Source organism: Barbus barbus (genome assembly GCF_936440315.1).
Source record: "Barbus barbus genome assembly, chromosome: 3".
Taxonomy (NCBI): domain Eukaryota; kingdom Metazoa; phylum Chordata; class Actinopteri; order Cypriniformes; family Cyprinidae; genus Barbus; species Barbus barbus.
The window spans coordinates 25,606,657-25,671,699 of NC_136731.1; the positions used below are offsets into that span (position 1 = coordinate 25,606,657).

The 65,043-nt window shown below is 36.5% G+C and overlaps 4 protein-coding genes and 2 long non-coding RNA genes across 9 annotated transcripts; 1 reads left to right on the forward strand and 5 right to left on the reverse strand.

Annotated features, from left to right (window-relative positions):
* The first annotated feature begins 1,060 nt into the window (after positions 1 to 1,060).
* On the forward strand, positions 1,061 to 8,229 carry tmem98 (transmembrane protein 98). The gene is made up of 7 exons (XM_079391418.1): positions 1,061 to 1,189; positions 4,664 to 4,867; positions 5,033 to 5,164; positions 5,269 to 5,302; positions 6,224 to 6,339; positions 6,416 to 6,475; positions 6,563 to 8,229. Exons 2-7 carry the CDS (start codon positions 4,737 to 4,739, stop codon positions 6,750 to 6,752), a joined length of 663 nt encoding a protein of 220 aa, XP_079247544.1. The 5' UTR covers positions 1,061 to 1,189; positions 4,664 to 4,736; the 3' UTR covers positions 6,753 to 8,229.
* LOC306853634 (supervillin-like) lies at positions 8,229 to 38,828 on the reverse strand. 2 transcript variants are annotated; one of them, XM_079391187.1, is made up of 28 exons: positions 38,758 to 38,828; positions 31,350 to 31,854; positions 27,383 to 27,417; positions 25,197 to 25,258; positions 24,047 to 24,195; positions 23,644 to 23,872; positions 22,151 to 22,683; positions 21,338 to 21,419; positions 21,054 to 21,101; positions 20,760 to 20,828; positions 19,927 to 19,983; positions 19,058 to 19,251; positions 18,818 to 18,972; positions 18,540 to 18,641; positions 18,141 to 18,277; positions 15,571 to 15,718; positions 15,293 to 15,438; positions 14,985 to 15,160; positions 13,998 to 14,148; positions 13,493 to 13,799; positions 10,985 to 11,194; positions 10,698 to 10,905; positions 10,465 to 10,598; positions 10,199 to 10,354; positions 9,902 to 10,030; positions 9,709 to 9,821; positions 9,464 to 9,619; positions 8,229 to 8,739 (listed from the first exon to the last, which is right to left on the reverse strand). In XM_079391187.1, exons 2-28 carry the CDS (start codon positions 31,658 to 31,660, stop codon positions 8,719 to 8,721), a joined length of 4,218 nt encoding a protein of 1,405 aa, XP_079247313.1. In that variant the 5' UTR covers positions 31,661 to 31,854; positions 38,758 to 38,828; the 3' UTR covers positions 8,229 to 8,718. The 2 variants fall into 2 exon arrangements, with proteins under 2 accessions (XP_079247313.1, XP_079247312.1); XM_079391186.1 differs by having other exon boundaries at positions 19,909 to 19,983.
* Positions 38,829 to 39,598: 770 nt separating this feature from the next.
* Positions 39,599 to 43,597, reverse strand: cdk21 (cyclin-dependent kinase 21). 3 transcript variants are annotated; one of them, XM_079391384.1, is made up of 8 exons: positions 43,401 to 43,597; positions 42,611 to 42,876; positions 42,391 to 42,523; positions 41,511 to 41,678; positions 41,314 to 41,423; positions 40,779 to 40,829; positions 40,539 to 40,671; positions 39,599 to 40,438 (listed from the first exon to the last, which is right to left on the reverse strand). In XM_079391384.1, the coding sequence occupies exons 2-8, from the start codon at positions 42,841 to 42,843 to the stop codon at positions 40,346 to 40,348; spliced, it is 921 nt and encodes a 306-aa protein (XP_079247510.1). In that variant the 5' UTR covers positions 42,844 to 42,876; positions 43,401 to 43,597; the 3' UTR covers positions 39,599 to 40,345. The 3 variants fall into 3 exon arrangements, with proteins under 3 accessions (XP_079247510.1, XP_079247511.1, XP_079247509.1); XM_079391385.1 differs by having other exon boundaries at positions 39,606 to 40,394; positions 43,401 to 43,527; XM_079391383.1 differs by having other exon boundaries at positions 39,606 to 40,438; positions 42,391 to 42,544; positions 43,401 to 43,517.
* Positions 43,598 to 43,931: 334 nt separating this feature from the next.
* LOC306858584 (all-trans-retinol 13,14-reductase-like) lies at positions 43,932 to 47,666 on the reverse strand (the record flags this gene model as incomplete). The annotated part of the gene is made up of 9 exons (XM_079399177.1): positions 43,932 to 44,729; positions 44,900 to 45,059; positions 45,150 to 45,316; positions 45,715 to 45,824; positions 45,942 to 46,080; positions 46,230 to 46,349; positions 46,453 to 46,650; positions 46,750 to 46,951; positions 47,406 to 47,666. 9 exons carry the CDS (start codon positions 47,664 to 47,666, stop codon positions 44,584 to 44,586), a joined length of 1,503 nt encoding a protein of 500 aa, XP_079255303.1. The 3' UTR covers positions 43,932 to 44,583.
* Positions 47,667 to 48,807: 1,141 nt separating this feature from the next.
* Positions 48,808 to 56,899, reverse strand: LOC306853844. The gene is made up of 6 exons (XR_013782773.1): positions 56,820 to 56,899; positions 55,036 to 55,113; positions 54,619 to 54,853; positions 53,308 to 53,464; positions 53,121 to 53,200; positions 48,808 to 49,466 (listed from the first exon to the last, which is right to left on the reverse strand). It is a non-coding gene; the product is annotated as an uncharacterized lncRNA (long non-coding RNA).
* Positions 56,900 to 58,873: 1,974 nt separating this feature from the next.
* On the reverse strand, positions 58,874 to 60,396 carry LOC306853858. The gene is made up of 3 exons (XR_013782776.1): positions 60,325 to 60,396; positions 59,126 to 59,225; positions 58,874 to 58,978 (listed from the first exon to the last, which is right to left on the reverse strand). It is a non-coding gene; the product is annotated as an uncharacterized lncRNA (long non-coding RNA).
* Positions 60,397 to 65,043: the final 4,647 nt, after the last annotated feature.

Here is a 65,043-nt window from a genome sequence, read left to right on the forward strand (position 1 = left end):
GCGGCACCATCTCCTGCGAATGGCGGGCTCGGTGAGCCACGGATGTCATGGTGCACACACGAGGGAGGAACGAGGAACACGCAGACGAGGATGTAACTCAAAATACCATCTTTAATGACAACGGCAGGGCAGGGCAGGGCAGGGCTGGGCAGGGCTGGGCAGGGCAGGGCAGGGCAGGGCAGGGCAAGGCAAGGCTGACACAGACAGGAACACCGGGGAGTAACGAGTAGACCAGACAACACTACACTGAACAGACAGGACTATAAATACACAGGTAAATCATAGATAACGAGACAAACACAGCTGGACAAGGATTAACTAATGATTACATATAACAAGGACAGGAAACAAACCAAATATGGACACAAGAGGCAGGAACACATGCGACAGAGGACTGACATATATGCCGCGAACATTAAATATTTCACATACTTTTGGAAATCCAGCGTTTAGTTGACTCTGATAAGCATTCGTCGTCACATTTGTAAACACGACGGCTTTCTTCTGTCGTGAAGGGGTTTGGCGCCATGGCATCTTTGTTTCCCGGCAGACCGAGTATATACAGGACACTCGCGTCTTCCGGAAATCCGGTTTAATTCAACCAGTCAGAAGAGGACTTCGACATTCCTGAAGTGTTTCCAGAAAAGTGTGCCATATGCATCAGTTTAGCCAACGGTCCGTGGGCTTGACGTCTGAGACAACAAGGAGTGCAGCTTCTAGCACTTTCTAAAGATATAGTCTAAATATAGATTAGGCCTTTCATAAACAGAAGTGTGAAATGACACTCTTCTCTGTTCAGTTTACTTGGACCTTGCTCGTTGCAGAACTAGCTTAAATTCACTGTTTCTGTTGTGCATTTAAAATGTGCATTTGCAGAGCAAATAAAGAGAATGTGCATGTTAAATAAAAGTTCTGTTAAGTTAAATAATTCCTTGTCATTGTCTCACACGCTCTTGGTTTAAAAACTGAATAACCGCATGGGCTTCACAACACAGCACCAGCACAAGGCTCGTGAATGACCGCTGGCGGCTATAGCTGAAGTCTGTAGATGCGAGAGCGCGCGTCTGGCAGGAGCGAAGTTCACGGCGCGCTCCCGCGCTGCTGGAGATCTCCGTGCCGTCTCCGCCTGTCCACCCTAAACGCGCTTTGTTTCGTGGGACAAACGCCATAAAATGGAAAGGATATATAGGTAAGATCTTAAACTACAACTATAATTGCCAATGATGTTTTAATTGACCAATGATATGTATAGCCTACTTAAAGGGACATGTGATCATGTAATAAAAAAATATTGGTGTTGCATCAAAAATTAGGTGAGTCAAAAGTCTTTTCAAACAGTGATAGAAGATTCATAAAAACAGGCTGGCCGTTTTCTTTTGTTTGAATTTAATGACATTAAAATTAATCTTGTTCTGTCTGTAAGACCTGCTGGTTTATTTTGAATAATGCTTTCCTTTGTTTCAGTGTAGCTCCAGTATTACACTGTGAATAGTCCGAAAATCTTTATTCATGTGTTGATGCATCCATTATGCCATAAACATCAACTCCTTTAGACTTTCTGGAGTAAAATAAAGGATAGAAATGGTTTAGGCCAATAACTGAGAATTACAGTTCACACAATTCTGTGTTGGTAATGCTTTAGCAACACTTTACCTTTAAAAATGTATCTTTTAAAAAGAAATCTTTAACATATATAATGCAGAACAGATCACATTGGGGTCCAAAATTTTGAGATCACAAAATGCTTCTGTTTCACCTGCTTTTCTAATTTGGTGCAAGTTTAATTAGAAATTATAATGTCAACTCAATACAAATATAATTATTTAAAAAATGTCTGTGCAAAGAATTCACATGATCCATGTCATTCACTTATTTTTAGTGACCTAAAAATCGGAATGATTTATTTTTTATAACATTTTAAAATCCTGAAACTTTTTGTTTACCACAGCATTAAGTAAAAACCTGGGGCACGGTCTCACATTTCTGCACCCCACTTTATATCAGTATAAATATATAGATTTCTGGATAAATATTATTACTTAATGTTATCAGTCACCCCTTTATAAACTACCATAACATCCATAACTTCATATAATGAAACACCAGACTGTGCTCACACTAATGTATATTGGCTTAAAAACACAGCTTAACTCATAAACTTATATATAAATTTATCTTTTAATTTTAGAAAATGGTGCTTGCTATGTATGCTGAAAATTCAAAATGAAATATTCTGTCTTTACCAGCTGATTTAACAAAAATGGCAAGGCACCCACACTATACACATATGGCAGTGTATTGATTGATTGATTGATTGTAAGTCAAATAGCAGACTTGGTCTATGTTGCAACTGGGTATTTCAGGTTTATGCTGTAGATCATTTTAGACTCACTTCTCAGTGCTCCGGTGGTGAAAAGGTTTAATTTTACATAATTATGTTTTTATATTTAATCTGATTGGCTGCACAATGGCTATCAAACTAAAGTCTGTGTATCTATAAATAAAGACTAGTTTCTGTATCAAGCCAATGTTTCAAAATTCAGAGGCTTAGTTTTTTTCTATCACATAGTGTAAAGTTTGTGATAACAGAACTGTTTTAGTGTCCCCAAAATGCATTGTGTTTGTCAAATCCGTAGGTTAATGCAGTGTCTCTGAATGGCAGTGTGAATTTGAATTGGTACCTATGGGGAGTGCACAGTATGATACGGCCAGGGGAGTTCAAATTAATCCGATTAGGGAATTACGGCATTCCAAAATACAATTTCACATAATCATCTCATCCAAATGCTACTTCTCATATGTCGTAACAGCTGTGTATGTTCAATAAGCATTCAATCACTAAACAGACAAAATATAGTTGGGATTAATGAAAACGAATGTTTTCACTGATGTAGTTGTTAATATTACATGAAAGACTGTGGTGGAAATCAAAGCTAGCTTCACGATACTCAAGGCTTTTCATGCTCAAATTGAAATATTCAGTCCTCCGATTGTGACTAAAAGGGCAAAGCAAACACACCATACACATACAGTACAGCAAAAATTACAGTGATACATAGCAAACACATGGTGCCACATAAACTGTGTTCAGGTTAATGACTGACTGATCAAAGGTCTGATGGGTGTTACCCTTACAAACACACAATTACATACACAAGTACACAAAACTCTCCTGCATTCATTTTTGTCATTTTTATACTCATAAAAACAACAGTTTGGCTAAGTATCAGAAAGGACCTGGAAAGAAAGGATGAAAGGACAGTCTGAATGAATCTTTACATATTCAATTAAAATAGTCTAGATAAGAGGCGAATGATCAATGAGACCCCCCCCCCCCCCCCCCCCCAAAAAAAAGCTTTGTGAATTTAGTATTTTTTTCATGTCATTACATTGTTTAGAGCATTAGAAAAAAATTAGAATTAACGTTTTTGAAAAATTATATTTTATTAATATTTTTTTCTATGTCCTCTGTAGAGGATACTAGGACTAAGTTTTTCTAAAAATAAAATGGCATGAAAAGACATCAAAAAGGCAAAAACAATGGGATTTTCTTTTTTAAATCACCAATACATTTTTAGGTTTCAGGATTGTTTTCTTCTAAACTTTGTTTAAGGATGATTCTCAACTATGTTATAAAATATATAACAAAATGATTTGATATACCATTTTGTTTTATGCAATATGTCTGTACAAATTTCCATAAACTGGTTTTCCCATTAAACACAGTGTATCTATACTGTATCTAATTTGCATATTAATGGGTTGCTGTTGGGACAGCATGTTGAAAAAAGAATTGTCATAATGGGAGTAATAATGGGCCAGATTTTCATAATAATATCTAATATTTAATAACAAAATAGATATATAATTTATTTTCCTATTCAATTGTAATGTCTCCCAAAATGCATAATAAACATCATTTTAGTCCTGGTGTCCTCTACAGTGGACATTTATGAAATTATGTCCTGTTTCATAACAGGAAGTCATGTTTGAATTTGAAAACCCATAACATTTTCCTGAGGTGTTGCTTTATGACAAACAATTTGAAAATTATTCAGATTTAAATGACAACTACAAAATATAATCATATTTCCATAAGGATGTAAATTTTTTCACTAAATTAAATTTAGCCATCTTTAAAGACCTAGGAGAGGGTGTGATCATGGTGAAACTTCCAATCCTTTAGTATCTGTATAAAGCCCTGAATGTGCTCTGTACAGGACATCCAGACTTACAACTGTGACATGTGAGGTCTCAGAGAAATTCACTGAAATAGAATGTCCACTACAGAGGCAAAAACTCCAGAGCTGGGTCTCAAGAGGTTATAAGCATATAAATCAAGCTGTTATCTTTGTATTTAGTGAAGCATAAGGAGAGTAAATTGGAGGAAATGTTTTCAACAAGACAGTATTTACTCAACATGTCACAATAATACTGAAGTCTAATTATGATACTTTTTATTCACTATTTTGGGCAACACAAATGTAAAACTAAGCTGGCTTAAATTGCTGTGGTGTAACTAGACATACTGTAAAACTACAAGTGATAAAAAATAGTTTCATATAAATGTATTATTAATAAGATAGATAGATATATGGGCTAGACCATTTATAAAGGTTATTGATATTGATGTAAAATGGAAGTCTCATCTTTATTTCCTCAGAATCGTCTAGCTTTTGCAAACTCCAACCAAACAACTTTCTGACAATCCTCCTCGTTGTTCTTCATCTGTAACCATGGAGACGGTGGTGATCTTGGCCATAGGTGTACTCGCCACCATCTTCTTGGCATCATTTGTGGCACTGGTGGTTGTGTGCCGTCATCGTTACTGCCACCCTCCGGACTTCCTGCACCAGTTTGACTCCAAGTATGTACTTGAGTGTAAAAGTCATGACCTAATTCCCACTCACTGAGGATTAAACAGGGATCACCATTTTGCATTCCAACATTTCGTTCTTAGCATTCAACATTTCGCCATTGGAAATAATGGAAATTAGTTTTTTAATAACTTTATCTACCTCTTGTTTTTCAGACCTACAGTGGATCTGATCGGAGCGATGGAGACTCAGAGTGAACCGTCAGAGCTGGAGCTGGATGATGTTGTCATCACTAATCCTCACATTGAGGCCATGCTGGAGAACGAAGACTGGATCGAAGATGCCTCGTATGCCTTCTCACCTCATTCATCCTCACAACCATAGTATTTTATTAATAATAATATTCTGGTTTTGACACTTTACTGATATCTGATATTTATTTTTCTCTCAGTGGTCTTGTGTCTCACTGCATTGCGATTCTAAAGGTAGGTTTTTATGCACAAATTTTCAAGACATAAATCTGTATGTATAATAATTACACTACTGTTCAAAGGTTTAGGATCAGTACGATTTTTTTTATGTTTTTGAAAGAAATATCTTATTTAATAAAAAAAAATGTAGTAAAAAATAATAATAATAATACTGTGAAATTACTATAATTCACAATATCTGTTTTCTATTTGAAAATATTTTAAAATGTAATTTATTCCTGTGATGCAAAAATGAATTTTCAGCATCATTACTCCAGTATTCAATGTCACATTATCCTTCAGAAATCATGCTAATATGCTGATTTGCTCCTCAAGAAATATTTATTATTACTATTATTATTATTATCTGTGTTGAAATCTTTGTGCTGCTTATTTTTTGGAAATGGTGAAATCTTCGATAAACACAAAGTTCAAAAGAACAGAATTTAATCTATAATACATTATAGATCACGAGTTCACACTTACATATAATAAATAGAATAAAGTGTATGCGTTTTTGGCGTGCTGTCCGAGGGGAGGGCTCCGAGCTCAGAACTTTGGCCCGAACCCTGAGTACCCCCCTATAGGTTAGGACAGGAATAATTTTAAGTGCGGCGAAGGGGTGGTGGAGGGATGCTGGAAAACTATCAAGTAACAGAGGTAAATCTGCTGTGTATATATACACACCTCTTATCTTGTTAACTGGGTTGATTACTGATTGTGCTCCTCTTGTGTTAATTAGGTTAATTGAACGTGATCCTCCCGAACTTTGTTAATAAAACATCATATGTTTTTACAGCCACTTTTGATAAATTGAATGCATCATTGCTGAATGAAAGTTTATTTATTTATTTATTTTACTCTTACTGACCACAAACTTTTGAACAGTCGTTTAAGTATAATAGCACATAGCATCAGTGTCCTGGTTCTGTACAGATATGCCACACTCTCACTGAAAAGCTTGTTGCGATGACAATGGGCTCTGGAGCAAAGGTCAAAGCACCTGCCAGCCTCAATGACATCATCACCGTGGCCAAACGCATCAGCCCAAGGTAAACCGTTTGAGAAGTGGATATGACACATCTGAGAGTGTGGGTACTGACACTGAGCTGCTTTGTGCAATCACAGGGTGGATGACGTGGTTCGATCTATGTACCCTCCACTGGACCCCATTCTTCTGGACGCCAGGTAACTCCTTATGCTGGCAGGGACTATTGCATGTTTACGTTTCTGCAAGGAAGTGCATTGACTTTACCAACTTATTTTTTGGACCAGGGCCACAGCATTACTATTGTCGGTCAGTCACTTGGTACTGGTGACACGAAACGCCTGTCACATGTCTGGCTGTCTGGACTGGATCGACCAATCACTGCATGCGGCCGAGGAACACATGGTCGTGTTGAGAGAGGCGGCTTTAGCATCTGAACCAGAGAGAGGTTTGCCAGAGAGAGAGCTGTCAATCTGAGTCCCTCACAAAACTGCCACAAATTCTGTATATACAGTACACACATTATTCAAGAACATGTGCATGAATGCACCTGTGGAGAATATATTTAGTGGACAATAATACTTCAGCATATCCATGATGATGAGAAAGGCATCTTAGCTTAGCCTTGCTTTCAAACATTGTTTCTTTCTCACTCTTTGACTGCATCTCATTTTTATCTCTGTTACATTCCAGTTTAATCGCTGGTCATATTGTCTGATGTTTCCTTATGCTGGATTTGTATGTAGATGCAAGTGCCAAAAATGTAATAATAATTGATATTGCTAAGTGTGTTAGCTAAACAGTTAATCTGTGATCATCCTGTCTGATATTTCCTCATGCTGGATTTATAAATAGATACTAATGCCAAAAAAAAAAAATGCCTGAGACAGTCGACAAACAACAACAAATAGTTTTGCTATATATTATGTAAACCAAACAAGGTCTACATTTTCTTTCTTGTCTCTTATATTTGAGACTACATAGTGTATTGTTTAAATCAAATACAATGTTTCAAACATTATTTACATATTTTCATTATTATCATCAAGATTTATGTTAAATTGTAGGATCTTTTTGCTTTTATTTCTCTCTCTAAAATACACAAAAAAATAAATTAAGAAGCTGATATTATGGTTCATTTCCTTTTTCCAGTTCAGTCTTCTTTGCAGATCAGTTTATAAATAGTCAATTTACAACTTGATGTCACTATTGTACAATCACGTTCAGTTGAGATATCACTTTTGTATTAGTATTTTTCCTCTTTTTTTTTTTTTTTTGCTTGTTATATACACTAATGTTCAAAGGTTTGGTATCAGTAATATTTTTTTTTAACATTTTTGAACAAAGTCTCCTATGCTCACCAAGTCTGCATTTATTTGATCAAAAACACTGTAAAAACATTAATTATGTGAAATATTACAGTTTATTTGAGGATTCTTTGATGAATGAAAAGTTCAACAACAGTATTTATTTGAAATAGAAATCTTTTACTGTCACTTTTGAGCCATTTAATGCATCCCGAATAACCATTAATATCTTAAATAATAACCGTACTAACCCCAAACTTTTGAACAGTTTGCAGCAAGTAAAACTCACTCACATTCTGTTGTCCATCTGCTATCTAGACATGGCATGTAATTTTTCACCAGAGTCACATGAAGTCTAAATCCACACTAATACCTTCGCTCAACACTTCACACTTTCAGCAGCCACACACACATTCAGGACTCTGTCATTTCATGTATTGAATTCAATTATCAGTCGTATTCTATTCAGTTTCAATGCTAAGAATATGTTGCAGCATTCAGTTGTTGATTATAAGTGTTTCCTCTTTTAATTTCCTCTTGGAGCAATCTGGTTACTGACATTTCTCATTTGTTCCTCTATTTGTTCTTTGATTCTCATGCTGTTTATGTATTTGAGATTGGTAAAGGTGAATAAACGTTTCACAGTGAAAAGATATCATGATATTTTTATTTTAAAATAAACATTACTAAATTCAAGTTCAGTAAAACCATTCACATGTGCTGCTTTGTGCAGAGAGAGGAGGCAGACAGGGAGAGATGAAGAAAGAGGGAGGAGAAACAGCTGCAATGGAGGAAGGGGAGGAAGAAAAGAAAAGCATGACAGCTATTTCTCAAAGTCAGAGTAAACAGTTCTGTCTAGCTTTGAGTAGAAAGCTTTTGGCCAAAATGAGCGCTGGACATTAGGCATTAAAAAAAGCAGCAGACTAAAAAGAAGCAGAGCGAAAGGACACACTCACTGTTTAACACACAGTTACACTGTACACATGAGTGCTATCAAGAACATGTCATCTTACAAACACATCTTTTAAAATGTTGCTTCTGTTGAGCATAGGTCACAGTGCTGCTGACACTCAGTAAAGTCCTTTACTTTTCTTCAGGTCCATTTTCTGTAAATCTGATAGACCGTTGAAATCATTTCATGTCATTCCCAAAGCAACCTAAAACGAAAAAAAACAAAAAAAACAGGGAAGTTACTTAAACCTCACCTGCTATATCTTTTTTTTATTTTTTTATTTAATATCCTGTTGGACTTTAAATTAGTTGATATTACTTGATATTGATTGGCCGACATGGAAAGGCACACAGACTTTGTTTTCAGTCTGCCTGGAATCCAAGTTGTATTCATAAGATATTCAGAGTTATGTTCAAGGCACTTAATAGTTAACTACACTTCCACATATTTTCCTTCCCCCCCCCCAAGTTATACTATTGTTCAAACGTTTGGGGTCAGTAAGTTTATTTGTAAGAAATTAACACTTTTATTCAGCAAGAATGCATTAAATACACATGATAGTAAAGAGCAGCACAACTGTCTTCAACATTAATGATAATAAGAAATGTTTCTTGAGCAGCAAATCAGCATGTTATGATTTCTGAAGGATCATGTGACAGTGGAGTAATGATGCTGAAAATTCAGCTTTGAAATCACAGGAATAAATGACATTTTAAAATATAGTCAAATAGAAAACAGCCCTTAAACAGCATGTTCAAACAAAGTTAACTGTAATTTGTTGCTTTACATGTCAGTAAAGACAATTTTAGATTAAAAATAGTGTAAAAATAACTGATGATAATGAATGGCTGCTATTCAGATACTTTTGAAGCTCATCTTGTGAGTCAACCGTACTATAATCTATATTATGTTTATATGTAGTGTTACACCTTGAAATCATGCTGAGACAGGTAGTTCTCCAGGTGTAAAGGATCCACTCCTTCAGGTAAAGGTCTCTTCATCAGATCTTTAAGGGGGAACTGGGTCTTATTAAGGGCAGCTAGAGCATCCTGCACCAAAGTCAGCTTTTTATGCACCGTGCAGTCCTGGAAGAAAATGCAAACAAATATTTAAATTAGATTTCATTCGTACATGCGAATGTATATGATGATGATGATGATGATGTATCACTCACCTGTACTTCCTGTGTCAGTCTCATCTCCCATGAAGGGAATATATTAGTAAAGGTGAGAGGCTCTGCCCCTTCATCAATAAGATATGCCATGGGAGGCCGTATGGGATTCCTCTCTGGACACAAAACACCAACAATAACTAACAAATCAAAAACAGAAGGCTGTGCTTTCTAACATCCATTTGCCCAGACTCACCTTTGCAGTACTGTAAAGCAGTCTCCATGGCGCACTTCTTTTCTTTGTCCCAGTGGGGGTGCTGTGAGACTGAAGATTCACAACTTTGCCATAAATACACCTCCAGATAGTTATCCAGCAGGAATAGTGCTGCCAAATGAATGGTGCAACACCACAGCAGTGTGAGAGAAAAATAAAGCATATTATATTAAGATTTATTTTGTCTGTCAACTTCCAGTTGTAGTAAACACATTGCTTTAAGACTTTTTATCTGCACTTGTGCTTCTGTGTCCAGTATGTGAAATTGCTTACTCTCACCTGGATGTGGCACAGCATATAACTTCTCCTGGAGGAAGGGCATTGCTGTAATGACACCATTCACGTGGGAGGGGCTAATAAGCTCCACCCCTTTGAAAGTTCCTGATTGGGCACTCAGGTGATAAAGGCGGGGGGTAAAATTAAATTTACCAGGATCTAGAAGGAATGAAATTCATCTCTTGTGAAAAAATGGTTACAAATGTTCATTGCAAGACGAAGAGTAACACGTTCGCATGAGATTTATCATAGTTTGTTACACATCACACCTTGTAGCATGCAGTCATGTGACTTCCTGTCCTGTGGTCCAATAGCATTCCAGAAATCTGCTGGCTCTTTCCCCTCCTCCACTTCGTGCACATTCATGAAGCTGCCATTTCTCAGACTCAGCTCAGGTGGGCACCTAAACATCACATTAACCACATGAAATCAAGCACTGGCAATGTGCATCTTTATGTTTTATGGGTTTACATGATAAGAGAATTGTAAAGCTGTTGCTCACATTTTTGTGAGGTGTTGGACGGTCTGCTTGGCCACCTGACGAGCTTTGCTGTGGGCTTTGCAGCCATGCCACAGGGAGATTGTCCCCTGCTGGCTGTTCATCAAGAGCAGTGAGCCACGAGACCTCAGACTGGAGCAGGAGCACTGTACCTCCAACAGACTGCCCTCCACCGGGATATTACCCCTCACACAGAACAGACGCCAGCCTCCTGAAACACATACCAAACATATGACATCAGATGTATTAAGTGGACCCATAGTAGGGGAGAGGATTAAATATGACCAGACCTGTGTCTCTGCTTTGTTGTTGTCTATAAATGACCATTCCTCCCTGGAACAACTGCAGAAAACAGGGCGGCTCTTCCCCTTCAACTATGAACACCTGAGAACTACACTGATTGGTCAGTGTTGGTGACAGGTCCCACCCACTGATATTGGAGTGGCGGCCCTTCCAGATGAAAAGAGCAGATCGTTCCTGACCTATTGCCATTTGATCCCCTGTGAAATAGTACAAAAATTAACTGACACAAATAGAAGATCGTTTATATACATTTATACAGAATAACTTTTATTTAGCAAAACTATTATAAAAAAGGCAAAATATTTAAATTTTCAAACTTTTCAATTTTCAAAAATGTAAATGTGAATGTAAATTGTACAGAATATATATACACACACAGTCGTGGTCAGAATTATTGGCGCCCTTGGTAAATATGATCAAAGAAGGCTCTGAAAATAAACCTGCATTATTAATCCTTTTGATCTTTTATTACAAAAAATCACAAAAATCTAACCTTTCATTGAACTAAAACAATTGAAAATGGGGGAAAGTCTCATTATGAAATAAATGTTTTTCTCAAATACATGTTGGACACAATTATTGGTACCCCTAGAAATTCTTATGAGTAAAATATCTCTGAAGTATATTCCCATTCATATTTACAATTTTGAGCACTCCAGAGGGATTATGAACATGAAATTATCCAGCCATGGCTTCCTGTTTCACAGAAATATAAGTAGGAGGGAAAACAAAGTCCAAATTCCCTTAATCATCCATCACAATGAGAAAAACCAAAGAATATATTTCTGATGTGCAGCAAAAAATAATTGAACTTCACAAATTAGTGAAGTAGCTTTAAGAAAAGAGCTAGAGCAGTGAAAATCCCCATTTCCACCATCAGGGCAATAATTAAGAATTTCCAGTCAACATAAACTGTTACGAAACTGCCTGGAAGAGGACGTCTGTCTATATCGCCCTGGTGAGGGGGAGAATTTGAGTGGCCAAAGACTACAGCTGGAGAATTGTAGAGAAAGGTTGAGTTTCGGGGTCAGAAAACCTTAAAATAAATTGTCAAACAGCACCTACATCCTCACATGTTGTTTGGGATGGTTTCAAGAAAAATTCTCCAAGCTCGTCCAAAAACAATCTCCACCATATTCAGTTCTCAGACACGACTGGCACTTCAAATGGGACTGGCTTCTATGGTCAGATTAAACAAAAAAATGAGCTTTTTAGCAGCAAACACTCAAGATGGGTTTGGTGAACACAGGGATAAAAAGTATCCCATGTGTACAATGAAATATACTGCTGTATTTGTGATGTTGTGGGCCTATATTTCTGCTGGAGGTCCTGGACATCTTGTTTAGATACATGGCATCATGGATTCTATCAAATACCAACAGATAAAAAATCAATAAGTGACTGACTCTGTTAGAAATCTTATAACGGACCATGTTTGGATCTTCCAACCGTACAATAATAAACACAAACCTCAAAAACAACACAAAAATGGGTCACTGAGCACAAAACCAAGCTTCTGCTGGCCATTCCAGTCCTCTGACCTGAACCCTGTAGAAAATGAGTGAGGTGAACTGAAGAGAAGAAGCACTGTCATGGAGCTGTGAATCTAAAGGGTCTGGAGTGATTCTGGATGAAGAAATGGTCTCTGATCTCTTGCCAGGTGTTCTCTAACCTCATCAGGCATTATAGGAGAAAATCTTGAGCTGTTAAACTGGCAAATGGAGGTTTCAAAAAGTATTGAATAAAAGGGTGCCATTAATTGTGGCCAATATGTATTAGAGAAAAACATTTATTTCATAATGATATTTCCTCCTATTTTATATTTTTATTCTCCAATGTAAGGTTAGATTTTTGTGATTTTTTTTTAAATAAAAGATCAAAATGATTAATAATGCAGATTCATTTTCACAGCCATCTTTGATCATATTTACCAAGGTTGCCAATAATTCTGACCACGACTGTATATTTACTGTACATATACACAATATAGAGACAGAGCGAATTAATTTATTATTATGTTTTAAAGGTTTAACAAACAAATAAAAACACAACAGTATTGTTCATATTATTTTATTAATTTAAAATGTAATATTTTTAAATAATATATAATATATAATTTTATACTATAAAATATATAGCCAAATATGGTTCATCTTTGTTACTTTGTTTTAATTCGCTGTTGATTTTAACCAATAAATTTTACATTAATTTTTCTAGAAGTGTGTTGCACCTTTTCCTCAAGCAATATTATTCTTATTATTCTAAAATATTATTATTATTATACTTTTATTCTAAAAAAATCATGAGAGTAGTCTAAATTAATTATTTTCAGAATTATTTCTAAATTAATTAATTATTCTATTTTAAAGTTTTAACAAACAAATTAATAAATAAATAATGTTCCCCTTGATTATATTTACACCTGGTTCGGAATCGCTGCCATAACATATGTAGAGCCATTCAGTTTAAAAGGTCTTACCCACACATTAATTTACCTAAGGCTGTGAGGCTGTACGTCCAGCGTACAGCATATGTGCTGCCCTCATTGAACTGTCCCAAGCTGTCTGGGGAAACCTCACACTCCCCACCCTCTGAAATAAGCCACGCTTTCACTGCAAGAGTGCATAACCCCGCCTGCCGGCCATCACTCAGAATGACTGTGTCCCGTCCCCTTCGTACATCCACACCATCCAGAACAATCTGCGACACCCCTGAGAGACAGACTCCACCGAAGAGAGCTCTGGCATCACATGACCACTGCTCAGCCGACACTGGCTGGGAAGATGATTTGAGTGCGGATGTCTGGAAAAAAGACAAGACATTACTGAGCTGATCTGAGCTGGTGAGGGAAAGAGACAATATGAAATTACTTAAAAGTGAAAACCAATCACCAGAGGCGAGTAAGAATATAAAAAAATGTTGAGGATGATGGAATCCATAAGTATAAAAGAGAATATATGACATGTTGTCATAATAACTCGTGTATATCAGTCTCCTCACCTTCACCTCCTCTTGTATAGATGGAGCAATGTTATTTTTGTTCACATTTGTCTGTTCAAATGAGTTAGCAAACTTCTCTTTGAACAGTATAGTCTCATTTTGGTCAAACACACGGCCAAAAAGCGCCCAGTCTGGCCGTCCAATACCCTGTCTGAACACACAAATTAGTACATTTGTTTTTGATAACAAGTAATAGGTTATGCAACAGGATATTCCACTGACTGCTTTCATCTTAAAACTCATTTATGACCCTGGACCACAAAAACCAGTCTTAAGTGTCAATTTTTTTTAATTGAGATGTATACCTCATCAGAAAGCTGACTAAATAAGCTTTCCGTTGATGTATGGTTTGTTAGGATAGGACAATATTTGGCCGAGATACACCTATTTGAAAATCCGAAATCTGAGGGTTCAAAAAATCTAAATATTGAGAAAATCACCTTAAAAGTTGTCCAAATGAAGTCCTTAGAAATGCAATTATGCATCAGAAATTAAGTTTTGATATATTTATGGTAGAAAATTTACAAAATATCTTCATGGAACATGATCTTTACTTAATATCCTAATGATTTTTGGCATAAAAGTAAAATCGATCATTTTGTCCCATACAATGTATTTTTGGCTATTGCTACAAACATACCCGTGCTACTTTAGACTGGTTTTGTAGTCCAGGGTCACATTTTTATTCATTCAGTGGTACAAAAAATATATCTAATAGCATTATTTCAATTTGAAAAAAATTATATACGTTTTACATAATTTATAAATGTACACAAACAAATGGAGTTTATGCAGCTCAAGTGCTGCTGTTATTAAAAAAGGGACAAAGGAGACATTCAAATTTGTAAAAACATAAGTATTTCCACTAGTGGACTTTTAGACCCCACTGTAGCTGAATACATGAAAACACTCCTATTATTAAACACTAATTATAATTATTAATTATTAATTATTATTATTATATTATAATTATTCCAGTGAACCTACTTGTGAATATGGGCACTGCCACCAGAGGGATCCAGAGGGTTGATCCTGCAGTTGCTGTAGTCATACGCTCCGTCCCAAACCTGCTGAGCCAGCTGAAGGGCCAGTTTCCTCTCGCTGGGGCCGACATCTTTCCCGTGCCACAAATAGAGCTCGCTGCCGAAGTCAAACAGCAGAGTCTGGAATGGAAAAAGTGCTGTCATTACATTTCACAAAACACCTTAAATGCGGTTTCATCATGTATAATCACAAGCTGCATATAAAGTGCATGTCATTCTTTATTAGTATGGACTATGGAGTGAGATCAGGACCTGAGAGGAGTTCAGAAGACTGAGGTCTGGTACGACCGCCCAGCCCTGCTCATGAGGACTGAGTCTGTCCCCCTGCAGCCTATAAATACAGTTTGACTCTGATATGGCTCTCTCATAGTGCTCATCATCATCTGCACTGTCTGGACCTGTAGAGAGAAACACACAAACACAAACAAACAAATGTCATTTGAGCAGTTTTGAGAAATAAATAATAGGAAATAGGAAATTTTGATGTGATAGGAATGATAGGAAATTTTCTGTTAACTAATGTCTCTTGCCTTTACACTGGGTCTGTCCCCCGAGAAGCTTCCAGAACTCTGCTGCCTGCAGGCTGTCTGTATTTACGCCTTCATAAAGGTGAACAACACCTGTTGCCTGACAACCCAGATCCCTCTGGGTCACAATCACCAAGGCCATTTCAGACGCCTGGAACAAACCATTAGTCAACATCCATGAGCTAAAGCCCATTCACAAAAAAGACGGCAATAATACTACGAAATCTTTAGAAATGCAAGATCTTAATTAAATGTAATATTTGAGATTTACCTGAGGAATTAAATTTAATAAAAATAAATTAATATTTAATAACATATTATTATTTTATTTATTTATTAATTTTATTTCAATAAAATAAAAGTGTATCAATAAATAATAAAACTTCCCAAGTACTTCATATCTTATTCTAGACCAAAAAATATACTGTTCAAGATGCAAAAATGACTGTAATGGCTTCCATAGGAATCTAACTACACTGAACAAAATTAGAAATGCAACACTTTTGTTTTTGCCCCAATTTTTCATGAGCTGAACTCAAAGATCTAAGACTTTTTCTATGTACACAAAAGGCCGATTTCTCTCAAATATTGTTCACAAATCTGTATAAATCTGTTTTAGTGAGCACTTCTCCTTTGCCGAGATAATCCATCCACCTCACAGGTGTGGCATATCAAGATGCTGATTAGACAGCACAGGTGTGCCTTAGGCTGGCCACAATAAAAGGCCACTCTAAAATGTGCAGTTTTACTGTATTGGAGGTTCCGAAAACCAGTCAGTATCTGGTGTGACACCATTTTCCTCACACAGTGCAACACATCTCCTTTGCATAGAGTTGATCAGGTTGTCCACTCCTCTTCAATGGCTGTGCAAAGTTGCTGGATATTGGCAGGAACTGGAACACGCTGTCATATTCGCCGATCCAAAGCATCCCAAACATGCTCAATCTGTGACATGTCTGGTGAGTATGCTGGCCATGCAAGAACTGGGATGTTTTCAGCTTCCAGGAATTGTGTACAGATCCTTGCAACATGGGGCCGTGCATTATCATGCTGCAACATGAGGTGATGGTCGTGGATGAATGGCACAAAAATGGGCCTCGGGATCTCGTCACGGTATCTCTGTGCATTCAAAATGCCATAAATAAAATGCACCTGTGTTCGTTGTCCATAACATACGCCTGCCCATACCATAACCCCACCGCCACCATAGACCACTCGAACCACAACGTTGACATCAGCAAACCACTCACCCACACCACGCCATACACACTGTCTGCCATCTGCCCTATACAGTGAAAACTGGGATTCATCCATGAAGAGAACACCTCTCCAAAGTGCCAGACGCCATCAAATGTGAGCATTTGCCCACTCAAGTCGGTTACGACGATGGCGGGCTGGTGTGGTTACACATGGTCTGCGGTTGTGAGGCCGGTTGGATGTACTGCCAAATTCTCTGAAATGCCTTTGGAGACGGCTTATAGTAGATAAATGAACATTCAATTCACGGGCAACAGCTCTGGTGGACATTCCTGCAGTCAGCATGCCAATTTCACGCTCCCTCAAAACTTGCAACATCTGTGGCACTGTGCTGTGTGATAAAACTGCACATTTTAGAGTGGCCTTTTATTGTGGCCAGCCTAAGGCACACCTGTGCTGTCTCATCAGCATCTTGATATGCCACACCTGTGAGGTGGATGGATTATCTCGGCATAGGAGAAGTGCTCACTAACACAGATTTAGACAGATTTGTGAACAATATTTGAGAGAAATAGGCCTTTTGTGTACATAGAAAAAGTCTTAGATCTTTGAGTTCAGCGCATGATAAATGGGGGCAAAAACAAAAGTGTTGCATTTATAATTTTGTTCAGTGTAAATAGCCACTAAATAGAAAATAAAAATAGGTAATTGCGACTTTTAATCTCCCAATTCTGACAATTCAAATTTTATCTCACAATGGCAAGTTTACATCTTGCAATTTTTTCTCAGAATTGCGGGATATAAACTCACAACTCATAATTCAGTTTTTTTTCTCTCACAAATGCGAATTTGTATCTCACAATTCTGAAATTTTTTCTCACAATTACGAGTTTATGTCTTGAAATTCAGACTTTTTTTCTTAGAATTGTGAGATATAAACTCAAAATTGCAAGTAAAAAAGTTCAATTCTGAGGGGGAAAAAACTGTTCTCAGAACCGCAAGTTTATATTTCACAATTCTGACTTAACTCGTGATTCTGAGAAATAAAGTGAGAATTGCTAGTTTATAGCTCACAATTCTGAGAAAAAAAGTTTGAATCGCATGATATAAACTTCGCCATTGTGAGAAAAAAGTTTTATAATTTTCTTTAGAATTTAGTTTAAATTCACCATTCTGTGTTTTTTCATGCAATACTCACTTCATAACTTGCAATTGCAACTTTATATCTCACAATTCAGAAAAAAAAGTCAGATTTGCAAGATGTAAAATTGCAATTGTGAAAAAAAGTCAGAATTTTGAGATAAAAAGTATTTTTTATTAAGTGGCGGAAACGGGCTTCCATAGAAATCACTCTGTTTCTCTGTGAACTGATGTACCTTTTCTCTCTCAATGGTGTTGGAGAGTTTGCCAGTCCAGAGGAAGCAGTGTGAAGGTGTGACCAGCAGAAAGCAGTCGCCACTGTTAAGAGAGTGTGATACTGGCTCCACCAACCGCACCTGCACCTGCCTCCACCCTGGATGAACAGAAACATGCACAGACTACATTACCTACATTACTTTTGCTGAAACTCTGAACATCTTATGGAATTTCCAAGTATGAAAACCTGAGCAATCAAGTGTGCTTCCACGCCTAATGCAAGCAACGGAATTTTACAATGTATTCTACCTTTCAGAGGTTTTGGGTCAGACTCAGGACAATTTTTTTAATCAATACTTTTATTCAGCAGGAATGCATTAAAGAAGAATATTTAATTAATATTAGATACACCATCATACCTTTAACCTGGATGAGCATAAGTTTGTTGTATGGCACTGTGGGTCTCCTCCCTTTTCCAGAGGAAGAGACATCAGCCGGGGTGCAGTTAGAATTTTTCATAGCTTGAATAATAAAGTGATAAAAAACAAAAAGAAATATGATGGTGCTAAATATGTTTAATGCTGTCTAACACATTAGATTAATCATGACAAAATAGTTTAATCAGCTAAACCTAAAAAATTGTCAGTGCCTCTACTAATTCAGGAAGATAAAACGGTTACAAATTTTAATTGTAAACCTGTATTATTCTCTGTTTCGCTGTTTTCTTCAGACTGCATGAAATCCTGTTGGATATCTTCTCGAGCAGCAAGAGCACGTAATGGATTCCTCGAACCCTGGGTTCTGCGGGACGGCCGAACTGAGCGCCTGTGCTCGGCTACAGCTGAGCTCAAACTAAACACAAACAGAGCATTAGCCTGTATCCTCTCATACACTGAGAAAACCCCCACAGATAAGCATGTACAGATGCTGGCTTTACATTGGTGTGTTGGTCTGACAGAGAGTGCTCAGGTCCGGCTCTGTGTCTCCTCCAGTGGTCAGACACGCTGGTAGTGAAGAAGGTTCAGAGGTCATCTCAGCACCAAACATCTGACTCTCTTGGACTTCACTGGCACAAACGGTTTGTGTTTCTGTAAAGATGAGTTTGGGAGAGTCTTCCTCCTCACAGCTTGCCTAAAATAACAGACAAACTGAATTAGCTGATATGCTAATATACTTTTTAATACCCATTATTATACTTTAATGTTAGAATAGACTACCGTTCAGAAGTTGGGATTGGAAATTTTTTTGAATGTTTTGGAAGTCTCCTATGCTCAGCAAGGCTGCATTTATTTGAAGAAATATACAATAAAATGAAATATTATAAAAAAAAAAAAAAAACTGTTTTCTATTTAATTATGTATTTTAAAATGTAATATATTCCTTGGATAGCAAAGCTGAATTTTCAGCATAATCCAGTCAGTGTCTTCAGTGTCAGCATTCTTCAGCGTCACATGATCCTTCAGAAATCATTATAATAATTCTAATGCTCATTTTTTTTATTATTATTATCGATGTTAAAAACATTTTTGTTGTTGTTTATATAAATTTTTTGTGGAAAGTGATTTTTTCAGGATTATTTGATTAATAGAAAGTTCAAAAGAACAGTAGAAATTCTACAAATATATATATATAGGGTATATATTGTAACAATGTAGAAATCTTTATTTTTTACTTTTGACCAATTTAATGCATCCTTTCTGAATAAAAGTATTAATTTCTTTCTTTCTTTTTTTTAATCTTACTGACCCCAAACTTTTTAACAGTAGTGTCTATGTATCTTAAAAATACCTTGACTCTCCCTGTCACCTGTGGTTGGGTTTGAGTGGTTGTGGAAACCTCCTGAGCTTCATAAGAAAGACTCCTCTAGAGAGGCAAAGAGAAAGAAGAGTATAATGATAGCAATAGTCTAGGTCTGCTGGTTGAAACTAAAGCAAATCAATTACATTATTATGAGATTATTATGTCAATAATAACATTATTGACAGTTAAATGTTGAAAAGGTTTTGCTCAAATATGACCCTGGACCACAAAACCATTCTTAATTGCACAGGTATATATGTAGCAATAGCCAACAATACATTGTATGGGCCAAAATTATAGATTTTTTCCAAAAATCATTAGGATATTAAGTAAAGATCATGTTCCATGACGATATTTTGTAAATTCCCTACCATAAATATGTAAAAACTTAATTTTTGATTTGTAATATGCATTGCTAAGAACTTCATTTGGACAACTTTAAAGGCGATTTTCTCAATATTTAGATTTTTTTGCACCCTCAGATTCCAGATTTTCAAATAGTTGCATCTCGGCCAAATATTGTCCTATCCTAACAAACTATATATCAATGGAAAGCTTATTTATTCAGCTTTCGGATGATGTGAAATTTCAAAAATTGTTGTGGTCCAAGGTCACAAATATTCTGTGGATCTTAATATAACAAGGCAGCCAAAACAAAAACATAAACATGCACACATTCACGATACAATGTTCTGTAAAAAAGATGCACCAATGTTGTGTTGAAAAGCACACACTTAATGCAGTAGCAGCTTATGAACACATTCATTCCATTCACAGTTTTATTATGAAAGTTCACACCAACTGTTTAATGTGAACAAAAAAATTAAAGAAATTCTCACCTCATTGAAAAGCATCACATATTGAGGTGTGGAGCTTGAACGAGAATATACAGAGGAAAACACAGGCTCCTGAGAGGAGAGGAGAGGAGAGGAGAGGAGAGGAGAGGAGAGGAGAGGAGAGGAGAGGAGAGGAGAGGAGAGGAGAGGAGAGGAGAGGAGAGGATTGATTGATTGATTGATTGATTGATTGATTGATTGATTGATTGATTGATTGATTGATTGATTGATTGATTGATTGAATCATAAACCTGTAATGAAATCATAAACCTGTAAAAACACACATAACCTTCTTACCCAGCATTGAGTTTGGGGATTAGACTCAACTGTAGTGACATTCTCATCCTACAGGGAGCAGTGTGGAAACCAGGGAGGAGAAAGACATAAGGAAACATTAGACTGACACCTTCGACTCACATGCTGCATGCAAATGTACATTTGACCACAAAAACATGCTGATGCATTCATTTAATCACAAAAACCTCTTAGTCAATATGACCTATATTTAAATTCGCTTAGCTACTTTAGCTCTCTGTGAAAACACAATGGAATTATCATCTACACACATACAGTACACTAACCTGTGGTACACTGCTTAGACTGATATTGCACTTAGCACTCTTCTTCTCCTCTTCTTTCTCAGTTCCTTTTGAGTCTGTCAGCCTGTGGACAAGATTTTCTCATTTAATAGGGTCGAAACACTGCAGATTTCTGTTAAAAAAAACAATCCACCTAATTTTTTTTAAAAGCAGAAGTAACATATTTTCTATAAATGTGCAATAAAAATAATAAATTAAATAATAAATAATAATTTGGCAATAAATACAAACACAATACAATTTGCAATATGCCACCTACTTAAAAAAAATCTCACAAAAAGGAACAAAAAACATAATAACTTTAAAATAACTTTTGTTTTTTTCTTTTTTCTAATTCTTCATTTACTTATAAAAACTGATTTAGATTTCAATTGCATGACACATTTCCGTCAGACTGAATTGAGTGATCTTTAAAGTCATTATGTGCATATAATGAATTCAGAATACATGTAAAGAATTGAATCAAAAATAATTAAAAGTCCTTGGAACTTAAATACCAAGAACCCCAAACAGGAAGTGAGGCTGTATCTTGGCACCGCCTTACTCTTATTGGAAGTGCACAGTTTCAATTCAGCAGTACCTCCAATACTAATCTGTATCTGTTTGTAATTTTTTGAATCAACATTGTTTGAAAAACTGACTGACGTTGAACTATATTTATATTTTGTAAATACATTACATTTATTGTCATGTTTAAACAAATGAATGCACCCTTCCTGTAAATCTTAATGACCCCAAATTTTTGAACGGTAGTGTATATCTGACAATACACACAAAGATCAAAAGGGAGAGAACCTGTCACTGATGGCTGATTTTCTGCTCTGTTCTGTGATCTGGAGGTCCCCTGATAGAGACAGACATTCCTCAGGTTTTGGAGCAGATCTCCGTGTTCTGCCAGAGGATGCAGAGGCTTCCTTCCTTGCCCTCTGCCTCCAGGGAGCGCTGGAGAGAGGAGCTGGAGATTGATCCACAGGTGTCACGTGTCTCTCTTCTATCACCTCTCTCTCTCTCCTTTCCCTCCCATTCTGCTCCAGGCCGTATCCGTTCAGGTTATTCCGGTCTCTGCTTTCACTCCTCCACACCACTCCCTCTGAAGAGCTCTTTTTCAAGATGCCTTTAATCTGCATTGCATTCTGGGAGTTGCTGCCTGATGCAGGCTTCAAATGGTTTGATGAGGTGAGTTCAGAAGAGGAACCCAAGTCCTGTGAAGAGCTCAGCCCAGAGAGACGCACTTCACTGGGCTTCAGATTGATGGACTCATCCTGCTGTCGGTCAGAGAGGTGAGGCGCCAGATGAAGACGAGGAAGCTCAACAGGCCCTTTCTGAAGCTAAGAGTGGAAGAATGCTTATCAATGTCTCTGAGAGAAGGTACCATAGAAGTTATAGTCACAAAATAAACAATTCCCTGTCTATTTATAACATCAGTGGAAGATTTGCAGGTGCAAAACTGCATTACTGCAAATATCACGATTCTAATGTCCAGTATTTCTACCTTATTAATTATTTTTATTCTAAATTAGCAATTTATAATAATTTATTATTTAACTCCTTCCCCACCACTGACGGAATTTTTCAGCTTTCTGTGTTTTCACTGTTATATGGTAGAGATCGCTATTACACATCTTCTGAAAGCTTATGTAATCTCTGGATTAAAAACGACAAAAAGGAACCAGGAAAAAGCGATCACATATGTAAAATAGCATGATCATCAAACATTAAATAGCATATAAATCAAAACTGCTTTATGGTACTGAATGAAATGTCAGCCCAGGAAGGCGTTGATGGATGCAATCTACTCCATCTATGTTTTGATCATCGTTCCGAATCTGATCCAGACATATTCTTTGACAAAATCATGATTTTTTTTTTGTTCAGAATGTTGCATTTTTATGAAAACTACCAGCATTCAGGTGTTGATAAAAAAAAAATCAATGCATGGAAGCTATTTCTTTTGAAAAAATTGCATGTTTAGGTATTCATACATGCAAAATATTCTGGGGGTGGGGGGTTAAAATAATTATTTTGTGGAATTTTGTTTTTTGCTGTGATGCTATGCTGGTACAGAAGCTAAACATGTACCAACCACCATAAACCAGCATGACAATCTGGTATTTTCATGAGGGTCACTAGATCTAAAGCTCTTATAACACATTGATTTGTTCACCATACATACTGATTTGACAGATTTAACAGTTACTTCACAAGTGGCAAATGGAGAGGACTTCTTGTAATCACAGATATGCAGACCTATACTGTATGTTTGTGCACTGCACACCAAATACACTTACCAAATTGACCTCATCCACAGTGATGGGCTGCGTGCGGTAACGTGCATCCTTCTGTCTGCGTCTCTCAGAAGCCTCTAGAGGGCTGCCATCTCTCGCGGGACTCCCCACAGCACCCAATATGGGCTGAGACAATTTGTTGAAGAAAGCCAGTTTCTCACTCATCGACAGTTTAGTGCCAGCATCATCCTCCACCTCAGGCTCAGCCTCACCTGCCTCACCCCGCTGTGGACTGGAGGAAGAATAATACACCGTTAATAAGCTCATCATCTTACTCCTAAATACGCTGCTTGTTTTTAACTCTCAGAATTACTTTTTAATGTAGCAGTGGCACTTCTGCTGTGAGTATAGCGAGAGATTGTGAGACAGATGGAGCGTTAAGCTGCAAGAAATTTGTTCTGCCTACCTCGCTGCTATCGCTGTTTCGTCAAAGGTGATTGGCTGAGTGAGTGCCCGAGGATCGTTGTTACGGCGAACTCTGCGTTCATGGAAACTGTTACTGGAGCGAGGTTTGAGGAACGAGGAAGCCTCAGGTGAAGCTGTCTTCTCCAACTCCTGACAGAGGAACAACAATTAAATCAAAAATTAATTAATGAATGTTCATGCTATTCTTTTCCTTAAAATAAATGTGAATGGTGACAAAGGGCCATCAAATTCAAAAAAATTACTATAAAAGTGGTTTCAGATTTCAGTCGTTGCATTCATACTGGCATACTTTCTAATATACTCCATGTTTTGTCCCTGGTCACAATTCACTTTCATTGTATGTAAAACATTTTTGTGAATATGTGTTCCACACAAGGATGAATAATCAACATGTGGATCAATAAATGACAGATTATCATAGGTGAACAATTAGGTGAACAATTCCTGTCATTTCTGTATTGGCAAGAAAATGAAATTGCAATGCAATCTTTAATGTCTCTGGTGAAGTGGGTCAATGGCAGAATGAATAAAATAGAGCCTGGCTTGGCACTCTGGGTGAGGAAGACACAGTAACCAATGAAACCCAGTGGGTCATGCTGTAACCAAACACTCCAGGTCTCTTATTACCACCTACAGCCCAAAGACAAAGCGAAAGAACAGAGAAGAAAAAACATACTGCATCAGAAAGAGAGAGAGAGAGTACTCCAAAATTACACATAGAATTAAATGAGTACATTCAAAATTAATCATATAATGTTTCCTATAAGTTGTTTTTCACAACTATATTTGCTTTATTCTAAAAAAAACATCTTTGTATGTGAGTGTATGTTCTGAGTGTGTAATTTCTGAAAATATAAGACAATGATGCCTGACAAAACAGAATATTCATAATAGTACTCAATACTAAAACACCAAAAGGTGTATTTTATGGTACCGGATAAGTATAGTCTACAGCATATATATAATTAGCTTCTATTAAGAACAGTAAATTGGGAAGTCCCCACACGGGTGTATATATATATACAAGGTGTGTGTGTGTGTGTGTGTGTATTCCATCCATGGCAATGACCTTTTTCTTTTCAGCCTGCAGCAGTTGCTAAAGAGATATGGTAGGCTCTTGTTTCACCTACTTTAAACAGAGACATCTTGGCAGCTACACTCATCTTGGCTCTGTCATCTGTCTTTACATCCACTGCAAGAAAAACAGCAAGCACACTATTACATGTGGAAAATAATCACCATGCTGATTCACACACACAGACACATATTTATCTAATTGAGGACATACCATAACTACTATTGTTTTTCAGAGTTGATTAAGTGAATTATAATGAATTAACCGTAACTCAATCCCTTCCATTAAAAGCCGTTTTGCAGTTTCAGAATGATTTAAAATATTATTCATATTGTATAAATAATAGGATAAATTTGGCCACAAACTATAGTTACCTAAATGTCATGTGCATCTGATTCACCTTAGATCATAATGGCCAAATGTCTGTGTGAGATCACTAAATGACTAACAAACATATCATACGTACTCTCTAACGCAATCATAAACTCATTGCTCCATGTTTGGCCAAACTCACACACGGCCTGGCAGATGTATTCTTCACCTGTGTGTACTTCTCTTGACTGGCAGATTTACGGTTGATCTCAAACACACACACACACGCACGCACATCTTCCCTCTGTTTGTCTCTCAAGTCGTGTGAATTTAGTTTGTTATGCTAACTGTGTTTTTAGATGATTAGTAGATTGTGTGTGATTTATTACTGTGCTAAAAAGCATTGCTTATATTTATCACTCTTTAAGCTTGCTCTAGTGAAGTGAAGTGAAGTGACATACTGCCAAGTACGGTGACCCATACTCGGAATTCGTGCTCTGCATTTAACCCATCCAACGTGCACACACACAGCAGTGAACACACACACACTGTGAACACACACCCGGAGCAGTGGGCAACCATTTATGCTTCGGCGCCCGGGGAGCAGTTGGGGGTTTGGTGCCTTGCTCAAGGGCACCTCAGTCATGGTATTGAGGGTGGAGAGAGCGCTGGACATTCACTCCCCCCACCTACAATTCCTGCCGGCCCGAGACTCGAACCCCGCAACCTTTGGATTACGAGTCCGACTCTCTAACCATTAGGCCACGACTTCCCTACGACTTCGACCACGACCACGACTTCCCCTCTAATGCAGCCTCTTAAGATTTATCCTCTCTTTTGTAATAAAACAGAGGTCATTAACTGTTTACGACAGTATCCACTTACTCAAAATATATGCATGTGTAAAAGTGTATGAGTGTGTTTATGTTTTGGTTTACTATGGTATCCTACACACTTCCACTACACACTGTCTCACTTTGATCCATCGTTTTACTCCATCATAAAACTAGTACTATAAAAATCTTATTTTTAAAATAGGTATTACGCTGCATTGATACTATGTAGTGTTAGAGTTACAAACCTTATGAAAGGCCGCTCAGACTACAGTTAAACAATCATTTACATAAAAACTGCTCCATATGTATATATATACTACAGTATATACACTACCAATCAAAGTTTTGGGTCAGTAAATTTTTTTTTATTATTATTTACAAATAAATGAATACTTTATTCAGCATTAAACTGATCAAAAGTGAAAATAATAACATTTACAATGTTACAACAGATTTCTGTTCTTCTGAACCTTCTATTCATCAAAACAATAATCAATTTCTCTTTGGATAAAAGTGTCTGCTAAACCAATGTAAATCAAAGAATCTTGAAAAACATGTATCACGGGTTCCACAAAAATATTAAGCAACATTGATATTAATCATAAATGTTTATGTAGCAAAGTATCATATTAAAATGATTTCTGAAGGAAATGTGACCCTGAAGACTGGAGTAATGATGCTGAAAATTTAGCTTTGCACATGGGAATAAATAGCATTTTAACATATATTAAAATAAAAAAACATTTTAATTTTAAATTGTAATAATATTTCACAATATTACCATTTTACTGTATTTTTAATCAAATAAATGCACTCTCTGTGAGCATAAGATCTTTTAAAAAAAAGCATTATATATATGCCAAATATATACCAACCTCAAACTTTTGAAAAGTATACTAAAATGTTATCAAAAATTAATTGCAAAACTATTTCAGTATTATACCATCATCTTTGTTTTCTCCTATTTATTTTGTCAAAATTATTTTTATTCAATTTCATGAGTTTTAGCTTAATTTGCTTCATCAATAAATGGAACCAGATGAACGTTACTTAAATCACCTAAATTAAAAATGCAGCAATTTTAAGCACTTACTTTGTGAGGTGTCTTGATTTTCATCGTCCATTCTTCTGTGAAATAAAGAAATAAAGAGAACTCTCAGAGTAACAGGAAGCACCAGACAATCAAACTCACTCTCAAGCACTCACACAAACCTTCTCATGCAAAGTAAAAAATACACAGACAAAAGTGAGATAACTTCACACCAGATCTGCTGTAACAAGCCTCTCCTGCACTACAGGCATTGTGACAGACACAGACACATCTGTGCAGGTTATAAGCATGACATAATGCCAACTATTAAAACTATGAGCTCTCACACACACCCTGTTTGATGATCCCATCAAGCACATAAGATACATGCTGAACTCATTTCCTGACTCAAAGGAAAGGACTGTGCTTACTTATGATCTCTGACATCTGTTAATATATAGCAGAACACGAAAGCAAGTTCATTCAACAATCATCTCACACACAAATATAGACCCTTTTTACTTTTTCATTTCTTAGTCCATGCAAGGCTATAAACTGACCTGTAAAACTAGCATTCTTTTTCATAATTATCTGTGTAATTGTGCTCCATAACCTGCTTTGCTGAGCTCCTGCATTTTGGAAACTGCTCTTGCACTGACACTCTACACCTCTGAAGTTTATATCTCCTAATTCTGACTTTTTTCTCAGAATGCTGAGTTTACATCTCTAAACTCAGTTATTTTGTTCCAAATAAAAAATAAAAAATTTAAAAAAGGTGATTGCTATTTTTCACGTCACAGTTTAGACTTTTCTCGCAATTGTGAGTTTATATGTTGAAATTCTTTAAAAAAACAGAACTGAGCGATATAAACTCACAATTACAAGGAACAAACTGAATTGCAAGATAAAAAGTCATAATTACCTTTTATTAATACCATTCTTTTATCCTGTGGCTCCAATTTATGTACAAATACTACTGTTGAAAAGTTGGGGTTGGTGCAATTTTTTTATGTTTTTGAAATAAGTTTCTTATGCTTACCAAGATTATTTTTACCTTTAATATGTGCACAGTAAAACCGGTAATATTGCTAAATATTAATTTTAAAATACAAAAACATTAACATTTAAAAAAAAAAAAAAAAAAACATTTTAGTTTAAAAAACATTTATTTTAAATAAAAAACATTTGTAACATTATAAATGTCTTTACTTTCACGTTTGACCAATTCAAAGCTTCCTTTGATGAATAATAGTATTCATTTAAAAAAACTGACTAAAAACTTCTGAACGGTACTGCATGTAAGCAATGATCAGAGGCATTTGCATGTACGAATGGTTTTTGTCACATCATAAAAGGTTAATGACAGGCAAAACACCCAATAAAGTTAGTGTATCTAGGTAGTAAGCAACAGCTGTAAGCACACTGCAGGCCTAAGTGGAGATCAGAGACAGTCGTCTCCATACCCGCAGCTGTCCTTTATCTCGCAGGCTGTAATGGGTTGAGTACGGAAACGTTCACTATTTTTGCGTCTCACTGCAGAATCCCCTGACTTGTATCGACGGGTACGCCAACGACTTCCCTCTGCACCTGGTTGAACTGTGAGGTCAAGAGTCAAGGCCACCACACCACCATCAGTGGCTCTAATATTTGAGTAGACAGACCGTAACAGATGGAGGAAAGGTAAAGTGTGGGGAAAATAAACAGAGAAAGAAGCAATGAGTCAAAAGAAAAGATTAGAAAAGAGCTCTGCCACTCCTCACAGCACACTGAAGATAATAAAGTGTTAGACAGCATCAATCACACTGCCCCAAAACTACAGGTGCACATTAGCATTGTGTTAGCACCACAAAATGTGCACAGAATACAGTTTATTACATAAAGAGATGAGATAAACTCCAGTGAACCCCAAAATTGAATTTTTAGCCTACAAGGATAAAGATACAGCCAACAAAGAATCAAATGCTTAAAATATTGTTAAACACATTTAGAATGCATTTTAAAAATGGTTTTTAAATGTTTGAAAGTCTTTTAAAAAGTGTTGAGCATAATATATATGTGTGGATGAATGAAGTCTATTAATTTGTTGATTCAACCGGAGCTATTTTAACTATATCTATATGTATATTTATATTTATACACTATCATTCAAATTGGAGGTCAATAAGATTGAATGTTTTAATGTTTTTGAAAGAAGTCTATTATGCTCACCAAGGCTGCAATTGTTTTGAACAAAAATATATGAAAACAGTAATACTAATATAATTTTTAAGTAACTTTCTGTTTGAATATATTTAAAATGTCATTTATTCCTGTGATTCCAAACTTGTCAGCATCGTTACTGTCACAAGAAACATTTCTTATTATTATTCATCTTAAAAACATTGATTCATATTTTTGTAGAAACAGTGTTATATATTTTTTCAAGATTTTTGAATGAATAGAAAAAGATCAAATAATAGCATTTAGAAATTATACTTTTGACCAATTTATTGCATCCTTGTGGAATAAAAGTAATAACTTTGAATAGTAGCATATATAGGCTACATTATATTAATATGTATTATATATTAAAGTATATACAGCTTTAATAAAACAATTTCAGACATATTTTAAAGTGGACACTTTATGAAATAAAGTGAAATATTATGCAAAATACTGGTGTTAGAGTTAGCGCTGGCCAAATAACTGGAAATGTTTTGCCTGGGGTAATACAAACAGAATGAAGCAGGAAATCAACACACACACTGAGGTGTCCCTACACTCTATCAGAGGGAGCTGGGCTCGAGGTTTGCTGTAGAAGAGCGTTCTTCAGCTGGCCTACTGATACATGAGTGTGTAACTGGGGAGTGTCAGGGGTCGAGGGCCCATGGGAGTCTGGAGGGTTTTCCCCAGCCACTGTACCAGACGAGCCCAACAAACTTTCCCTGGAGAGAGGCAGAAGACTTCAACTAGAGACAAGAACTGGAGGAAATAAAGTGTGCAAGGAAGGGACAGCTGAGAGACAAGAGGGACAGGAGTGGATATAGAGAATGATAAAACTGTAGCTGGAAAAAAATATTATTTAGGCCTAAATTGCATATAACATTTCCATCCATTTTCATTACGCAGTTTTAACATAAAGAAACTAAATAAATGTGATGCATATTTGCCAGTCATACATAAATTAAACAAATAAGATTTCTGTAATAGTACTAATAAACTGAATGTGTCTTAAATACACAAGAACAAGGTTTATATATTTATCATCAATAAATCAACTTTGTTGCAATCGCACACATTTGAACTGAATACTGCTTTTCAACTGAATGAATGTAACTGTTTCCACAATAAACAGATGCATGCTGATTCTAAGCAAGTTCAATAAATGCCTTTTAAAAATATTACAGATACAACAGAATATGCCATATTGTTTTAAGAAATCTGACCTGTTTCATTTATGTATGACTATCAAATATGTATCACATTAAGTTAATTAGTTTGTTCATTTAATCATTTAATTTAGACCTAAATGTTTTTTGTGCACAGGGAAATATAGCAGAATATATTCAAAGCTGGAAGTCCTTTGTAATCAGCCTAAATATTTGCAGAAAATTTTCCATGTCTCCCTCATTGCAATTAATGCCTTGCTTATGCCCACAGTAAAACCAGGAATGTGTTTTGGGATAGTAAATAAGAAAAAATTTAACTTGATCTTTTCCATTTAATTTTGAATTTTGGGTATAAGGACCAATTCTCACTAGTTGCTTATTAGCATGCCTATTATTAACAAATTGGGTGTTTATTAGTACTTATAAAGCACATATTCTGCATGACCACATTCTACATCCCTAATCGTACCCAATACCTCAACTTATCAACTACCTTACTAACTATTAATAAGCAGTATTTAAGAGTTTACTGAGGCAAATGTCACAGTTAATGACTTGTTAATGGCGAGAATTGGACCTTAAAGTGAAGTGTGACCAAAATTACCATTAGTGAGAGGAATGTCACAAATCTTTGTATGGTACAAAGGCACAGGAAAGCTCACCTGTTTTGGTGTGTGTTCTCTCCACGGGCGTTCACCTTACACCCATTAGAGATCTTTGCAGGAACAGGCCTCTCTTCCAGTGGCGTTTGTCCATTCCTCCCCATCCCTCCATTCATTCCTCCCGAAACAGACTTATCAGCATAGGTCGAGTCACGAACGCCGCGTCCTTCCCTCTCTCTTCTCGACCACTTAGATGGAAGCTCCTCTTCCTGGCTGCCGTAACGTTCGGTCAGCTCCCGCCGTCTCTCTGCTTTGTAGCGAGCTATCCGTTCAGCTCTGGACTCCTGGGCTACACTTTCCATTTTGTCCATATCATGAACTCACTTTGGAAGTTTGAAGTATAATTCCCGTTGAGTGATTAGGATGATATCAACACCTTAAATTGGAAAAACAAGGGTGGAGTCTCAACTGATGAAAGTTTGGTTGATCAAAAGCTCAAATTACAGCAGGTTCCTCTAATAATGCGGTTGTGTATCATCCTGATTCCTTCTCAGAGGACATGGCACTGTTGAAAAACAAATAAGAGGTATTTGTAAGTCATACAGAAGTGTCACATATCTATAAACAGGAGAACACGAAAGCAAGTTCATTCAACAATCATCTCACACACAAATATAGACCCTTTTTACTTTTTCATTTCTTAGTCCATGCAAGGCTATAAACTGACCTGTAAAACTAGCATTCTTTTTCATAATTATCTGTGTAATTGTGCTCCATAACCTGCTTTGCTGAGCTCCTGCATTTTGGAAACTGCTCTTGCACTGACACTCTACACCTCTGAAGTGCAGCTCAACTCAGCAGTCTTTGAGAGTAAGCCATGCATCAGACAAGCTGATCCAACAACATCCAACACAGGTGTATTTTAGTATATTGCAGTCTCAGCAAGTTTACTGCTTTGATAATACTGCACATTTAAATAAATAACAGTCAAATAGTAATAAGGCTTACAATTCTTACAATGATTCCTGCTTAAAAACTGCTTAAACGGCATACAACATTGCATAAAATGATGAAGCGAATTAATGCTTGTTAAATGTATATCTGATACCTTTAAAGACCCCATTGGCCCCATCTTCTTATGCTCACCAAGGCTGCATTTATTTGATCAAAAATAGAGTAAAAATAGTCATATTATGTGACGTTATTACAATTTAAAATAACTGTTTTGTATTCAATTATATTTTAAAATAATTTGTGTTGCAAAGCTGAATTTTCAGCATCGTTGCTCAAGTCTTCAGGGTCACATGATCCTTCAGAAATCATGCTAATATGCTGATTTACTGCTCAAAAACATTTATTATTATTATTATTAATGTTGAAAACAGTTGTTGCTACTTAATATTATTGTAGAAACTGATACATTTTTTCAGTATTCTTTGATGAATAGAAATTTCAAATTAAGTATAATTATGTCTTTAATGTGACTTTTGATCAATTTAATTCCTTGCTGAATAAAAGCTTAAACTAAAGATTAATAATAATAATAGAAAATTTCAAAATATATTGTAGAAGTGCGCTCCTGCTAATTGTCTTTTGGAATTATTTTATTTTAATTTATTTTATTTTATCCGTTTTTGTTCAGGTCAAACTAATTTAATAATACTTCAGTACTACCAAATAAATGCTGATGATCAGAGAAACATATTTCAAGCTATGTTATCATGTATGTTATCATTATTTATCATAAACTATCAATTGACTTGAGAATAATGGCTATTAGTGTTCATTTTTTGTAAGTAAAGTATAGTAAAGACAGTCATTTCTGAGCAATAACATGAGGAATCTGAAGAACAAGTGGAGCTAATGTATCTGGTTTGAAAAGATACATCATCATGTTAGTCACACTCAGCTGTAATACATGAAATTACCCAAACAGCACCGTTCAGAACATGCCTTCCTAAATTATCACTCATGAATCCACAGATGTGGTTACCTAGTCACCAAACTGCCATAACAACGCAAACACAGCTTTACTCATACATAAATAATGACATCATCATGTTTTCACCCATATAACATGGACCTGGCATGTGGTGGATGGTCGACCCATGGGAGCCCTCCAGGAGAGCTACTGTAGGGATTGTACCATTGTGTGTGTGATTGTGTGTGTGTGTGTGGAAGGCCAGACTAAAGTTAGTGATGAGACTGAACTATATTTACTCATTACTCATGTTTTTAATAAGCCCTCTGAAAGTGTTAAGAATAGTTTTGAAATGGGAATATCTAGTAATGACTGGTTTCAATCTTGAAGTTCAGTCCATTAAAGAACGGCTATGAGTGTGTGTGTGTATGTGTGTGTGTGTGTTTGTAGGGGCTCCTCTTCTCCTAAATAAGCCAACTGTAAGCATCAGCATTCTGCCAAATCCTCTCACAATTGAAACACAATAGGCCCAGTATAACAACAGCGCAGAGATCCAGCAGTACTACAGCAGAGAATGAGGTACCACTTCACTCAGCGAGCTTTATATGGAGTTTCAGGAACCCAGAGTTTGAGCTCTCAATTCTACTGAACCCATAACATGAGGAATCACAATTATTATGACCTTCCGATATAACAGTGCTCTTCTTCCAAGAGCTGAACAAGGGACTGTTTGCACGACACCGTTTTCAACTAAAATTGGAAAAATGTTATGCATTTTGCCCATTCGTCTACACAACAACAGTGTTTTGGGAGCCTAAAAGTGCAAACATTTGAAAAAGGGTTTCAAATTGCAAGTACTCGAGAACAATATCGTTCTCCGTGTAAACTATGAAAACGTGAATTTGTGAAAATGGTGATGTCATATGCATGCATATTACATGTTCAGTCTTTAGGAATGCATATGTACGCAGGTGTTTATTGTTTCTTTACAAAGTGACATTGCCTTTTTATGGTCTGGCATGCATAATACAGCATTTTTAGTTGAGCAAGGATCATTTTGACAATGCTGTAGTCTGAACGTGAAACTTTTCAAAAACAAAAAGAAAAAAACTTTCCGCTTTTTGTTAAATATTGTCATCTGTCAATGGTGGAAATCACAGGTTGATGCACTTAAAGGGATAGCTCAGTCAAATATAAAATTTATATCATCATTTACTCACCCTCATGTCATTCCAAACCTGTATGAATCTCTTTCTTCTGTTGACATAAGAACATTGCTGGTAGCTACTGACTTCCATTGTAAATAAATACTATGAAAGTCAATGACAGACTACACTGTAAAAAAAAAAAAAAAAAGTTGAGCCAACTTAAAATTTTAAGGCAACTAGCTTCAGCAGATTTTTTGAGTTTTCTCAACTTGTTGTTTTAAGTTTATGCAACAAAAAGTTGAGAAACTCCTACAAAAATAAAAACATTTTTTTTTTTTTTTACAGTGTACTAGCAACTTTTTGGTTTCCAACATTGTTCAAAATATCTTCTTATGTACTCAACAAAGTAAAGAAACTCATACAGGAATGGAACGATATGAGGGTGAGAACATGATAAGAGAATTTAAATTTTTGGGTGGAACATCACTTTACCTCAATGTCGATACAAAGTTAAATAGTACTAGTTTGTTATATGAGCTGTACAGAGGGGGGAAAAACTGTTCAAATAGTCAAGACATATTGTTTCATTTACATACAGCTCATACCTGAAGAGCCTGTTCAGTATTCCACTAAACATTTACAATTATGCATTTGGTCAAACACGGTTTTTGTGAGTTCATTCAAATCAACTTACAATGCATTCAAATTATACATTTACATTTAATCAGTTCTTGTTTCCCTGGTAATAAAACCCACAGACCCATTGTGCCATACTCCACTGTTCAAGATACAAGAAAGACTACTGATTATTATTCAAGTTATAATAAATAAACACTGATAAATGCTGTTGTCAAATCTAATCTAATAATAGCTTAAACCTCTTAAGACTTTGCATTACCGGACAGGATCTTTAGCAGCATTGCCATGTCTCTTTTATAATACCTACATTTCACTGCTGGTTATGCTCTGTATGATTATGTATGTGACAAATAAAATTACTTTCTATGGGGAGCATGAGAGTCATGTCTTGTCTGAGAGTGACTTGCCTGAGAGGTTTAACAAGCTTAGCCATGTTATGACCCTGATAAGAGTCTCAGACCAGGAGATCAAAGAGTGTTTTAAGCATCTATTTGTGTTAAAAAGCTGTCTGTTATGTGCATTTAACAACATCTTTGTATTCATCTAATTAACTTCTGGCTTTGATATTGCTTTGCTTTGATATTGCATTTTACGTTTTATTTATTTTATATTATTACTTTTATATTAGGTGAGCTTTTTAAAGACATGGTTTGTAAGTAATGATGTCCCTGCACAGCATCCAGCAGTGAACAACCAAACAAAGCTATTACACTAGAGACAGAGACAGAGAGACCGAGCGAGTCACGTGTGAGGGAGTTTGAGGATACAGGTAGGAAAAGCACTGTAGTGGCTGGTTGACGTTTGGGATCAGTTAGACTCATCAGTCCTTAATCCAGTAACTCTATCTGGCATGGACATGTGCTGAGCACAGACATATGCAAACAAACACACACACACACAGACAGCAGCGTTCACGAGGTATTCTCAGCACATGGTACTTATCTTGCTTAACAGCCGCTGGATTAATTGTACTACAGCTAGCTTATGAGAGGTGCGTTTTCTGAATTTCTGGCTGATTCACAACAATCCAACTGCATTTAGATGGTTTAAGTCTCATTATAATAATAAGAGTCCAAAGGGCTTGTATTCAAACAGCGGGTGAGACTCAGTATGATACACATCTTTACGATCAGTTTTAAATTTATTTATTATTTATTTCTGCTTTTTGTCACAATACTAATGAACCAGGCTACAAAAATAAATATTTATGAATATCCATGACAATAATAATAATAATTATTATTATTATTATTACCAAAAAATTGTTACAATATTTTTTAATAGTAATACTACCAAAATAATTTGTTGCAATTCGTTTTTGGCTGTTAATTATGACATATTTATCTGATAATTAATGACTGTTGTGTTAGACAATACACTATATTAGAGTCATATCAGACAAGCAAGAATGTGTTATGGCAAAAAAATTCAGGATGTGACATTGCAAATTCAAAAGATGTGTCCAAGCTTCCATTACTAACTCAAAAACATCACGTTCGAACTAGCAATGACAGCTTTCACACAGAACACGCTGCTTTTCCATTTATGCAAGCATGTGCTGGCATTCAAAAAGCGCAATGCTAAAAAGCTTCTTAAATAGCACAGCTTTTTGAAATCACATTTTTAGACTTTGTTTTTTATTGCATTACTCTTTGTCTTGTGTTTCTAAACTGTGTTAATGGCATCTACAAGGATAACAGCAAACAGTAAACAGTTCAGTAAATAAGAAGTATTATTACTTAGCTTACATTTGAGATAAATAATTGCCAGTTTGTCTGTTCAATGCTTTTCCAACCAAAAACGCCACAAATGATCCGTTTCAAAATACGGTAGTGTATTTTTCCTGAACGATTTGGTATTTTTGAACAAATCAGTTGAGTTAATGATTCAAAGACTATTTCAGTTTGTTTCATTTGAACGCCACCTACTGGTGTATGTGTGCTTGAATACATGAACAATGACATGGTTATTACAATGTAAACACGGTTAATGAGATTTCCTGTGTCACTGTAAACCAAATGGCTTAAAAAAATATATAAACTGTTTTTTTGAAATTCAAAAAATGGCAGTAGTTTTGTGTGAGGGGTAGGGTTATGGGTGGGGTTAGAAAATACAGTTTGTACAGTATAAAGATAATTATGTCTATGGTGTATCTGTGTGTGTGTGTGTGTGTGTGTGTGTGTGTGTGTGTGTGTGTGTGTGTGTGTGTGTGTGTGTGTGTGTGTGTGTGTGTGTGTTTGTTTGTTTGTTAAATGAATCGTAATCAAATGGTTAAAGGATTAAATGCAAAAAAAAAGATAAAAAAAACCAAGCACAAGAAAGATTGGCATGACTATTTTAAAGACTCTGTTTGCTATAAGACACATCCTATTACATGTCATTCTGCTCTGTTACATCACAAGGATTCAGAATAGAGGAAGTTCAGACTTATTGCTACAACCATGACGGGATTCCAGCATTTCTAGCCCCCATCCTGAGCTATGATCAGGTAATGCAATGTCACGGTTATATTTAACAAAATCATGACAGACATAGTAATAGTCTTAAGACAAGTGGTAAACAGTTCAACACAAAGATGTTCAAGACATTAAGCAGGAAGAGAATGAACATAACACATAAACAAATAGTGTCAGTGGATGACAGAAATGACATAGCTTTTTGACCTTGGATATACTCACACAACACAGGTCACACAAGCTAGAGGAGTCATAACCCTCACACACACACACACACACACACACACTAGCACACACACTAACACATACACACACACACACACTACAGACATGAAGACTGACTCAAAACCTCACTGCAGGCCAGGAAGAAAAAAATTATAATTTTCCCATTAAGTTCATTATCCTTGACTAGTAATTGTCACCCACAACTTTGATAATAATAATAATAATAATAACCTGTAAGAGTTTATTTGAAGCCTGTACATATAACGTATTACAGAGGTATTCATAAGATTTTATAATACACATTATATTCAATGCATATATATAAACATCTGCAGACAATATTTATTCTTGGGTACATCTTTGGGTATAGTGATATAAAAGCAGGATTCTGATTATATTCTATAATACTCTGTATAGGTACAACAATTAATAGTGAAGTATTAAAATGTACTACTGCACTATATCTTTAGTTCCATGTATTCATTAAAAATATACAACTCAAGATGTATTATAAAGCATTGCGGCATTATGCATGCAGAATGCATTTATATGCATTGTATATAAAACTTCAAGTAATGGGTTACATTAATCACTTATAAGAGTCATAATACTGCTTATCAAGTTCAGGTGAGAAAATGCAGACGACAAATGATTCTGCTAAATAAACAAATGTCCAAGTCATTTGAATTAGCAGTAGCGTACATTTACAGATAGTGCTGTAAGAAACTGGATGAAGTGAGTTATTGAGTTTGAGGTGTAGCCTACAGGTGCGTTTGCTGCGCTGAAAATAGAAGTAAGCGGATATCTAGTGAGCAGGACAGTGAAGCAGATATAACATTTGACTCATTTTATACAGTAAAGATCCACGACACAATAAAGCTCATGTGGTTTGCAAGCAAAATCTTCATGACACGAGAAAGACACTACTGAACTTTTAAGCATGGACTGTCAAAGCAGCTTTATGAAATGAACTCCAAAAGCTGGTCGTTTTGTCGTTTCACAACGATAGAAAAATCTGACTATTGTTATTCTTGTAAATCGTGATAAATGTAACGGCAGAAATGAATGAATGTACTTACTCTGTCTGGGTGGATCAGCTGTGCGCTCGGATCAGCTCTGACAGCTTCACACACACACCACCCCAATGGCCAATGAGAAAGTGTGAAAAGCCCTTTTAGGGTGTGTGTGTGTGTGTGTGTGAGAGAGAGAGAGAGAGAGAGAGAGAGAGAGAGAGAGAGAGAGAGAGAGAGAGAGAGATAAAAATACCCCCATGACTAGGGCAACATTCCATTCTAAGGGGCAACAGCTCAGTTTATTAAACGGCTACTTTTGGTCGCACTGAATTTTTTTTTCCTGCTAATTAGAAAGTTTTTCACAAGAACAAATGAATAGCACAATGAGGAGTTGTATCAAGCCGTTGCGTCCCACATGGAGCGGGTCGCCCCCTCATGGTCGCCATTATGTTGACATCACATGACGGAATTTCTAATAAATACAACGAAAAAACAAATTAGTTTGTTAGTAAACAAACTAATAAAAATCCAGGCGACATGTCAGTAAATGCAAAACCACTGGTACTACTGAGGTGAACAAGTGTCAGCTAAACATTATCAGACATTTTTAGTGGACTTTTCATTTTAAACAGGAAATAATTAATGAACTCGCTGACCCCTCTGCATTAGATTTCTTCGGAATGGCAGATGTGTCTTTCCATGTGACTGAACCAATTTCATGTGCTATTGTATAAAAAAAAAAATTAAAAAAAATCATATGCATTTATACTTTGGCATGACTGCCTCCCAGTGGACCACTTCCATAACTGTGGTCAGCAAGACACTTGTGGTCATCTTAGCTCTTTACTAACAGCATTAGATTAATCAAACGGAAATTGTTATGCGGATCAATAAGAAAGGTGCCAAACAATATTGAAATTGCAGTTTTATTACTATAAGTGTCAGTATAAAGAAAATGGTCAAATGTGCATTCAATTACAAATGTAATTTAATTGTATTCATTTGAAAGGGCATAATGTCATAACTACACTTAATCTCAACCAATTGAATTACAAACAGGCACTGTTGGCTCTGGTTTGTGTTTACCTAAAATTCATCAGGAACAGAAAACATAAAAACTTCAAACAATTTGCTCAGAACTTAAAACACTGCATGCGATTAAAAATAAGATAACACTTCCAATTGATGCCGAAACAAACACAAAACAAGGCACAAAAACATCACTATAAAGTCAACTTTCAAAAACAACTCTTAAGGTAGCACATTGAAACTAACTGGAAACATTAAACGTACCTGTTAGTTTAGCCAACTCTGCTGCAACATACACAAAATGTCATTATTAGAGAGTTGTCACACATGAAAAAGACTAATTTTCATTCCTGCTCACCACTGTGGAGCGAGAGCTCCAAAAACAGATGGATTTTTTTAAGGGCATTTGTTTCATTTTAGCAGTACCAGTAAAAGTGTACATTTCCACTAAAACTTTTTGCACCTCATTTTCATTAGACAAAATCGTGATCTACAGGTTAAGGTGTTGCACTTTGCTCCATTGTAAAAAAAAAAAAATCTATTTAACAGAATAATTCTCGGTGCACCCCTGATTGGGTGGGAGGACCCTGTCTAATCATTTGACTCTGCCCTCTTCACTCATCTGTCATTCATCTTCACTGTTGCAGTCTGCCAGGAAGGGATGGGTCAAAGCTCTGCAGGCAGAGATGCGATGAGCTGGATTGAAAGTCAAAAATTGCTGTGTGGAAAGGGAAGTTTCAGACAAGAAAATTATTTGTATGTGTATATTGAGAACCAGTCACTAAAATCTCCCTCATATGGGAATAAATAACACTTACAAACAGCAGGTCATTCTCCTCATGGCTGAAACTGGGCAGTAGTTGTTTTGCAGGCTTTTTCTCAGCCCATGTAGGGCTGTAGCAGACAGGGCTTTGTATGGGCCAGTCCTCCTCATCCGGCAATCCAATGACCCTGAGAGACAGCGAACATGCAAGACCACAAATTACCACAAAAAGGTGTAGTTGTGGGTTGCAATAATATTAACTGGGATTTGGAAATGCAGAAGTATTTTGACTCACTCAAAGATCTTTTGCAGCTGCTGGATCTCTGTGAATCCACGAAACAAAGGCCTGCAGAAAAGATGAGAGAGAGTTTTAAATTAGGCCTATGTCATCAGATTGCTTGACATTCTCAAAACCATAAACATCTACACAAGGCAAAATAAAAAAATAAAGTATGTTTTTCCTTTCTTTTTTCTTGCTTTGTAGACAAATGTTCAGTTCAAAAGTTTGGGGTCATTAAGATTTTTCAAATGTTTTTTGAAAGAAGTCTCTTATACTCAGCAAGGCTGCATTTATTTGATCAAAATACAGTAAAAGCTACAAAGATGTGAGATAAATATTTTCAAATATAATTTATTCCTGTGATGATAAAGCTACATTTTCAGCAGCCATTACTCCAGTCTTCAGTGTCACATAGACCTTCAGAAATCATTCTAATGTGCTGATTTCTTAAAAAAAATCTCACTTCTAACCCCAAACTTTGGAACGGTAGTGTATGTCAGCTTGTGACTTGACATCCAATGTATAAAATGTCTCTCTGTTTTGTTCTCACCTTAACAGAAAGAGCTCTGCAAAGATGCACCCAGCACTCCACATATCCACTGAAGACATGTAACTGGACTGCAGCAGGACCTCTGGAGCCCTGTACCACAGAGTTACAACCTACACACACACAAATACAAATACTTCAGATGCAGGAGCTCACTAGCACCTCACTTAATTCTGTGAATGTCAATCTGAGTTCCATACACATGGGGTGAGGGCGATATGGTATGTATATATCCTGGCTAAACCAAAGTCTGCAATCTTGACCTCCCCTCGACTGCTCACAAGCACATTGTCTGGCTTCAGGTCCCGGTGAATGACAGTGTTAGTGTGGAGGAAGTCAAGTCCGCTGAGCAGCTGACGCATCACATCCTATATAAAGAGAAAGGAAAAAACACATGAACACATGCACTAGTCTACATCGGGGCATGTTGTCACTAAAGGTGTATGTACATCCAAAGGACTGTATCTTCTTTAATGGGCTATCATGGTGGCAGTGTACAATTACTTTTTTGTAGCAAAGACTTACATAAATGTGACCATGGACCACAAAATCAGTCATAAGGGTCCATTTTTAGCTTAATAAATAAGCTTTCCATTGATGTATGGTTTGTTAGGATCGGACAATATTTGGCTGAGTTACAACTATTTGAAAATCTGGAATCTGAGGGTGCAAAAAAAACTAAATATTGAGAAAATCACCTTTAAAGTTGTCCAAATGAAGTTTTTAGCTATGCATATTACTAATCAAAAATGCAGTTTTTATATGTTTACGGTAGGAAATTTACAAAATATCTTCACGGAACATGATCTTTACTTATACTAATGATTTTTGGCATAAAATAAAAATGTATAATTTTGACCCATACAATATATTGTTGGCTATCGCTACAAATATACCCCAGCTACTTATGACTGCTTTTGTGCTCCAGGGTGACATATGTCTATGCAGAAATTGATTTTCAAAAAGAAACCCTTACTAGAGTAAAATTGAGAAAATTAGCCCTGGTTTTCCCTATACTAATTTATTCTATTGAATATGAAAGATTAAGTCTCTGCAAAATGAGTGGAGCAAAGATAAAACCTTGATTTTGTCCCTGGCCAGGCCTTTTTCTGATGCTTTGCTGAGAAATGTGCTCAGATCCTGATCAATATACTCAAACACCAAAGTCAGGTCGAACTTCTCATTCTGCCATCCAGCTGATACATTCAGCAACCTAAGGAGAAATATCATCATACTTAAAATAAAAATTAATTATGCTTTTCAAAACGTATGTGGCATTTTTGATCGTTTCTATCCTCACTTGACTATGTTGGGGTGGTTGAAGTGCTCTATTTTTCTCAGAAGAGCCACTTCTCGAATCACGAACTGAGGGATGCCAGACTCCGGCTCCTCGTGCATGTTGAGTCTCTTCATCGCTACGAAGCGCTGTTGCCCGCGCCTCTCTCTGGCTTTGTACACTTTCCCGTAGGCGCCCTGGCCGATTTCTGACAAAATTTCATAATCTGAGCTCTCCCAACAACGGCTGTCATCCATGTTTAGATCAGATGAGTCTGTCAGAGCGTGTTACTGCAAGAGACGAAAATCATTGGGTGCTGAATAAAAAGACGTAGAAAATCGGACAAAGCTTTTTAAAACGCTTTCAATTCTACCTTGGACTGTGTGGCTTAAAATAACTGTTAAATGAAATAAAATAATGAATAAACATCATAAATATAACATATTTACGAACGTATGTGTTGATTTAAAAAAAAAAAAAAAAGAGGAAATCCCGTCGACATAAATTAAAAAAAACACATGGTTTTACTGAGATTAAAATTAGTTTGAAAATTAAAATGAATTCGACTTGTAATTGGAATTTGTATAATACTTGAGTCTTCCACTTAGCGTCGAGACCCAACTTCAGCTGCCCTCACCGGTGACACGAGATTTATCCAAAACACCAATATACATCTCGCATTAAAATGGGGTTTATTCACTATTTATATATAATATTTAGATTAATACCGCGGTAAACGTGCACGTTGTGACACTTGTTCACATGGCTACGCTCTTTCGAAGATATAAAACTATAATTAAGTAAATTAACTTACCTTTTCTGTCAATGTCACCCAAAACCCTGAGCAGGAAAACGATTGCTTACTAATTTGGATCAATGAGACGGATCAATAAGCGTTGTTTGCCATGATTTTAATAAATCCTCTGAACACGCAGGGGTGTAAGATTTGCATCTGCAAAACCAACCAATGAACAGCCCAGGATTTTTTTCTGGATATCCCCCATTTTATGTGATGTCAACTATTCAAGAAAACGTATTCCCACGAGAAACGATTTTGCACATCTATGCACTGTGGATGTCAGCAAAAATAAATCATATACTGTATAAAATATATATATATATTAAAAAAAAAAAACTGTACCATGCAATGATCTTAGACACTTTAAAAGGGCAAAATATGTGTATTTTTTTTAACAACTTCGTTTAGGATAAGATAATGATTTTTTTTTTCTTCAGCAGGGTAGATAAGAAAAGAAACATTAAATATAGTATCTGCCATTTTAAGATTGGCTTTCAGCCACACTGCCCCCTTGATTTTAAACCTGATACATACCACACAGTGATTTGTTGCTGAAATTAACATTTATTCAGTATGCACAAGTATCCATTGTATATTAATAAGCACATTTACAGGCATATTTATACCAATCTGATATATCACTGCAACTTAAAATCAGAAAAACACACAAATAACTGTGCAGATGACATCTTCAGACGGTGTCTCAAATATATAATTTGAGAAAGATCCATGTAAACCCTTTATACAGACCTACAGGCCTAGATCCACAGTAATTCATCAAATCTAAGTGCAACTAAGATTTGAGTTCATAGTTACAAAACACCCACAGTACACAGTGCCAAGCATGTCTTTTGCTTTTCACACAATAAACCTTTCAAAAAGAAGGTTAATGGGAGAAAACTGCATTATTTTACAGCTAACAATAAAACCATTTAAATTAAATCAACTGAATCTGATTAATTTCCCTTTTCAATGCATTAAAAACTAGACTTGAATTACAGTATAGTTGAATTGTAAACCAGTAAGGCACTTGGTAAACACTTTACCAATAAATGGGTTTTAAAATGATTAAGTACAAATACAGTGAGCAATATTGTTAGGCAGTGCAGTGGTTATTAAATCACATATATCCTACATTTGTTCTTCTCCAGAGCCATATCTGATATCTCTGGGAATGAACATTATGCGTTACTGATACTTATTCTTTCTTCTTGTTGTTGCCATTCTTGACTCTCTTGGCGAGACCAATGGCATCCAGGTGAAGGTTACGGTTCAGGATAACAGAACCACATGTCAGCGCTCCTGTCAGAGCTCCAGCAAAGCCACACAACATTACATCCTGACCTGTAAGCAAAGTCCAGATTTGAAAGAGAATGGGGATAAACCAGAGCACTTTACACGTTCTTCATTCTAAACATTAGGTACTATCAGCTAAAACAAACTTAAGGCATGGAATGAATCTCAAAATCTACTTCTGGATGGCATACATACTAATTTGCATAAGACAAACTCACCCGTGAGGAAGAGGTTTTTAATGGGCGTCTGTGGTCTGATGGTGGCGTTTAGTTCAACATTGAAGCGAGCAATACCATGATCAGCACCATAGATCTCTCCTTTAGGAGCAGCAATGTAATGCTGATTCGTGATTGGGGTGCCTGCATCCACATATACAATCTACAGACAGAGAGACAGAAGAAAAACACATAAAACAAAAAGGGCGTATAATACATGATGAGAGTAGGACCCTGTTTAGAGAGTTCATACCCTGTCCTTGATCTTAGGATAGATCTCAGTCACTGCCTCTAATATGTTGTTGATGAACGCCTCCTTCAGCTCCTTATAATCTAAGCTTCTGTTCTTCACTTTGTCATCTTTCCACTCTTCAAACCATGCATAGTTAGCAAAGCTAACGACAGTCACGGTGGATTTACCTGTAGGTGAAGCATATTTGGAACTTATTTTAATAAGTTATTTTAGTGGTCAACCACATCACATTCCTCTTGTCAAATGCGGACAAGCTCAAAACACACTGAACTACAATTACATTTACATTTACTCATTTAGCTGACGCTTTTATCCAAAGCGACTTACAATTGCTATATATGTCAGAGGTCGCACGCCTCTGGAGCAACTAGGGGTTAAGTGTCTTGCTCAGGGACACATTGGTGTCTCACAGTGGATTCGAACCCGGGTCTCTCACACCAGAGGCATGTGTCTTATCCACTGCGCCATCACCAGTTACAGGTTTGTCCACTTGTGATCAAAAAGACAAAATTCTTAACTCCAGATTTGAACAAGACATCTGTTTATCTTCCCCTTTTCTCTCTACCTGGACTTCTTTCTGGCCAGGTTGAGTCTTTGGCCGAAGGTGAAGCCATAAAAATCATAGGGACCTTTTTAGAAGATTCCTCCCTGTTCCCCTTCATGTAACCCTCCAATCTGGAAGAACAGCAGACATGAACACAAAATGAGAGCCGTGCTGATGTTACAGTGGACAAAGATTTAGAAATGAACAAGCACTTGTATAATATTTAGTAAAGGTAGGTTCACACTAACAGTTCATCCAAATTGTTCTCAAGGAAGATAAAATAATTGTCTGCTTTTAAGCCTAACTCCTCTTTTGTCCCATCCAAACCAATGAAAATACTAAGACCACCATCTCCATGCTGCACCATACTCAGCTGTTTCTGGATTGCTGTACGGTACCATCACACACACACACACACACACACACACACAAAAAGAAACATCAGTGCAAAGAGGTTTCAACTATAAATATATGAAGTACATTGAGTAGCTCTATCTTCTTCCTAAAAAGCAGAATAAACGTAGGCTCTCTCTCACCAGTCATACTCTGCACATCTTTGGGCAGGAGACGTTCGTAGGTGTTGAAGATTCCAGCATCTGAAATCACGATGGGAGCGTGAACATGCACCTCCTCCTGCCCCTTCAGGACACTCACACCTGCATCAGTACCAACAAAACAGCCCAGTCATCAAATCCTGGCTTTAATTTGTATTAGTTCTAAAATGCAGTAAGTAAAGTGGGAAGATGTCTTAAGTGTTACCAATAGCCTCTTTCGCATCATTGAGGAGAATGCGGTTGACAGGTGCTCTGACGAGCACTGCACCTCCTGCCTTCTCAATGATGGGGATCATGTGGTAGGCGATCTCACTAGCACCACCTTTTGGGTACCAGGCACCACTCAAATAGTGGCACAAAAGCAAACTGTGCATGGAAAAGCTTGCATCTTTGGGCATTTTACCTGTTTAAACACAAAACTGAAGAAGGTCAGTAGCCGTGAGTTATTGTATGGTTTATGGCTAGAAATGAAACCACAAGTCAAAGAGCTGGATCATCTCACCGTAGGTCCCAAAGATGTAGGACATCACAGCTCTCAGGTCCTTATTCTGTGTGAGCTCACTCACCACATCCGTCAGGCTGCGGGACGCATTGCGGAAGAAGGAAGAAAGGCGACTGGCCAGGCCTGTGTGCACCAGGAACTTTGCGATAGGAGACGGGAGGAGTTTCAGCAGGACCATGAACCATACGCCATTTGCAACTTTCTGACAGGAGCATTAAAGATCAGAGTTACATTTTGTGTTTTACTCCGTGTCTCCATGAAGCTCTTTAACACGTGTTCTTCAAAAGTGGATTTCAGGTCTAATCAGTTTCTAAGTCTAGTCTTTGTAACTAATGATTAGATACAGTGGTGTGAAAAAGTGTTGGCCCCCTTCCTGATTTTAAATTTTTTTGCATGTTTGTCACACTTTAATGTTTCAGATCATCAAACAAATTGAAATATTAATCAAAGATAACACAAGTAAACACAACATGCAGTTTTTGAATGAAGTTCTTTATTATGAAGGGAAAATTTTTCATTAAATAGAAACCCTTTTTAAAAATGAGACCAATTTTGTAATCATTGTGTAAAATTAGCCACAGGACCGAACACCCCCCCACCACCACCACCCAACAGGCCTAAACTCCTAAACACTAGTTCCTGGCCTTGTTTCTTACCTTGGAAAGTCTCACATATTCATCGATGGCCTTTTCTTCCCCTGGGAAGCACTTCTTCAGTTCATCAATGTAGCGTTTTTTTCCACTGTAGATGGGGTATATGCGCCGGTTTTCTGGTGGACCCAGGACCACTTTGTCAAAAGGGTTCTCCAGCGGGTCCCACTGCAGCTGTCCATTGGTCAACTGGTCAACCACACAGCGAAATGGGCTGTCAACCAGCAGTTCTCCAATATAGTGGATACCCAGGGGCGGACTGGCCATCTGGCAGACCGGGTATTTTCCCGCTGGGCCGACGTACTTTTTGGGCCGGGCCTATATATCTTCTCATACCATGTTTGTCTGATCGGCCCATAAAACTCTTAGCAGCCTATAGTTTTTCTGCCTAAATAGTTGACGGCGCCCCCGCTAGAAATTTTACGTTCCCAGAACGTCCCCACTGGTGTCAAGGACGTTGTCTAGTAACGTCCCCAGAACGTTCTGAGATGGTCACGATGTTGAGTTCTTTAAAGGGTTGGGGGACGTTATTTGGAGGACCTTCACAGAACATTCAGGACGTTCTCAGAACGTTTAGGGGACCATATTTTATTTGGAAATCTGATGTTCCCAGAACATCCCCAGAACGTCCCCGCTGGTGTCAAGGACGTTGTCTAGTAACGTCCCCAGAACGTTCTGAGATGGTCACGATGTTGAGTTCTTTAAAGGGTTGGGGGACGTTATTTTGAGGGCCTTCACAGAACATTCAGGACGTTCTCGGAACGTTTAGGGGACCATATTTTATTTGGAAATCTGATGTTCCCAGAACGTTTTCAAAACGTCATTGCTGGTGTCAAGGACGTCACCTGGTAATGTTCCCAGAACGTTCTGAGAAGGTCACGATGTGGAGCTCTTTAAAGGGTTCTGGGACGTTATTTGGGAGACCTTAATGGAACTTTCAGGACGTTCTCTGAATGTTTAGGGGACCATATTTTATTTGTAAATTTGATGTTCCCAGAACGTTTCTAAATGGTCACAATGTTAAGTTCTTTTAAGGGTTGGGGGATGTTGGGGAAGTCGTGGCCTAATGGTTAGAGAGTCAGACTCGTAATCGAAAGGTTGCGGGTTCGAGTCCCCGGCCGGCAGGAATTGTAGGTGGGGGGAGTGAATGTCCAGCGCGCTTCCACCCTCAATACCACGACTGAGGTGCCCTTGAGCAAGGCACCGAACCCCCAATTGCTCCCCGGGCGCTGCAGCATGGCTGCCCACTGCTCCGGGTGTGTGTTCACGGTGTGTGTGTGTGTGTGTGTGCATTTGTTCACTACTCACTGCTGTGTGTGTGCACTTGGATGGGTTAAACGCAGAGCACCAATTTCGAGTATGGGTCACCATACTTGACAATACGTCACGACTTTAACTTTTTAACTTTATGTTTTTTGGTGGACCTTCAGAGAGCATTCAAGACGTTCTCGGGCCATTTAGTGGACCAGTACTATAGGACATTACCTCTAGGTCTCTACACTACAGTCCATGTTTTCAAGACCTTTGGGGGACCAACCTAGAATGTTATTTTTTGGTCCTTTTTAGGTATTTCCATCACATTTACTGAATATTTTCAGAACCTTTAGTAACATCACAGGAAACTTTAGGGGATCAAACTATAATGTTACTGCAACACATCTTTCACACTGGTTCTTGGTCTTCAAAACCTAATCGGGCATAAGCACTGTCTTCACGCTTAACATATTCAAAGATAAACAAACAAAGCAGGAATTCGTCATTCATCTGCATTGTGAACAAAAACAGATTATAACATAATATTACATGTGGTCATGCATAGGAAGGGTGGGTGAGAGAGAGAGGGGGCAGAGAAAGCTCAATCAATTCAATTGAATTCAAACTGGCTTTATTGCCATGAAAACTTCCATAGCATCTACATTTGTCAAAACAATGGTAAACAGTAACAGTATAACAATTTACATTAATTATATACAATGTGTGTGTGTGTGTGTGTGTGTGTGTGTGTATACGCTTGTATTAGTCACTGTCTCCATCTTCAGGAGGTGCCCCAAGTTGTTCTTCTGCTGCCTGAAAAAAAAGCATAAATAACAATATTTACCAATCACTACAATTACTTTTTAATGGCTTTTAATTACACTTAGGTATATACAGTGGTGCTTGAAAGTCTGCAAACCCTTTAGAACAGTGGTCACCAACCTGTGGATCGACCTGTCGATAGATCTTTATCACTGTCCCAGTAGATCCCAAAAATAATAGTAAAATAAGTACAAAAAGGCATTACATTTCTCTGCTTTGTTTACAGCAGTAACCAAGGAAATGCTATATTGAAGTATATATTTTCATTGCATTTCTCTGATTGGATTCTCCGCTCCATTGATCCGATTGATACCGCTCCATGAAGGCGAACACAGAGAGAATGAGGAGGAGCTTCTTCCCGCAGGCCATTCGGAGTCTTAACCTCTCTCCACTCTAAGCACATCACCCCACACTTCCACTTTGCACACTTCAAATACAATCTGCACTAATTTGTAGAAGGTTACGTAAGGATAAATGAGTGGGACTTACATACCATTTGTCTTTGTCTTTAGTATTCCTTGTATTCCTTTTACTCACTTATACACTTTACTGCACTGCACAGCACACGGACACTTTATCACTGACATACACTTTACTTGTTATAGAATCTATTTAGAATCATATTCTATTTTTATTCTTCATATCTATTTTTATTCTTCATATCTATTTTTTATTTTATTTTATTGCTAGTTTATTTCTGTATATATGTTTACTGTACTTTTTCTATTTCTATTTGTATTTTTGTAAACTTGAGGTTTTTCTTAATTTTGTTGGACAATTTGTTGGACAGTCGTACAATACATTTCACTACATGTCGTACTATGTATGTATATGTATGTGACAAATAAAATTTGAATTTGAATATCATGGGTGGTTCATAAGTGCTATCTGCTGTTAGAGAGTGAATTTGAGCCTCATTCAGGCCTGCTATTTTTGTTTCATGCAGATATGTTTTATGTAGCAAAAAATTAAATAAATAAAATACTTAAAACCTAAAGTCAGACCATTCTGTTTTTGTTTTAAATCCTGAAATTATACAATCACATTCAAATGAAAAACAACTGCTTGTGCAACATGTGTGCATCATCTTTGTTTGGATCATGATTAAAATGCAGTGGTTGTCTCTAATTTCAAATGGCTACAGGCATTTTTTGTTTAAGGCCAGTTTGTTTGTTATAATTAAATAGCCAATACATTTTCTTTAAAAAAAATCTGTGTCAGAATCAGCCAATTTGTTAGGTACAAAAATAAAATCTGATTTTGAATCAGCTATGATGAGTACATCACTAAGTAACATACTAAATCAAAGGCCTCAAATTGGAAGTACAATCTGGGATGTCTTTTTCTATCAATTCTTCAATAGGTAGATCTTGTCTTTCATAAAGGCAGAGGTCAGGGATCTTCAAGTTTCAAGTAAAACCAAAAAAGTCCGGAAAGTTGACAAAGAGAATCCAATCAGAGAAATGCAATGAAAATATATGCTTTCTCATTTATTTATTCAAAGAATTTCTCATTTTACATATCTGTGACTGGCAAAAGTATGTGAATGTCTACAATTAGTAGTTAATTTGAAGGTGAAATTAGTCCATCTGTTCAGAGGTGTTTTCAAACAATGTGATGACTAAAAGGCGTCAGTGTCTGCTCTGTTTTACTTAAAGAACAGGGATCCATCAAAGTCTGATCAAGTTTGTAGAAGTGAATCATGGCATGAACAAAGGAGATGCTTGAGGACCTCAGAAAAAGAGTTGATGTTGCTCATTAGGCTGAAAAAGGTTATAAAACCATCTCTTAATCACCAGTTTGGACTTCCCAAATCCAGTCCGACACATTGTGTACAAATGGTGTATATTCAAGACCACTGTTACCCTCCCCAGGAGTGGTCAACCAACAAAGATCAGTCCGAAATCAAGAGGTATAATAGTCTGTGAGGTTGCAAAGGACCCCAGGGTAACTTACAAACAACTATAGGCCTTTCTCACACTGGCTAATGTTACAGTTTATGAGTACACAATCAAGCGAACACTGAACAACCATGATGTGCATGGCAGAGTTGCAGGAAGAAAGCCACTGTGGTTACACTTTATTTTAAGGTGTCCTTGTTACAGTGTAATTATACGTTTAAGTACTGAGTAATATTAATTAACTACATGTACTTACTATATGGTTCAGGTTAGGATTAGGGTTGGCTTAGGGTTACTTGCATGCAATTATGCATCATTTATTGTTATTATAATAGTAAGCACATGAAACGTGACACCTTAAAATAAAGTGTTGCCACCTCTGCTCTCCAAAAAGAAAATTGTTGGTCTGCAGTTTGCTAAAGATCATGTGGACAAACCAGAGGGATATTGGAGAAATGCTGTGTGGACGGATGACACCAAAAGAGAACTATCTGGTTTAAATGGGAAGCATTACGTTTGGAAAAGAAAAAACACTGCATTCCAGCATAAGAATCTTATCCCACCTGTGAAACATGGTGATGGTAGTATCATGGCTTGGGCCTGTTTTGCTGCATCCGGGCCAGGACAACTTGCTATCATTGATGGAACAATTCAAATTATAAAAGGAAAATGTCAGGACATTTGTCCAAGAACTGAGTTTCAAGAGAAAATGGATCATGCAGCAAGACAATGACCCAAGCACACAAGTAGCTCTACTCATTAAAGAACAAAGTTAATGTTTTGGAATTGCAACTTCAGAGTCCAGACCTAAATCCAATTAAAATGCAGTGGAAGGACCTTAGCAAGCAGTTCATAGGAGGAAAACCACCAACATCACAGAGTTAAAGTGGTTCTGTATGAGAAATGGGCTAAAAGTTGTTGTGCAGGACTGATCAGCAGTTACAAGAAAAGTTAAGCTGCAGTTATTGGCGGTCACATCAGATACTGAAAGCAAAGATTCACATAGTTTTGCCAGATATGCAACACTGAATTTTTTTTCTCAATAAATAATGAGAAAGTATATATTTCTGTCTCCTTTGTTTGGTTGGATTTTCTTTGTGTACTTTAAAACAAACAAGCATACAAAGAAATTGCACTGTTATGGTCACTGGCCGTATATTAAACATGCTATTTTCATTACTCACTGTATAATGCGCCTTCTATTTATACTCACTGTGTAATGCACATTCTGTTTATACTTCCTTTGCACCTTATGTTGTATTTACAGTCATTTGCATTGAGCTGGTCTCTACCTCATAACTTGTACTATATGTCATAAAGCTTAATATACACTTATTTATTTTTAATGAAATTTATTTTTTATATTTATTATATACTTTGTTATTTGCACTTCTGGTTGAATGCTAACTGCATTTCATTGGCCATGTACTTGTAGTCTGCACAATGGCAATAAAGTTGAATCTAATCTTGAATAAAAAAAAATTAATTAAAAAAAATTAATAATGTTTTAGGTAGGTTTATGCAGAAATTTAGAAACGTTGACGGGTTCACAAACTTTCCAGCACCACTGTATGTACTAAGTAAATAAGTGAAGGGATAAATCAAACAGTTACGTTATTCTAGAGATAATATAAAATATTCATATATACATATATATATATATATATATATATATATATATATATATATATATATATATATACACATACACACACAGTGGGTAAAATAAGTATTGAATACACACCATCATTTTTCTCAGTAAATATTTTTCTAAAGGTGCTGTTCCACAAAAGTTGTTTGCACCACGCTCTTCTGTCGCTTGATCTTAAAAAGTTAAACATTGCAGCAGTGTATTTGTACAGACATGGTTTATAATTTGCTCTTTAAAAGTTGCATGAATAAGTAAGAGAGAGAGGCTTTGAAAAGCTTACTTAAAACAATATGGTGAGGGATGTCCATGAAGGGCAGTTTTCCTTTTCAGCCTTTCAGGCTGTAATTTGACCAGGCCTCATTGGTAGCTAGTTTCCGGAGGATTCTTCTCACTGCATCCCCAATGCTGCTGCCTCCCAACAAGCTCAAAAACTGGATCTATGCAACATATAAAAAGAAATATTAAGAACAGGGCTCTGAACCGGTTCAACGAAAACAAACAGAATTTTTGACAAGAACAGAACCAGAAACCAAAATAAAACAAATTTTATAGTTCCGATGAGAATCGAAAATTTGAAATGTCCATTAATGTTATTTTATTGTTCCATTTTAATAATTAAAATTTACTGTCAACCAATCATGAATTCAAGTAGTGCAGCCTATGCAAATGTGACTCTGACGCATCCAACGAATGAAATGCCTGCACTCAGCTGTGAACTCGTCATAGGTAAGTCACAATGGCAATGCACCAGCGACTTTATCCGAGGATAGATTCAACAGATCACACCATGCAGCCTGTTCATTATCAAAATAAAATATAGTTAAAGAAATAAAAAATATATATTAAACGTTAAACTGCACTGTTGTACAATCTGTTGATCTGCGTGACAAAGGATGATGTTTTATGTCGATGCGAGTTAAGTACAAAGCCTTTTACATAAATAATATTTTAGCATCCAGATACGTTGCAAAAATGGAAACAATTTGGATTCATGCCGAATGCGAGAGGTAGGCACCAGTTTCACCTAATTTGTTTTTGGATTGACGTTTTTATAGCCTAAACACATGCAATTTATAATATTTTATTTATTTTCTCTCAAAACGCAATTATATACGAGTAGGGTTTTTTTCAACCAACATTTTTAAATGTCTAAAAAATACTTTGTCTTTAAAGCAATGACAGATTTTTTTCTTTTGTTTAGTAGCCTACATTTGGCCAAAATCTAGAAAAGATGCTTTATTGGCTGAGCCTAAGTGCAGCGGGTTAAGAACTGTTTTTTGCTTGTTTGTTTTTTTGAGTAAAGACAATGCTGTACTTTTATTATTATATTATTATACGAAAAAAACAAAAACAAAAAAAAAAAAAACATTACTAACTGGTATTTTTTCTACTCAATCCAGGTTCGGAATGATAATAATACAGAGGAAAGCAGGAACAGAAACATTAAAATATAGAATTTCTTAAACCGATTGATTGATTTTTTTTTTTCATTTTCATTTTCAAGCCCTGATTACAAAGCAAGTGTTAGTGTTGAAATTCAACAAATTAAAAAGCACAATGGGTCTTTAAAGTGCATGTTATATCAACATACCATCCTTTTTTTCCCTCTGTGCACTCCAGTTTTAATGTTAATGCTTGCAGCTCCTGGACTGTTTTGCAGGGCTTCTCGATGGTCTCCTGTGGTGGTGATGTAATGGATGCCGGACCAGGACGATTCTGTTGAATAGCCTGGACTAGGCGCTCAATAGAATTTGCAATGCCTGTCTGCATTCTCTCTATTGCGAGCAGCACCTGCTGCTCAGATTGCTCGATAAGTTGCTGCAGATCTGACAAATTAAGATAAAGAAAATTGTATTTTGACACTCAATTATTTGCTTAGTGGTATTCAGACGTGTAGTATTCAAAAAACAAACAAAAAATTAAGGTGTTGCCAGATGCGTTGCTATGACCTAATGTTGATAGTATACTGTAGTATACTGTAATGAAAAAAGTGCAACCATACAATTACCTGCATTTACTGCACCCTCTGCATGGCTGGTTTCTTGTGTGTTATGGGTATTTTCTGTTATTGACACAAATTTCAGTGCTATGGTTATTTTCTGTTTCCCAAACTTTAGACATTACACCGTATTTTCACTTAGACTTAAGCGTAGGTCATACAGAGGTCTAAAACTACGCAACACTTAAACATGACTGCGAAGCCTGGGTATCTGCTGGATTTTAGAGCTCAAATTTAAAACTTTTTAAGACCTTTTTTAAGACTTGCACAAATAAAACTATGGTAGCATATTAAACTGTAGAATCACTGTAAAACCATAGCTGTGTCTCCTTTAGAAGGCTGTGTCCTCCAGAGGTCTCTTTCGCTGCTACAGATAACCCACAATTATTTGCGTTGCTGTAAACCGTCCTTAATTTGAAAAATGCCGGTGCCGGCAGATGTAGGCTAACGTTACACACAAGCGCAGATGTGGTCTTTTCAACTTAACTTAAAGTGCCAGTAAAAACGGATAAACTTTGTTCTTAATATCCTCCTCCTTTTTTTCTCTAACAGATGTCTGTTGTATGTATGCTGGAGCTCCTCAAACACTGAGCAAAATAAAACAAGTAAAAGTACGAAGTTATTTCTGAATGTGCAGCTCATCATCAGCGCGGGTTTATATGCTAACAGCCGCTGCGAGGAAGATGCTTCAAATACACGCAGTTTTATAAGACTTGCATTCAAATGAATTACTTTTGAAATTATTTTGCGTTTTGGTGTGTGTTCAATTGTCAGTCACAGCATATCGGAGAAAAGGCCTTTGGTGTCCCACGTACGGCAAACTAAATACATGCAATGATTAAACTAATGCAGAAAATGCCATTAATCAGACCTGCAAACTCATCAGAGAAAAAAAAAGTGACAGTGTTTGGGGGGGGGGGGGGGGGGGGGGGGGTGCAGAATGGGCGACGCCGACACTGTGAACGCATTAGCCTTGCACGTTCGCCAGATTCTAAATAGACATTGTTTACAAGTAATGCGGCGCATCCAATGCGACAAGACGTCAAATTGCTTTGTTACACTGTATTACTCTCGCATCAGCTGTTGTCTAAACAGTCACATCTACCCACATCAACGCATCAAAAACGCTTTAAAAGTAGGGCTACATGACTTGAATGACTGCTGCGCACACGACAACCTCCATAACTTGTAAAAGCGGCGATTGTCGCCGAAAAGCGACAAGTTTGCAGGTATGATTAATTGTAAGTGTTTATAAACAGAATATATCTAGTCTTGTTGAACTGGACTCGAAACCAGTTATCAGCAGAAATCTCAGAGAACAGACATGTTATCATTTTATGTAACGTTAAATGAGCAAACTTCACTTATTAAGCACAGTTAGAAACATGCCTTGGTATGAAAAATACAATATAATACAATATAATACATGTTAATGCCACGATTGCATATTCATATGGGTTTATTTGTAAGACGGTTAAGTTACGTTGTTCAGACATAAATAATTTACGTTTTGTCCGGACGACAGAATTAGTTTAACTTGCTGTTAAAACGTTTCAGTGTCTATACAAACGCAAGTAAATATACATCTTGTTGAACCACATTTTACGAAAAATAGACGCGAATTCTCACGAGATAATGTTGATAACTTAATGCAGACTTTGGTTTCGCAAAGTGTGGTCACAACATTAGCTTCATTAACTTCAACGTTTGCTTCATTATCTGAAAAATAGCGTTTCACAAGAAGTGCTTATTAAAATAACTTTACTTGATAGATAATCAAATTAGAGACATACGTTACTCACCATAGAAACCGCTGCTAGCCGGGAAAAAAAACCGCCAAATGTCCTCAGTCTGGATCAACCAAGTATAGGTCTCTGCAGCAAAGTAATGGAAGTTACCAGATCGGGGCGTTTTTAGACCATGTGTCCTGATTGGCTGACGTCATAGTGATCCAAGTAGGGCTCGCTGCATCCTGCGGTGGACATCCAACCCCGCCCACATCCAAGTGTGACGTCACAAGCCACGCCCATACCAAATACAGCCACGCCCACGTCAAAACATTACGTCAGAAACCACGCCCTATAATATACGTCACCTCTTGTTATTCCCCGGGAAACCCGGAAGTAACGTTTTGTCCAAGCAATTTACAGCCGTTTCTGGGATCTAAATAAAATAATGTTGCCTTTCGTTTTACTAATACACGTTTTCTTATTTATTTAAAGGATGTCTAGGCTAAAATGGCACAACTTAAATGTAATATATTTAATATGTCTTATGTACAGAGCTGATTTCTCATCACAAGAGCCTGTAAAACGCTTAAATTTGATTAAATGATTAAGGTTGATTAAATTAGGCTAATTGTAATAAAAAACCTCTACACCTTACCTTATTCAACCTTATTGTAATGAGATAAATTCTCATTTATTACTATCGATTTTAAACTACATAAGACACCTTTTAGATTTATCAAATTTAAAAGGGATAATTAGATTTTGTTATTGTAAAAGTCACAACACATTGTTATAATTTATAATTGTCGTTTAATTTTATAAAGACGTTATTGTAAAAGTCACAACACATTGTTATAATTCATAATTGTCATTTAATTTTATAAAGACGTTATTGTAAAAGTCACAACACATTGTTATAATTTATAATCGTCATTTAATTTTATAAAGACGTTATTGTAAAAGTCACAACACATTGTTATAATTTATAATCGTCATTTAATTTTATAAAGACGTTATTGTAAAAGTCACAACACATTGTTATAATTCATAATTGTCATTTAATTTTATAAAGACGTTATTGTAAAAGTCACAACACATTGTTATAATTTATAATCGTCATTTAATTTTATAAAGATGTGTTGTTCCACTTATCAAGTGTTAACATTTGAATGAAAGGATTGACAGTTCTCCATACAGTATGCAGTAGGAGACACATACATTTGCTGAACAGAGATTGCTTGCGTTGATAGATTATAACAAGTAACATGACATTGACATTCAGGCCTTGTTCATCAACACAACTTCATATGAAGTGTGTCCAGGTCCTCCACATATTTAAAGATGAACAAACAGACATCCCTTGATTCATTAGGTATTTTTATATTTATTATTTTACAAAAATAACTAAATACATTTTTTTACAAAATATATGTTCTATAAGAGATATGTTTAAACTATTATAAATGAACAGCTGAATGATCAGATAAACAGTTCTTGAAATGCAGTACACATACATACATGAGCTACACAGAGAGATTCCTTGCCTTGTTAGATTATTCACAGAAACATGGCATGGACTTTCAAGCCTTGTTCAGCAACACAATTTGATATGAATGTGTCCAGCTCCTGCAGATACTCAAACAATCAGAATATTGTATTGTACAGATGTGCTGTATACAAATTATGCAAGGGAATGTGGATAGATGTATGATATATTAAATCAAAAACATATGTATAATAAATATAAGTATGGATAGTTTGGTATTGCACATGTTTTATTGCACAGTGGGGAGAACATTTAACTGTTTGTGAGGTAGATATGGCCTGAGGGAAGAAACTGTTTCTGTGTCTGGTCGTTCTGGTGCTCAGAGCTCTGTAGCGTCGACCAGACGGTAACAGTTCAAAGAGGGAGTGTGCTGGATGTGAGGGGTCCAGAGTGATTTTACCAGCTCTTTTGCTCACTCTGGATAAGTACAGTTCTTGGAGCGTGTGAATGTGAATGTCCCACTGCAGGTCCTGAGAGATTAATAAAAAGACATCTCTTGCTTCATCTGATTCGAACCCAGGTAGTCTTTGATGGCATTTTGTTGATTTTTACCATCCATCTGGAGTAAAGCAGGCCCTTTCACCTCCCCACAGAATAACTCACGGTGACTCTGTATCCAGCACAACACTGGGCCAATGTCTCTTACAAACTTCCACTTTATGTCCTCTTGGCACTCCTGTTAAAAATACAGAATACATGTGTGTTGGTCCACTAAATATTTGTCATACTAAATAGTATTTACCTCATCATTTTGCATACAAGAATATTTATGATTTTAAACAACAAAAATCAATCACTACAGTATCTAGAGAAATGCTCCCACCGTTCCTCCAGACCTTTCTTTACTGGTGAAACTGCAGCAGGAACCCCTCATCCCGGCAGAACTGCTCTGCATCAGGCTAGGAACAAAAATGTGTAGAATGCTGTAAAACATGACAAAGATTGACAATCATTATGTGATCTTTCCATTCATATAGAATAATACAAAGATAATATGTCACAAACACAGAGTTATCCTGCAATTCATAGTGAAATGATGTGGTTGCTCAACCAAGTTACTGTGCAAGGGAACTGTGATCAGTGTACAGTATATCATTAAAATATCATCTGTGTGTGAGTGAGTGTTTGTGTGTGTGTGTGTGTGTGTGTGTGTGTGTGTGTGTGTGTGTGTGTGTGTGCACCTGGTATTCATCACGTCCTGGGGACCACATGTCCCCACAAAGATAGTAATACCAGTAAATCTTAATCTGGTGGGGACATTTTTTGGTCCCCATGAGGAAACAAGCTTATAAATCATACAGCATAAAGTTTTTTGAAAATCTAAAAATGCAGCATGTTTCCTGTGAGGGCTAAGTTTAGGTGTAGGGTTGGTGTAGGGCAATAGCACATACAGATTGTACAGTATAAAAACCATTACGCCTATGGGATGTCCCCATAAAACATGGAAACCCAACACGTGTGTGTGTGTGTGTGTGTGTGGGGTGGTAAGTACATATCTGTGAGTGGGTGAGATGAGTGTTATAAAATTTGCACATTAACTCAACATTCATTATATGTTGTAAGAATCAGTGCACTAATAAATATATAGTGCACTGTTTTTTTGTGACATAAAATGAACTAACTGAATGTGCAATTTTTTTAATAACCCTTTTTTTATAATAGCTAAATAACACTCTTACCTACTCATATACACACTCTATCCCTCTCACATATGTATTCATCTCTCCCCATACACATGATATTTTAATGACACTGATCACAGAACCCTTGCACAGTATCTTGGTTGAGGAACCACATCATTTCACTTCTTGCTGGATAACACACACACACAAACAAACATGCATACATATATATATATATATATATATACATAATGTTAGTGATATCTAAGTAATAACGTGCCTGTGTACAGTTCAAAACACATAAGCATGCTGAACTGTTGTTTACATATGCACACAAACATTCAAGTTGTCAACGTTTTAAGTCTTCCTAAAGACAAAATATGTTTTTTTTTTTACTTACCAACACAGCAAACTTCTTTTGCTTCGGTTTGCAAACAATTAGGCTTATCTTCTTGTCGATGCTTTTTCCTGGTGCAAAATAATAGGTATGTGACGTATTTGGACACAGGCGTGGCTTGTGACGTCACGCTTGGATGTGGGCGGGGTTGGATGTCCACCGCAGGCTGCAGCGAGACGGTAGGTTTAGGGGTGGGGTTAGGTAAGGGGGATCATTTTGTTTGTATGATTGAGAAACTCCCAGCAGTTTGAAAACACCCACAAATTCAGAAACGCCCTCTTTTACTCTGCAGAGACCTCAATCTCGGATCAACGGATGCTGGGATAGATGCCCCGCCCCTCCGCTGCCGCTATTGGTGCGTACGCCACACGTGACCTTTGTTATACGTTCCACAAATATAGGGAAATGACAGATACACTATTTGATTGAATTTTTTTATTATTATTATTTTCATGAGAACTTGGCTGAAATAACTGCATGTTTATAAATGGGTTAGGAAGATGCAGTTGAGGTCAAAACTTTATACACCTTTCAGAATCTGCAATATGTTGATTATTTTTTCCAAAATAAGAGGGATCATACAAAAAGCATGTATTTTTTTAGTACTGACCTGAATAAGATATTTCACATAAAAGACGTTTATATAGTTCAAAAGAGAAAATAGTTGAATTTATAAAAATGACCCTGTTCAAACATTTACATACCCTACGGTGTTGTTATGATCCACAGCTGTGGATCACTCTGGTAACAACAAAATATTAAGAATCAAATATGTAAACTTTTGAACGGAGTAATTTTTATAAATTCAACTATTATTTTATGTTGTTGACTATAATGTATTTTATGTGAAATACCTTATTAAGGTCAGTCAGATAAAACATAACATGAATTTTGTATGATCCGTCTGATTTTGGTAAAATAAATAACATTCTGCAGATTCTGCGAGGTGTATTTTGCATCCAGCGCAGTTCCCGAATGAAATGTCCCCATCTAAGTAAAAGGGAACTGTATGGCAACATTCTGTTAACGTTAATGTTCTCTTTGTAACGTTGCTAGATGACCATAGAATAACCAATACGGGACGTTCCCCTTAAGTCATATTGGGAACGTTGAACAGCAGCACTTTCAAAACCAAAAGAGGACGTTTTAGGAACGTCCCTAATGTTCTGTAAAGGTTTGGGACTTTCGTTACCTTTACAGGACCTTAAGGGAACGTTACGCAAGGTCGCGAGAACGTCCCCTCCTACCGGGGGCTGTGGTCTTTGCGGCTGTTTAATGTATTTGTCAAAAAAAGTCGGTTTAGGATTTGTTTCCCCCAGACAGACCGGCCCATGAGACATTTAATGAGCAGCCCATTGGTTATTTTCTTAATTGACATTGGGCTGACCCAATCACATGTTTAAACAACTCCCCTTTTGGTCTCTCTCTCTCTCTCTCTCTCTCTCTCTCTCTCTCTGTCACACACACACACAAACACACACACACACACACACACACACAGTGGTGTATTGTAACGAAGTAATAATACAGTACATCCTTACAGTACTTAAGTATTTTTTGGGAGTATCTGTAGCCTACTTGAGTTTTTATATTTCAGCCAACTTTTACTTTTACTTCACTTCATTTCCTAATTAAAACGTATACTTTTACTCTGATACATGCAAACAAGTGCGCGCACAATCGCGGATGATTCATTTTCCACTCAAAGTGGAGTCTGGGGTGTGTTTTATACAGTATATCTTCTGCAATAATAGGGTAAGTGTTGTTGTAATGAAGTGTGATCTGACATTATCAAGTAGGCTATATCATCAAATCACACACAGAGTGCACACACTTGATTTATTAATGTATTAAAACTCAAAATTCCAGGCATTCTAAATTATTGACGGCAAAAATGATTTTCTATATCACACAAAGAGTACCGTTTTTCTGCAGATATCAGCATGAACACATTTAAATAATTTCATACAAGTCCAGTAAGCAATAAGTGACTTACATTTTAGACTTGCTTGTTTTTGCTAAATTTTGCCAATTTTGGGAAATAGTTCCAAACAAAGATCACAGCACTGTTTTGCGTCTCTTAGCAATGTACCGTGTAGGCTGCTTATTGAATGAATCCGCTTTTTGAACGAATCGGTTGAATAAATGATTCAGTGATTCACTCATTAACACAGTCAAATGCTCTGTTCCTGCATGAATCAGCCGTTTGAATGAATCGGTTGAATAAATGATTCAGTGATTCACTCATTAACACAGTCAAATGCTCTGTTCCTGCATGAATCAGCCGTTTGAATGAATCGGTTGAATCTCAATGACTCACTCATTCATTAATGGTCACTTTCTGTCACTAAAGTCTTTGCTGTCACCTACTAGCGGTTTTAATTTCACATTTTTTTTCATGTTTTAGATGATTTCAAATACCAGTATTTGACGTTTTATGTTAAAAACACTGTGAGATACATTAAACTGTGTAAATACATCTAAATGCTAGATGCAGATTCCAGAAATGTTTTCTTATGTTGGAATGAAAGACACTGGATGAAGTGCTTTCTATTCTTACCCAAAAATACAAAATGGAAGAAAGAGTTAAAACTGAACACAATCTTGCTACTAAAGCTGTATGAATATTTTTTTTATATATATATTTGCTTCTTTTCAATTTTGCATTTACTTGCAAACTAGCTTTTACTTTCAATACTTAAGTACATTTGAATATCAATAAATATCATATACTTTAAGACTTTTACTCAAGTAATATTCTAAACGAAGACTTCAACTTCTACCAAAGTCATTTTTTTGGTAAGATACCTGTACTTTTACTTGAGTATGGCGTTCGGGTACTTTATACACCACTGCACACACAAACACACAGGATGCCTTCTTATGCTTTTAAAGGTTCATCCAAGGAGTTTACAGATTTGACTAAGTAAGTTTATAGTTTAATTAATGCTATACTATGGGGAACAGTAATCATCTGATCAACTATTTATCATGTCTCTTCCCTTTCTCCCTCAGACACACAGGCACACACAAGATGAATGTTATAACTATATAGGCCTATAGTTTTAGGATTCATGTGGATTATAGTTTTATTATATTAATAAATTACACTTTTTAGAAGTTTTTAATGTGTCAACTCTCACTGTTTCCTACCTATTATTATATGGCTTTAGTGCTTTTATGGAATAGGAGCTGGTATACATATTCAAGGGCGTGCAAAGATGGGTAGTATTTTGATCGTATATGTAGTGGGCCGGTCTGGGCCAAAATGCCAGGGCCGATTTTTTGTCCCAGTCCAGCCCTGTGGATACCTGAAGTATTGGAAAGACAAATCACCACATATATATATTTATTAGTTTCAAAAACAGATAACTAAATTTTTTTACAGTTTCAAAAATCATGTTTTTTATAATGTTGTCATGTTTTTATTGTATTTTATTGTGTTAGTTAGCTGTATTTTTAAGTTATTTTTAACCTAATCAAAATAACCCAACTGCAGTTTGATTGAGATTAATTGGAATGCACAATGAAAAAACATGATTTTTGAAAATTGTTAAAAACAGAGTTATCTGTTTTTGCAAATTAACTCTTTATATATACACACTATATTGCCAAAAGTATTGGGTCAAGCCCTTCTAATAAACATGTTTGACTACTTTAGTAATTTCTATGAGTACAAATCTTAATGTTTAAGCATATTCTTGGGAATTCCAAGTCATTGGTGTTTGGTGATGAGTTTTTGGCTCAAGGTCTGCATTTAAAGTCACACCAGAGGTGTTTTTTTTTTCATTATTATTTTATTATTATTTATTGTACAGTGTTATTAAAGCTTTGGCAATGTAAATATTTCTTTCACCATGCCAATAATGTTATTTGAATCTTGAATCTTGAGAGAGAGAGAGAGAGAGAGGTTCAAACTAGACAAACAAGTGATTTAATTATGACTACATGTGACAGCACATTAATTGTTTTAATAAGACTCAATAAATGTGCTTATCTTTGCCAAAGCAAGACATGATAGGATTTTAGGCAGATAAATACTGTTATATCAGGTTGATCGATTGCTGTGGTCAAAAGTCTTTCTCACCAACATCAAACTCAAAGCCTTGCTTTGTGAAGGTGTGACAGCATCCTCCAGCCCGGTCATGCTGCTCCAGAACCAGAACCTTCTTACCCACTTTAGCCAACAGGACAGCAATTGCCAATCCACCAATCCCACTGCCAACCACTACTGCATCCAAGTCCTGAGGGACCTTACTGGCCAGAAAGCCTGGATGTGGAGTTAGACTATTAGATGTTTCATAAAAACCAAAGCATTTACTGCAGGAAAACAAAACAAAAGTTTTGTGCACGTTTTGTCTATACGCAGAACGAAGATGCAAGACTGGATAGAGTCAGTAAAAGGTAGTTTACAGTAGCTTTTTTTTTTTACATATTGCCAAGATAGCGTACTGTATTGTCTAGATAGCAATATCAACAATAATGCACAGGGTCTTATTTTTAACTCACCTTTTTTCAGGACTTTATTCTTAAGCTTTTCGTCAAACACCATGGGCTTCAGTGTTGTAAAATGCTGACTTGCAGCCTACTGTTATACTGTAAACATTTCATCACACCACTGCCTATAATACGCGTTTAGTGTTGACTCCTCCGACGACAATGCTGAGATGTTTTAACTAATAAAACTGATAAAAAAAATAAATAAAAAAATAAAAAAGGTAG

Coding starts and splice junctions, on each gene's coding strand:
- cdk21 (XM_079391383.1), bottom strand. CDS start 42,843: ATGGATGACAGCCGTTGTTGGGAGAGCTCAGATTATGAAATTTTGTCA. Junction 40,830..41,313: donor GCAGAGCTCTTTCTGTTAAG/GTGAGAACAAAA, acceptor TCTTTTCTGCAG/GCCTTTGTTTCGTGGATTCA. Junction 40,439..40,538: donor AGGAGAATGACCTGCTGTTT/GTAAGTGTTATT, acceptor CTTTCCACACAG/CAATTTTTGACTTTCAATCC.
- tmem98 (XM_079391418.1), top strand. CDS start 4,737: ATGGAGACGGTGGTGATCTTGGCCATAGGTGTACTCGCCACCATCTTC. Junction 5,303..6,223: donor ACTGCATTGCGATTCTAAAG/GTAGGTTTTTAT, acceptor GGTTCTGTACAG/ATATGCCACACTCTCACTGA. Junction 6,340..6,415: donor GCCAAACGCATCAGCCCAAG/GTAAACCGTTTG, acceptor GTGCAATCACAG/GGTGGATGACGTGGTTCGAT.
- LOC306853634 (XM_079391186.1), bottom strand. CDS start 31,660: ATGGACAAAATGGAAAGTGTAGCCCAGGAGTCCAGAGCTGAACGGATA. Junction 21,102..21,337: donor GTCTAAGCAGTGTACCACAG/GTTAGTGTACTG, acceptor TGCTCCCTGTAG/GATGAGAATGTCACTACAGT. Junction 19,252..19,908: donor AGGTGACAGGGAGAGTCAAG/GTATTTTTAAGA, acceptor CTGTTATTTTAG/GCAAGCTGTGAGGAGGAAGA.